Raw genomic sequence first — 62,169 nt, 5'->3', positions numbered from 1 at the left:
TATATATCACTGTATAAGTAACGAGTTTGAATACGAATGTACTGGTTGGGTTAGTTTCAACTTCATTAAATTTAAGCTAGTTGACTTGTACTCAAATGTCTTGAATTGAATTAATCAAAATCAGACTCAAAATGAATCTCTTAGTTGTACACGTACATCAAACATAATTTTTAATAGAGTAAACAAAAAAAAGGACTGAGAAATTAAAATAGATACTGACCTCAATAAGCAGGACATATTTTGATCTCATTTTAAAAGTGATGGAAAGAATCAATAAAGATGCATGTACTCATGTACCTTTCAAGTTCCAAGGAGGTCAAGACAAATGGAGGATGGAGAAGGAACATATAGACATATGGAGGCTCAAATCTTGTTGACACATCTTGTTTAATTTTTACAAATTATTTCTTCTTATTTTTTAGTACTAACAATTACATGACTGCTATTTGTGGTTCACACATAAAAGTAAATATAATCGTATAATTATGAAAATCGTTTCAAGGTGTTTATTTTAAATGTCAACTTGTTGAAGAATAGGTCTCATAAGTATCATCATATATCATATATAAGTGTCTCACATTAGTTGAATAATTACTTTATAAGACTAAGGGATTACTTTTCCTATTGCCATATGGTTTTGTAATGATACTTTATTTAGACTCGTAAAATGGACCTCTCTCTGTTACTTATAAGTATACTTATTTCTGTTATATCTTCACCTTATTTCCAGGTTAGTATAACACACCCTTAATCAAGGTTAAATAATTCTACTTTAACATAGCATCGAGATTCAACGTGATTAATTAAAAATATGGTTTGGATATAGAAAGATCCACATGGTCTACTTATATTATATTTTATGCTACATTATTGTAAATAATATAGAGTACGAAGTACTCCCTCCGTTTTTAAATACTTGCTCCACTTTTCTTTTCCGGCCGTTTTTAAATACTTGTTCCATTTTCTTTTTTAGAAATCTTTAAAATATTTACTCCGTAATTCATTTCTCATATTTAGTGGACCCAACATAATACTTTCTCTCCTCCTATTCTTCCACTACTTTTGCTTTTTGTAAATTTTTATTTTCTCAACTACCCTACTACCTCCATATTTTATTACTTCTTCAATTTCTCCTAAAACTCCGCGCATTGATTAATGAAACAGGTATTTAAAAACGGATGGAGTATAAAATAGATGTAACATTAATTTTTATATAAAAAAAAGGGTAAGTAGATGAAGAGTAGGCAAAGGCGTTATGATTGGGTAGAAAGGAAAAGAGGGATTGGCGTGATGAGGCGTTCGCTGGATTAAGTGGAGTACTAAATAAACCTTATCCATTTCTCTCTCCTCTCCTGCGCAGTAGTCACAGCTGATGCGGTGTCAGCAGTTAATGCCTATTTCTATCTCCCACCTTTTTATTCTTTTTTCTTCCAGATTTTCCATGCTTTTACTATAAATATATACCAACTCAAGTATATTGCCATCCGATTTCAACTACCTGTGGGCGTCGACTAACACCACCCTTTTAATCGCACCGATTAAGGACTTGTTCTCTTAGACTTACTTGATTGAATTAGTGTTTAGAAGAGTCAAAGTGATACTCAACCTGAAAACGATTCAGATTCGACTTGAGTGTACACAATAATTTAGCATAACTGCATAACTCAACTTTAAAAATTAAACTGACCATACTTAACAAACCTGATCCGATCATTTGAATTGACACTTTTTTTCAATTTAACACAACTTTAATTATTTTGAACTTATTAATGTGTATTTAAACTTATTTTTGTAAGATAAATAGAAATAAGGTGAATTAAATCGACCATACATTAAAATATATTTCAAAGTTCTTTTGTCGATCAACTTATAACTATAATACAAGTATGAAAGGTATTCTAAAACCTTTAGAAATGTCGTAGGTATTATTACATGCTAAGGTTGTTATACCACTATGAAATTTTCATTACATTGTCATACATTCTGTGTCTGTTCGTTCACTTCAACCTTAATGTCAGTTCAGTTCACTTTGACTCTTAATTTCCTTCTCTCATAAAGTATTTATTTTAGCTCTATTCAATTCAGTTCAGTTTAATTTAGCTCCAATCAATTCAGTTCAGCTCAGCTCAGCTCAGCTCATTAAATATGAACAGGTGGCCCTAATTCAATATTTCATGGCAAATATGCTTATCCTAAGCTTAATTTTTTCTTTTTTTAGTTTGATCTTATTTTACATTATCCTTTCACTTTGAAAATAAAAACTCACGCAACCGAAAGTGCAAATTTCCTAATAAAAATTAAAGTCTTGAAGATGGTGAGCTTAAAACAACTGCATGCATACACCATAGTTGCAATAAATAAACTAGCCTAGTAAAATTCAAAGCATTTCGAAAGGCTAAAGAAATATTTCTGCATTTGAATAATTGTCTGTATTAAATTCTGTTGCAAGATGGGTTATATTAAGGCTATTTAATTTTATGAATATGATAGATGTACTAAATTTAAGGGATATATATGAATGAGGAGTTAAAAACACTAAAAAAAAATGCGCAATTGTATCATTCATGAAGTTTTAAGTATACAATTTGTTTAAAAAAATTAGCGAGGTGAACTAACTAGTTAGACAACTAACAAGTGAGGATAAAATATGCTTTTAACAACTAAATTAAAAAAAGGCTATTTAGAAAAATCAAGGACACTGTCAATTAATATATTTCGCCCTTTTATCTGCGTACTCCTAAGACAATAACCAATAAAATACCACTTATAAATATAACTTACGAAGGTAATGTAGCTATAATTAGAATTAATCGATCGAATTATCTTTTTATGTGTATTATATATATATTTTTTTATCGAATAGGGCACCAAACTAAATATAACAACAAAAAAATCTAGTTGAGATGCACCCAAGAAAAGTAAAAAGAAGTAGAGAACATGAATTGGCATCAATCAATTTAGTTCAAATTCATTCATCAATGCAATTCCACTGCTTTTGGGAAATTATGGCTTTATGCCAACACAAACATACAAGAAATAAAATAAAAACAAGAGTAAACATTTTTTTTTTTTTTTTTCTCTGAAACAAACAAGAGTATTTATTTATTTACTTGGCACTTCACACTATTAATACTACCTCCGATTTTTTTAGTTTCTAGGATATTATTTAAGAAACATAAAATATTTCAAATATTTCAAAATTACGACTAAAAAAAATCTGAGATATTATTACTCCGTAATAGTTAGAAACTTGGCACTTTTATCTATCTGATTTTGGTGGGGTCCAATGTCAAATAGGTGTCGACACAGTAGTATAAATGTAATAGTAGTACTAGCAGTAGAAGTAGTAGGGATAAGGGCTGAAGGGTCATAGTCACACTCACACACCATTTGGATTTTGGGTCATCTGGAAATATCAAATTATTTGTGGGTCAACTTCTTTTGTTTTTTTCCCTTAGTTTTACAATAATTGTTAGTATTTTGTTTGTGTACTAAAATTAAATAAATTAATGTACTACAAAGTATTATTCATACTAGTATTAATCATATATACTTTTGTCCATTTGGAAAGAGTTAAACAAGTAAGAAGTTTGATCAAATAATTGCAACTAGCTTTTTTATTGTTGAGAAAATTGTACTAGCTTATTGTATTTGCCATGCATCATGCATGTTTTATCTAGACTTTTTATTTGGGATTAAAGCTTGTTAAGTTAGATATATTGTTGGTTAGACTTACTATGTATCCTTTCATTTCTAACTATTGTAACATGATATGAGACCATATATTCAATCCTATATTCCTATCTACACGACTACACATACGGAGTACATGATTTTTATTTAGTTTACATTTACGTTTTTATCCAAAGTCTTCATTTCAAACCATTATCCATTGACTTCACCTGTGAGTGATTTTAGGTCACATCTTGATGCATGAATCTCTAATCAAGTTCGTGGATCATAGAGACGAGTGTAGGGACGGAGAGAGTACAACACGTAGTATTATAGTAAATGCAGAAGTTGGGGCCGAAAATGAAAAACGAACAAGTATTTAGTGGGCAATATGTTTCCATGCTTTGTCCCCAACTTGCAGTCTTGCACAAAATATGTATTCATGATAATCATGACCAACAAAAGAGCTAGTACGTCGGCATTGAAATTGACTATATATATAGTTTGTGATTATTTACTACCATAAGTCATAACTTTAAAATTATACAAAGTGGAAGTTTTAGGGCCTATTTCGATTTACTAAAAACAACTGAACTGATATTAATTAGCATATACATGGCTAAAAACTTGTGCTTTAAGTATGCTATCATGACTTTCAATAACATTCACATTAGGGTTTATCTAGCACCATACTTGCTTATCTCAATAGAATTGTCTTGTCCTACTTGCATTATTGTGCATTTGTGCTTGTGCGTACGTCAGTACATATCAAAGTTGAGAAGGTATATAATTAAGTATATTCCATTGAATTTTATACTCGTAACATCTTTCTCTTGCAAAAATAAATTGCCATTTAGGAGAACACAAATAGTAGATCAAGTTTTTGATGATGAATTGAGTATTGTACTAAAGAAGTATTAAAAACAATTAGGAAAAATAAAAAAGCATAAGAGATCAAGCACTATATTAATTAGTACGTACTAAGTATATACAATAGGGTTTCCCTTCACGATAAGAGTATTCTAATGTTCACTTCTTTCTTACTTTCATATAGAAGAATTAAAACACTAGAGTTTCAATTAGATACAAAGATCTTTAATATGAAGTAAAATTTTGTTGATTTATTAAAAGGTGCTAATATTACTTAAGATGGATATAAACCTAGAGAAGGTGATATAATTGCCATAAGATTCTTATACCTAAATTAATCGGTTTTTCATGGATCAAGTCACACCCAGATTGGTCATATATTACTCATATACAATTTTCCCATTTCTAATTAAAACTGAATTTATCACCAATCATTGAAAAGTTATTGAGACATATTTTCACCTTCAAATAAAAAAATATGTCCATTTAAAGCTCGACCAATCTTTTTCATTCTCGAGATTCAACCCATAAATAACACAAAGACACAAAGCAAATGAAACAAGATTAAAATATTTATACGGGATCACAAGCATTTTGATCTAGCTAATGACTTAATTAGGACATGCACACTATACGTAACTATGGTTTAATTTGTTGATTCCGAAAGCATTAAGATCAGATTCCATACATTTCAGGAGCGACATTATCAACAATTTCACTAGTACACCGTACCTTTTGGTGTAAAATGTATTATTTGCTTATGTGAATAATATATTCATTTAATCATTCACTTACATAGTTACATCTTATTATAAAATGCATTTAGCCAAGTTCAATTGTTATCAATTAATTTCAATGTAGAGCAATCATCAAAGGGAACAATATTAGTACCAATTAACATCTATGTAAGTCCTTTAGGAGAAATTAGTAGACAAAAGAGCACAAAGTCTTGACTTTACTTTCAATAATTTAATTTTTGTGCTTCTTTATTTTATTCTTTAACATATAGGTGGGGGCTAGAACAAGTCTAAACCCGACATAATATGTACATTATATTATGTGGAATTAAGATTTCACACAAATTTATCTCTCTTCAAAATACCTTGTTAGAAAAACCCTTTATTTCTAGCATATATCGATATTTTAAAAATGTTGCACTTATTTTAAGTACTGTATTGACTATTGAGTGACTCGAGCCTATCATTGTATTCATTGTGGGACATTATTAAGGACCAATTGGAAATATTCTCCACTACAAATTGTGTAATGTATCTCTCTTATCCTTGTCAAAAACCCACCTGAACTAGTCATTAATAAACATTATGCCATTATCCTAAAGTTTGTTGCTTGGTGGTCACTAATCTACTAAAAGGACCAAAGCATATTCTATGGCTCTTATAGACCGATATCAGCTTGAACATACACAACATAAGAACTCTCACTTATCGCATCATATCATATACTCCGTACTAAGCAAATACGAAAACAGTTCGTAGAGGTTATTTATTGTACAATTTGATATACCGAAAGGCATAAAATGCCTGTATATGTACTCACAAGGTACAAACGTATGAGTAAAGAAATAGTCTTAACTGTACCATGCATAAGATACAATCGGTTGTATATATATGTTAGAAAACAACATATTTATAAGTATAATGGTTTACCTTTGGATTATTCCCGGTCATCATTTTAACATTAAAGCTACTAATTGAAACCGTTCATTAATCTAATGTAAAGGGGGTCCTCTCTAATTAATTATATTTAGCTTGAATTTATAACTAGTGGAATTGGTCAAATGAACTTGATTGCGAAAGAACTACTTTATTGAATTCTACCTATGGATTTAATTTAGTGTAAATGGATTATATTAAAGGAGGTAACAACTACAAGTTCGTACATGTAATTACCTACTTAGAAAAAAAAATTAAATATAGTAGCTTAATTGAATGATACATATCATACAATTAAGGGGGAGTAATTGTGATAGAACATAAAATGAGAGGTTGTCAAGTATTTTTTCAATGTGACATGCATAGTATATTGTCTTCTATCTTTAATTCTTTATAGTGAAACTATGGTTAACTTGTATGTGGACTGCCGCGCATCTTTAATGTTAACCCTACATAACTTATTCCCGCCAATAACAAATCAATAACTCTAAAGTCTTTGCGTGTATAGGATATAATATGACTTTCATATACTTATATGATAAATAATTAATAAACAACTTACATTATTTCAATGAAAATCAGTCAATATCAGCTTAGGCATATAATGATGCCAACAATAGTCAACACAAGAGAGTTGGTGCGTGGTGGTGACTCGTTTAATAGTCATAATGTATCAATTTCACGGTTGAAATGATTGATTTGTACAAATTGTAATATTTGATGATGAAAACAGCATAACCTAGACCAAACAAATTATAACCTATTCTCATGTTATAATTCCTCACCTATTAAAACTATAATTTTTCTTTTCAATTCTTGTGCATCATGTAAAAGATATATATACGTACCGAGTAGTATATATGGTATAGTTTTACAGATTTAATGAAACCTTTTTAAGTTTAAAGGAACTAACCCAAGCTTTCATCAAAATTATTTTAGATCAGTAAAAAATTAGTTTTCACTTATAAATCTATTGAGCAAAATAAATGTTAATTGGTTAATAAAAACTTAAAAAAAAGTTTGCTCATTAAACAAATTTTGATAAAAAACAAAAATAAGTTCGAAGGCTCAAATCTGTTTGTATGAGTTTGCACAAATATTAAAGTTTCTTTCAATTTAACAAGTTTAATATTTTAAAGAGTAAAAAAACTAGAGGATCAAGTGCGAGCTCAATGGTTGTGTACTTGTGTGGGGATCCCAAACTTTCGGGCCATTGTAACCATAATTTACTAACATACAGAGTAGTATACAATAAAATAAACTTTCATAAAACTGGTCACTTGATTCCAAAACAAAGTCCAAAAGAAGAAAAGATGGAAGATGAAATGATAAAAACCATAAGATGTCTTTATGCTTTTGTTTCTTCTCATGTTTGGAGGGCAGGTAACATTGTAGCCTACCTTGTGGCAAGATGGGATACTCGTAATTGCATGAAATTTGTTTGCATGAGTCCGTTCCACACAGTCTTGTAATTTTAGTGAATTCTGATTTATAATAAAGTATCTATCTTATATTTCCTTAAAAAAAAAGTGCGAGCTCAATGGTTTTATGGTTTTGGGGAAGGTGGGGATCCCAAACTTTTGGGGCCATTGTAACCATAATAAAAGTCATACATATGGAGTAGTATACAATAAAATAAACTTTCATAAGGTCACTTGATTCCAAAACAAAGTCCAAAAGAAGAAAAGATGAAAGATGAAATGATAAAATGTTTTTTTTTTTTTTTTTTTTCTAGCAAAAGAATGAATCATTTTATTGATATTTTGAAGCAGTATAAATAGCTTTAATCATATACTGTTCCTTTATGGTATGCTAAAGTGTATGCCTAGAATTCTGCTACTTAACATTATTATGACTATATTGGCACCTTATATGAAATAATATGGAGAACTAGAAGCTTTTGAGTGAACAAAAACTTATCAGCAAAATATGGTTGAACCTATACAATCTGTAGAATGTCCTAAACCCCTTTTGTCTAAGCCAGAGTGAGATCCTCAGTTTTTCCGTGCTGCGTGATAAAGTTCCATATACTCTAGTGCAGGCCGATTCCAAGACCAGTCTTGTTCCATCACACGCTTGCGCAATGTGTTGAACCATTCCTTTGCATCATACCAAGCTGATATAGCCCTGAAAATTTCATCAAAAAGTAAGCATCCTTTAACTATATATCGTACAGACAGAAGACCTTGGTAGTCCATTGGCCTCACAAATCTCATGTTATGGGATCAAATTTTAATTTGGTTGGGGACTTGAGAGGGGGAAATGGGCAGGAGGCTAGCAATGTTGTATTGTATATTACCAAAATAATATCATAAAGAAAGAACGACATGGTGCAGGTGCCAAGGCACAAGATATGTTGACACAGAAAATTCCGAGGCAAGGAAGGCAACGAATTCAGGGTCTGTAAGTTATGTCACTAGGACCTCCTTATGTCACTAGAACATGTAAATACGTAATTATGAACTTGTGGTTTCAGATGATGCTTGGACACTACATGACTTTATTAGACTAAAAGCTTACAAAATGCAAGAATAACCTCACCAATTTTAGACTTTATTAGTTTGTTCTAATTGTTGCTACTTGAGAAAGTATGGAAAATTACTCACCTATCAAGAGCATAATCTACCCCGGCAGGATCAGCTCCTTCAAAATTGAATCCATTAGGTTCCAAACCTTGTGCTCTTGCTCTCTCTACGTCATGATCAACGTCAAATACAGTATCGTGAAGTCCTGTAAAAACATGAGTAGACATTGACAGTTTTAACATATTGACTATTGAGGTATAGTTGTAAGCTTGCAAATACATAGCATGATACAAAGGCTGGATATCTCACACAGTAACAAAATGATTTATGAATGAAAATTTTGAAACCAACATAAAACCAAGACATGACTTCAGCTTTCCACTGATATCAAATTGAACAGGGAATCAAAAACCAGAAACATAAGGGAGGCAAATAACTTGAAGAATTATCTCACCATAGAACCAATGTAGAAAACACAAGAAGATTACATAACTTAATAACATAGTTAATAAACTATTTATGTTGATGACGAGTATGAAATACGAGAAGATTTGTACCTCCAGTTTTGCGAACAACTGGTATTGAACCATATCGCATAGCAACAAGCTGGGTTAGGCCACATGGCTCAAATATTGAGGGGACAAGAATCAAATCTGCACCTGCATATATCTACGGAGAAGTTTAATGTGACTAGTAAGTCTACATGCACATTATATTCAGTTACTAGAAGACAATTCAAAAGAGCAAGCAATTGAGTTATATGATCAAATACCAAGTGTGAAAGAGGTTCGTCGTAATTCAAACAAAGGCCAGCACGGTCATGATGCATATTATGCAATCGATTTGCAACATCAACAAATTCTTGCTGTATGCGTGGGTCGGGAGCAGAGCCCAGCAACACAACCTAAAACCATAGAACACTGAAATTGACTGACTGCGACAAACCAAGCAACAATTATTAAGAAAAGAACCAAGATAAATAGGAGGAAGACCTGTCCGCCACGTTCTATAGTGCGCCAAATGGCATGCTTGATGAGATGGATTCCTTTCTGATGAGTTAAACGAGTAATTATTCCCACTAATGGGAAATCACCTTTTTTTATGCTAAACCTTTGTTGTAAAGCTTCCTTGGCTGCTTTTTTACCTTCTGCAACATTTTCTGATGTGTAATTTACCTGATGTTATATACATCATGCATATATGTCAGATTAAGAAGCTGAGTTTTGATGGACAAGGGGAAATATAGTAAGATCTGAGTCATATAAATTGCTGTCTCAAGCTTTAGAATCAGTAGAACAAAATCCTAATCAAAGATGCTTCATAAATAAGAAATTCTATCAGTGCCCAATTATTCACCTTCATTTCTCAGTAAGTTCGAGAAAATAATTGATAAGACGACTAACAAAAGCACACTTAAGCTTTTTGGGGAAAAAAAATCCAGATTAAATGAAGAGGAATTACTTACTGGAATGAACTTATCATTGAAAGGATCCCATATATCTGGATCAATCCCATTTAATATGCCGTGAAATTTGTACAAATGAGGAGCAATTGCAGGATTTCCAGCAACCTCCTTTGCATAGGTATTTGAAACCTGATAAATGATAATATATATAAATTAAAACCACCATCACTTGCGTAGGCATAGCTAAACCAAAAGAGTAATGCAAATATCCACAGTATGACCCCCCCTCCCCCCAAATTCTTTGACCTCAGAGATCGTAGCTGCCACAGCCACACAACAAGATGTTAAACAGGCAAGTATAGACTCACAGTTGTAGCCTTGTCTGCATATTCCATTGCTCTTCCAATGAAGTATGCCCCAAACTCGAGATTATGTATAGTGAAAACAACACGAGCATTAGTAAGACCATACTGCCCATAATGCTCTTTATACAGCCATGCCACTGGAGCACTTGACCAATCATGGCAATGAATTATATCCTGCACCAGGTGAACAAATTACAAAATTGCATCTATGAAGAAACGGAATATGTTTAGATCTCATAGTGCACTAAAAGAGAACTTAACTTGTGACAAAATACATTACTGAGGAAGGCTACAGATAAAAGGACAAAAAAAACTCATGGCAGTAAAACTGACAGAGATCAAAGAATCAGCAATAGCAATTCAATAAAGTCAAAGCTCTGAACTTACAGGATGAAATCCACTTTGGAGGAGATATTCGAGTGCAGCATGGCAAAAGAAACCAAATCTTTCGCCATCATTTTTACCAATATAGACAGAATTAGTCTGGAGCAATCTGTCCAAAGCAAGGAAAAGAGCCATGGCAAATGATCAAATCATATACAATAGTATTTACAGAGACTACAACAGGCTGCCAAACACTAAAGACTAAGCACATGGTATAAATGACATTCTTAGAAAAGAGCCAGATTTTTAGCATAGAGAGAGTACTGCCCTAGATTCATTCAATAATGTGATTATTTGCTAAGCTGGATAAGGACCATAAAAAAGAAGATGGCTGTTTTACATCATGATCTATGAGACGATTTGTAACACTCGATCACTTAAATATATGTACCATAGATGAAGAGAAGATCTTGAAGTCCTGAGTCTACACTTCACCTTTAAAAGGCTGAAAAGTGAAGAGATTTTAAAAGGAGAGTCACACATGGAGAAGAAAAAAAAAAACATACAAATCCCAAGAGCCAAGGCTCTATAGCGTGGATACAAATATGTAGCAAAAAGGAGATAAAGTGAAGTCTCAGTATTAAAGATGTGGCATAAATACTGGTCTTAGTTCATCAGATTATCAGAAGCTCAGGCAGTATCTAGTAGCTTTTACATGCTTACTGCTTTTCAATTTCCAAACTTTATCTGTACAGATTACAGAACGTTTTTCTAAAAGTATTTTCAAAAACTCTTCGTATTGACTCTAGCAAATTAGGTTCAAACTGATCATATCCTGACCAGTGACCACAGGCCTCACATACAACAGTTGCTGTTTATTTTTGTTTCCTATCACTAGCTAGCAATTGCTGAAATTTTAGTAGTGGCATAAACACAAGAGCACAAAAGGTTTGCCAATTACCCATTGAGAGGCTCCAAAAAGTGGACAGACAAGCCTTCAACCTTCCCAAACCAAACTTTTATCTCAGTACCACCCCATGAATAGCTCTTTGCGTGATGGAAGTCCTTCACCTGTTGCAATATAATGATGAAAATGCATATACTTTATTAAAAAAAATTAATTAAATAAATAAATAAATAATACTGAGAATGTAAAATAAAAGTTGGTATATCTGGCTTTTAACATATTTTGCTTTTGAAAATTAGTTATTATTCCCTTCCACAGTTCCACTTGCCCTCTCCCTCCAACAAAAGACCTGTTTAAGACCTAATGCCCTCCCTCTCCCTTTCTCCCTCACTTGCCCTTCTCCAGTAGTTCCCCTTCCACTGCCCATCCCTTCCCCCTCTTCCAGCAAGTACTGTAGCCCCTGCAATTGGTTGGCTATTGTAAGGGGAATATAGGGCGAACCATGAAAATTGAAGGAGGGTTGTAAGGAGTAAGGATATGGTGATAGGAACTGGGAAGTCATGAATATTGAATGGGAGAGAGGGAAGAAGAAAGGCTAGCAAGACGATGGCGAGGCCCTACGGTAGCGGTGGCTGGACTGCTGGAGTTAGTACTGGGGGCTGTGACGACGGCAGGGGTGGAGATAGAGTTGTATTTTGTGACGCCCCATGCATAGTTATGATTTATGACTAATCCGTTACCAGAGAGAAAAACCATAAGCTTTAGGACATTTTGTAGCAATATAACTTATAAGACAGTTAATTACCAAGCTCAGCAAACAAAAGGTAGTTAAAACCAAAATTTCTACAATTTGTGAAGGAGATGTTTGAAGTTTTAGTGAGCTTATAAAGCCATTCTAATTAAGACAGTAAGAATAAACATAAAGAAACATTGGAAAGTGGCTTACATGATTAAGGTTCAAGCACTGATACTTTGGAAGAATTACATCAACATGATGGTTTAAATCTTGAACAGCACGAGACAAGCTAGTCACAACATCTCCAAGGCCACCCACCTGCATCAATTTCAGATTATAAGTTTGTATGTTTGTGTAATGGACTGAGCTTACTGCTAACTTAAGTCACACAAATAACAGGAAAATAGAGATGAAAAGATTGCTTCTTGAGTGAGCTATATAATCTGATTTTTTGTAAGTTGAGTAAATGTGAAGAATTAATAAAGATTAAAGCTTTACTATTGATTGATAATTGTGGAATGGTTACAAATGATAGAGGTAATAGCTTGAGGCTATTACTCTCAAATAGTGAGTTTAGCTCACAACTCTCTAACAATGGCTTGAGGCCATAAATCTGGTTCATGTGTTTGAGTACTTGCTCATATTGACCCAGATCTTATTTCAGATAATTGTATAATGCAGATGTAATTTAAGAGTCTATAGCACAATAGATACTTCAATATAATAAAAAAATACTTTCCTTCAAGAAGTTTGGTTTGTTTGTTTGAGTAATTGCTCATATAGACCTGATTTTATCTCAGATTATAGCAAAATGCTAGTGAAACCACAATCTCTAATTCTCTACGGGAATATAATCTTATGTATCACTATTATTGTAGCCCGAAGACAGATTATCGCGCGGGGGGGGGGGGGGGGGGGGGGGTTGTGCAAAAACCCACTAACTTCTTACATACACTGGCATGCACAGGTTGAAATCGCATCAAAAAAGAATCAACTTAGTGAAGATTTTACCTTAGCAATAGGAGCCATTTCGACAGCTATATGAACAATATGCATTGGAGGCTCTTTGGCTATCCCACCAAAGACAGGTACATGGTAATCCATACCAAATTTGTTGTCAAAAATTCCACCATCTTCCCACTCAGAGAAAACAAAATCCATCATGTACGCATCCAATGGCACCTTGACTACAAAGAGAACTTTGCATTAGGAGATATCGAGTGCTATAATATCAATGGCAAAAGCAACTCCTGTTTCATGCTTGAACTCGGCCTTTAAATAATAAATATAGGTAAATGAATGAATGAGCGCTTTACTCCCCTAGTAACATCAACAATGGATGTACTAGTCAACAACCTTTCCCAAGGAAAATTGCAAACAAGCAAACTAATTCATAGCACAATAAATAAAATAAAATAAAAAAACCATTTTAAGTAGACAGAGTTCAATCATGAGAACAAAGAGTACAACTAAAATACAAAGATCAGGACAGCATCAGTGTTCACATGTACAAGAAATGTCAGTCACCTATCCAATACAAAATAAACAGCATGTAATTTCAATTATATATGACACAATGTGCATCAGCAAAACAAAAAAAAAAAGAAGTTTTCTGAAATGAGAGGCGTTTTCTTGTCTCAGAAAAATAATAGAAAAAGACGCATATAACGTGGCTAGAAATTTTCTCAACGGCGAAATCCTTCAAGGATTCACTAGACACGTGAAGAAACAAAGAGGTCAAAGTACACAGCCAACATCATGAAAATGTATCCATGAATAAAAATTAATCGTACAATAGCAGTTGATTTAGCTTACCAGTTGTCTTGACATGAGTACCATTCTCGGCAGGGTACATTTTCTGAGGGGGCAATGGACCTCTACGATGGGTCCATTGATTAAAGGAACCTCTAAACCAAACTTCTGGCTTCCCATTCAGAACAGTATTAGAGGGATTGTAATACACAGTAACATCTTGTCCTGCTTTTACATCCACAGGATCAGTGTAAACAATATGCCTCTGAGACAGCAAGAATGTCTTCAAAGTTTTTTCTTTGGTTTCAGCCTTCATGCGAGCTGTTTTTTCAGCCTGTGCATAGAACAACATTGTTTTTATAGAATATACATGTTACTGACGTCAGTCAACAAGGCCAGGTAACATGCAGTACAAAGCAATTACAGGTAAGGGGATGAGAGAGAGAAAGAGAGAGAGAGAGAGCTTCTAGGAAGGTGCCATAAAACAAGTCCACTGTTAGTTGTAAAATGACTGTTTCAGGCAACATCAGTCTACTAATATGGTAATACCTGTAATTTCTTTTCTTACTAGCAATACAACCACCCTCCAAAAAAAAAGGGGGGGGGGAGATGAAGAGAAAAAGGCACAGGTAATCAAGACAGGTATCTAAAGCCTAGAACTCTAGACACATGTAAAAAAGTAACCGATACGTGTATGGTGTATCTATACACATCCAAATCAAAAACTTCAATAACACCAACCAGGGAAACCCGGCTTCATCTGACCAGAGGACTCCAAACATCATTTGTTCAACTCTTCATTGTACCCTCACATATTTTTAAAATCGGCAATAGCTGCTAAGTCCATTACTTCTATACTACATGCTGTGATCATAAAAGACTTAGGTGAGCACTCTCCAGTCTCCAGCAAATGTTTAGATTTTGAGCAGATAGAGGTGTATTGCCTATTTCTCCAGATATCACGATGAATTACAAATAACACTGATAAGCTCCTACTATGGTGAAGACTACTTGAGGGGACATAGACGGGGACACGGGGTGGTAGATTTATGGCCTTTCCCAAGAAAATTGTCCATTCAAAGAAAAAAAAAATTCTAGCATTTATTGCTTTTACTGCAGCATGATGATAGCTAGTAGATGGTTTCTTTAAAAGGCCAGGAAATATATGTTGTCAATTACAGCATTATTTGCAGTACCAATATAACAACTCTAAAGTAAAAAGCTAGAATTATGATGAAACTTAATGACAAAGTAATCACCTTGGCACGTAAGGCCTCCTGTTTTGCTCTCCTGTCCTCCTGAAGTCTCTGGTATATCCGCAGTTCTTCCTCAACCCAGTATAGTTCGTTAGGCACGGACTTGGGAACAACAGCATGGAAATCCTGGCGCTTATTGTTATCATATATGGAAGCCTTCTGTGGTGGCCCATCAGCAAAAACCCAGTCCAAGACAACTGCTTGATCAGGAACCGTAACTATACAAAGATGCACACAAATGCATCAGTATAGTAAATTATAAACATTTTGAAAGCATTTACTTTTATAGCACAGTTTTATTGATCTTTTTGGTTCATTCCTTCTAGTCCATATGCAGTATCAATGCAAGGGGAAACAACTCTTTCCTTTTAGTCACTATTTCCTTCTAGTCAGTTTGTTATGCATATAAAATATGGGCACAGGAACTGACAGACAAAACAAAGTGATTTCTCAGATGTTAATGGTCACCAGCTCACCACCTTAGTTTACTTTTCCCAGTTTCCAACTACAAACAAGGAGTATAAGCCTCGCTAGTCTGAAAGTGACGTCACCACCATATAGAGTAATGATTGTAACTTGTAGGACAATAAGAACTACCATAGCACTTCTTCAATTGACCAAAAATAATTTCCCTCATGCTCACTCAGGGAAATAAGCAGAGAAATACAAATGGACTATAGTTTGTGTCTCATAGTTAATAAAAGTATATATGTTGCTACTTGAATAAGAAGGTACTATAATAGAAAACAAAATTCTATAGGTCAGACCTATAATAGAAAACAAAATCTCTGTTTCATACTCCTTCAATCTTACAACTTCCAGGCATCTAGAAAGATTCTAAATCAAGAGTACCAAACTTCCTGTAATCAGATTGAAAACCAGATAAAGACTAATAGAGGTATAATCTGGCAAAAGCAGAACAAATTCCAATTTCCAGATATTAACAACAATGCCTAAGCCTTGATTTAAAGGATGAAAGTAGCAGCATGACCCAAGATTTCTCCTGTGGTCGTCCACAAAGATCCTCTTCCTAGCACTTCTATCTAGTGCTATATGAGTTTATGCAATAACACATCCTTAAATATAATGCAATGGGGATTTGCAACTGACCAGAGCTCCACATTGTTCATCTATACTAGAGCTACTGGCAATATTAGCAGCAGACTTTTTCACGTTAAGATTACAGACATGCAGCAGTCACTTCGTTAGTTTCAGGTAGCCCTAATTGTTGGGTTCAAGTGGATCTGCGAGTGTGACTTGAGATGTCCCTCATTGGAAGTAGAAATGGTGAGCTATCTAATAAGCCATGTGAGTTACTCCTATTTTCAATTGCTTCTAGGATGGAACCTCAATTGGGTATTGTTGAAGGGATTTTCTCAACATTTGGTATCAAATGGTTTGGCTGGACATGTACACTTTTCAGATGCTATTTTGATTTGGGCTTGTGCATCCCTTTTGTTGTTGACGATCTTCATTGTGTTGTTTCTTAATTTTAGTTATTTGCACGGTTAGATACAAGTGTGTGTGTTAGTTTGTCACACATTGTAAGCAGGAGGGGATGAGCTACTCTTATTGCCAATAGATTTACAGTTGGAAACTCACTTGGTTTTGATGATAGGCTTTTGTCACCTGCTTTGATTCATTTAAACAGTGATCCCAAGCTAGCACAGTACAATTAAGATTTTCAAAAAGTCAAATCACAATACTCCCTCCATGTTATAATAAGTGTTACATTTTGACCGGCACATATTTATAATAAAAGGTAAGTGGGGTAGTTGGAATATTAAAAAATTGTTAAAGAAATATAGTGGATTTAATAGTTTATTAAAAAGTATGAATGTGAGAGGAAAGAAATAATTAAAAAGTACTCCGTAGTAGTGAGTTTAGGTGGGGACATAAAAGGAGAAAGATATAATATTAAAATGTAGCCTTTTGCTAAAAGGAAAGTGTACCACTAATTAAAACACGGCCACGTTTGGTAAGGGTAACACTTATTAAAACACAGAGGGAGTAAAAATGTGCACTACTTAGGCATGGGTGGACTTTATCTTCCTAATGCATTTAAATGTTACTGAAGTGAGATTTACTTTGGTAGGAAAAGCATAAGCAATCATTTACTGTGTTAAGAATAATGCTTAAAACTGCAAACAGATAGAAAACTCCAACAGACAAGAATATATCATCAATTAACAAAGAGTGCATCTAGTTAATGAGAGGTGCCTTAAGAATTTAGACAAGAAGCAACAAAAACCACTAGTCTATCCTTCAGACATTTGTCAATGGTAAAGAACACCTTTTCAGTTATCAGATTGATATTTTATAAGATATGAATTCTATTATCCTAAATTTACAGGCCACAGCAGGTACAATAAGAGTGGTATGTTCGGAGTCTGTTCTGGTGTAGGACTATTAGCAGCCACTGGACAAACTTCATTGCAAAATCCATAATCTGTTAGCATATGCTACCCGCCCTTTCCCAAATAAATGAAAAGAATAAAGAGGTGGAAACTTTCATCAATATGTGATTTTAGTCAAGGAAATATTAAACTATAGCACTATCATACCTTCAGCATACCACCAGTCGCCCTCTTTCTCCTCAGATTTCACGAGTCTGGCAACAACTGAGAGCCCAAAACTCCAATTATCATGACCCCCGTGAATCCAAACATCATTGGCATGAACAAGAGGGCCGGAGCTCTTGTTATAATATAAACGAACCAAATCACCATCTTTAAACTCACGAGGTTCAAAAAACCAAACATTATCCATGGATGACACGGCTTTCTTCACCAGTTCTCTCAGTTTCTCTTTTCGTTTCTCTACTTCTGCCTTTGCTTGTGCTCGATCAGCTTCGCTAGCAGCCCTCTCTTCCTCCCTTTGCCGCTGCTCCTCAGCTTGTCTCTTCCTCTCAGCTTCTACCTTTGCCAGGTTCTCTTGCTCTCTACGTTTCTCCTCGAGCAAGAAATCTTCAAAAGTATCCAAGTCCATGCCCCCTTCCACAATAATGTGGAAATCTTTCTTGTCATTATTGTCATAAACATCTTGCCCGTTAAAAAAAATAAACTCCATCTTGTATGCTTCCTTGGGAACATGAATCTGACAGGACCACCAATCACCCCTGAGATGGCTCTTTTGAAGTTTTGTGGTAAATGATTTCCAACGCCAATCATTAAATGCTCCCATGACCATCACATCTGGTTCATCTTTCAGAGGGGAAAGACTTCGATTGAGGAAAAGCTCTATATCCTGATCAGGTTTTGCTGTCTCAGGATAAATAAAAACTTTGGTTCCTTTGGAAAAATTATGCTCCGCCATTTCCTCAAGTACTTTCTGCCGTTCAAGAGCTTCCATCTCCAACTGCAATTTTCGCAAAGCCTCTTCCAGTTCTTTCTCATCAGTGGTTATAGCAGCCCTTGAGCTTGAACCCACCACCTCAGTTTCTGTAACACTCTCATCATCAAATTCCTTACTATCTAACTCTTTGGTTTCCCTCTCATTGCTAAGGAGAGTTTCAGATCCTGGCAGCACTTCAGAGTCAGTAACATTTTTGTCAGATTCAACACTTGGATAGCTAATCAAAGATATATTCTCCTGAACGCTAACTATATCCTCTACTTTTTTCTCGTAAGGGGTTAAATCAGAAACCTTATTTTCTGATACCAACATTCTAGTTTCAGCCTCAGATCTGTCTTCATTGCTTTGCTTGTTTTCTGAAGCCATGTCCTCGAAAATCTCAGAACCCCCTCTATCTAAATCTAAAGCTTCATTTTCGGTCATTTTATCCTTCTCATTCTCATCAATTATTCCAGTACCAGAAACTATTTTTTCAGATTCCAACACATTGCTTTCAGTAGAACTTCCTTGTTTGCTCTCTAAATCCTCAGGTTCTAATCCAGTTTCATCAATCAAATCACTAGTACTGCTTCTACCTTCCCCGATAAACACTGTAACAGTATCAATTTCCTTAAGCAGATTTTTACTACCATTAGTTACTGCTTTCTTGGTTAGGGTTGACTTTCCAGCTTTCCCATTAGTTAAATCCTCCCTTTGTTCTCCAATTCTATTTACTTGAGAAACTTCTGATCTCTCGGTTTTCTCAGCACTAAATCCTACATCAGATGCTCTTTTACCAAGCTCAGGAGACGAATCAACTGAAGGACTGTTATCTTCTTCATCCGTTTGATCCCTCTTTGGTGTGCTAGTGCCAACAGGAGCCTTTGGGACAAATCCTTTGGGAGCAGAACCTTTGGGCCTTGACCATTTTTTCTGTTTCTTCTTTGAAAATTCTATAAAGGAGAATAAGCATTGCTAAGGCACAGTCAGAGGATACAAAAGGAAAGTATTCCCGAAATTAATCTCAAATGGGAAACAGTAATGAAGACACACTAACCTCCAGTGGCATAACACGGACGGAAATTTCCATTCCTTGGGTACTGTAGACGCCTAGAATAAGACTGGGATAAAAATGGGCAACAAGAAACAATTCTTAGTCAATGAATCAATGCAGATACAAATCACCTCAAAGAAGTACTGCTCAAAATTGAACCAGACAGCACCAATTAGTTTCAATTATCCAACACCGATATTTGCAGGATCACTGCTACAAATGCTAATGCAAGAGAAGGCATCCAATCACCCACATTAACTAATGAAAAGGGGTTGGAAAGTGCAATAATATGAACACATTTAGCCACAATCATCAAAATAAACACTTTCACAGTTTCATAACAACTCAAAAGCCATTAAACTAATAAGAACCCACAAAAACACACAGCATTCACAAATGAAACAAACAAATTAATAAAGAAATCAATAACATTATTCAATTATCAAAAGGGTAAAATAGTGAATCAAATGGGAAATTCGTGTGAGATGTCAGCTAACTAGGCTCATAGAGTCCTAGGGTCGTACCCAGAACCTAAAATCAAATCTCGTCTACATCATTGCCCTTTATGGCCTTCTATACACTCGGTTAACCGACACACAACAACAATGTCTGAAATTCACCATTGAAATGTAAACCATCTACATCACATATTACACATTATTAAAATCGGACATTAAGAAACAAAGACAATCAAATGAAAAATTCATTACCAAATCACAAAATCATTGCAAAAACAAAAAATTAAATTACTCCGTACCAATTACCAACATCAAATTAGAAATAAAATTTCATCACCTACCCATAAAAAAAGATTAAATTTTATCAAAAAATAAGGGAAGAAACTTACATGAAAAGATCTGTAAGATGATTTGCAAGGGACTAAACCAGTAAAAGGTCTGAAATTTAAGTGGGAATTTTGCCTAGTAATAATAAAACTTTGACTGCACCAAACAGGCCTTTGAGATTGCAACCCAGAAACTTCCATGGCTGTGAAGCTTTCTCTCTCTACTTTCTCTCTCCTCCTTCTGAAATCACACTTCCCGAAGTTTCTCCTTCTGCATTCTATTCAACACTCCAACATCCCCCCTCTTTCAGTGATCAGTCATTGATATTCGGAATCAGCAACATCAAAAAAATTCAATTATTTATTTTTAATAAAGATTTGATTTTTATTTATTTTTATTGTTTTGGAAAATTTTGGGTGTCAATTTAAATGAACAAATAAAACCAAATGGGAAAATATCAACAAAAAAGGACAGGCTAAATTTGGATAGTAGTACACACATTGTATTCTCTTGCTCAAGTGGAATTATCAGTCATGGCCTTAGAATTTGAGCCGTAGGTTGGAGACTTTGGAGAGGTTTATCCTGGGTTTAGTATTGCTGGGGTGTCATCGATATCGACCGTTGATTAACTAAGCTCGTGACCACTTGATTGAATAACAAGAAATGACTATTGCGGTAATAAATGATGGTAATGAATATTCGTATATATTTATGTACAAAGTACTCCGTATTGTACAAGGAACGTATCTCTGTCATGAATCTCGAAATGTGTATATCCGTTTATGTGACACTTCCTTATTTGATTATCGCCATAACCCCTTATTCCTCAATACCAACTCGCACTTTGTAGTTAAAAAAAAAGCACATGACTTATTAATGCTAGAAAATTATTACATAAGTTGTGACTAGTTGTTCAACATTGAAGTATAAAAATTGTGAGCTAGCTTAGTACTCCTATCATCAATAGCTTAGATGAACACTATTGAGCTGAAAAGGGGTCATCTCCTATAATTATAAGATACTAACCGATTTCAATTAACATACTGTATTTAGGGATCTAGGTTTCTGGATGTTATAACTCTAGTCATTGTACTTTTACTATACTCCATTATTCGTTTCAAAATAAATGCCTCATTTTACTCTTTGTAACATTCACTTTCACTGATATTAATAATGCATACATAAAAAAATATACTCTATTTTATCACAAGTAATGCCTTTTCTTTTTTGTCAAAATAAAGTAATTTTTTGACAAAGAGGTCATTGTTTCTTTAATACAGAGTAGTAAAAACAAAAGAAAAGGCATTACTCAAATGACATTACTCAAATGAACAAGTAAAATTACTTTTTTTTTTTTATTATTATTATTTTTATTACTACACAATTGATATTACTTGTATGATAAATTGAGGTTACTTTAGGTAGATAAAATAATACTATCCTTATAAATAGTTGAGAGTTACTCTGATAAATAAATGTGACCACATAAAACTTAAGTTGCATATTTTCGGATCAAATTTGAAACCCACTTACCCAAATTTTGGATTCAAGTTTTTCCATTTTTGGATTTGAATTTGTTTATACGGAATTTTTACTCCGTATTAATACACCCCCTGATAAGAATTGATTTTAGCACACCCTTAATTAATATTGACATACCGTAAAAAGAACATAATTGTGCTCTCGCATAGAGTGTGTTAATCATTTTCCCCCTAGACCAGACTACCTCGTATGTAGTTGTGGTATGTCGAGAAGGAAGTGATAACAAGTTCAAGGGTAGCATCAACAAGACAACAAGTGTACATTTGAGTTTGACGTGTCAAATAAAAAAGTGCCATGTGGAGGGTGAAATGAGAGGGTACAGTGATAATATCTAAGTGAGCCTCATTGTACCTAGCAAATGTCATTTTTGTGGGGGTTATCATTATTTATGAATTTTCTAATTAGTTAGCTAACTTCCTAGCTAATCTTTTCCTTTATCAACTTTGTTAAAGCTAATTGTCAAATTACTTAACTATGGGCCTAATTAACTAAAATACTGAAACACCATTAGTTTTTTAATTTTATGTATCATTGATGATGATAAGAGACAGATTTGAGGATTTTCTTACCGTAAACTATGTATAGTATATAATGACTACTTTCTTCGTCATAAGTAAAGTTATCGATCAATTCATGTAGAAAGTAGTATTCAGGTGAGAAATTTTGTTGCACACAAAAGTGAATAACATGGGGATGAGGATTGAGGAACTACACTTTCCAAAGGATCCACATGCTAAAGCAAAGTTATATGTGTTAAAGATGTACATGCCGACCTTGCTTATTTGAGTGTATGAATGTGATCCAATAAAATCAGATCATAAGTAAAGAAGCAGCATTCATATATAGCATATCCACACTTTTGCTAAGCTTAGTCCAATGAGCTAGGTAATAGGATTTGGGTTAGTGAGGCACCAGAGGTCATTTCGGGTACAGATTTGATGGGTGTATGTGGGGGTCGTTTGGTTAACATAGGAAGTGAAAAATCCCATGAATTTCTAATATGTGGGAAATAAATTCCATAATCAAATTCATGGGAATTTCTCAAAGTTGTTTGGTTAGTAATGAGGAAGTTAATTCCCATAGGAATTTCAACTTACCTAGGGGGGACTAGGTAATTAAATTCTGGAAATTCCTAGGAAGTTCTACTTCCCCCATTTCACTAAATTTTATTCAACCAAACAACTTACTCATTTTGCAATTCCTAGGAATTTCCAATTCCTATGATTTTGTATGTAGACCAAACAACACCTGAGAATTTCATGTCTTTACTCTACTACTATACTTGACGATGATTTATAGTAGTGGTGCATTGAACGAGTGTTCGCCTCGGTTAAGTATTGGCGCATAGCTGCTATTTACATAACATGTAAATAGCAGTTACAAGTCAAAAGATTGAAGAATTTTTTTTCCTTTCTAGTGGTACCACTGTTACCTATAATGGCTATAAATTGTACTATTAAAACAACTTATACTCTAATAGTATAAATTACATGTATAATAGTATATTAAAAATACCACTATAAGTATAATAGTACGTTAAAAGTACCAATGAAATGATAAAAACTCAAAAAAAATTATGTAAATTTGCCAGTTAACCCTCCTATATACATTTCAAATCAATAGCAATTGTGGTCTGTGCGCCTAGTTGCACTCGTTGGCCTCAACCCACTGTCAAATAAGGCTTGTTGGTCTAGGAAACATATACAATTCTCACAATTTAGACATTAATTGGGCGTTCTATCAAATCACACTAGGCTTCCAATATGTAATATTTTCAATAATAGGCATAGAGATTATTTGGGCTTGTATTTTATCAAATCACACATTAGACGTTTTATCATTCATTATAATAGTACTAATGTACTGTTAACATGGATGATAGAAAGTCCTATGTACTAATCTCTATCCTATTCTTTAATAAGCATTGTTAATACTAATATTATTACTATGCTAGCTTTTTCTACCTAATTTTAATACTAATATATATTATGATGCTTCATAGATTAATTCTGTTGCTTCAAGTTCAAATAGGCGAACATATATCTAACCCGAGCACCAATGGCGTTAGCACCAAGAGTAACAACGCCCGAGCAAATACACTAGTAAGACCCTGTTCTTTTGGGCTTTATTTTATGGTACCTAAGTTCAGTTCAGCCAACTTCAACTGACTTCAGCTCAACTCAGTTTATTTCAGCCGACTTCAATTCAATTTAGCTTACCTCAGCCTACTTTAGTTCAATGAGTTGACTGCAGCTCATCTACCTTCAAATTATTACTTCACTTCGATTCGCTTCACTTTATTAAGATATTATTAGTAATAAATAGTTCTTCCTTTCAAAAATAAAAAACAAAAAAAAAAAAGTAAGACATTATAACATACCAAACGAAGGTTACACTAAGAGAAATTAATTAAAATTTGATTTAACTTACTAGTACTAGTACTTATGGCTAAGGGTGTCGGTCTGGGTTGAAACCCGTTGAATTAACTTAATTGCTCATAATCTGAACTGAAATAAATTGAACTGTAAACTAAAATTGACCTGAATTGAAAGTAACCAGAACTATTGTTATTAACCAATAAATCAGTAACATGAACGGAAATTAATTTGTAAGGATGTAACAAACTCGCAAAATCTATGAACTGAACTAAACCGAATGGTAATCAAATCATTACTTGATTAAATAAAAAGAAAAAAAAAAAGGATTGTTGTCATACTAAACTTGATGGGAAAAAAAAAAAAGAAAAAAAAAAGAAGAAAAGGGGAAAAAAGAGTGAAGGAAGTTTGATTGAGGAGAACATATAAAATGATTGAGAGAATTGGCGGGAAAAATAAATGCGGATTGCTTGAGCAAGGGGAAATTAGTTGGTGGCTATAAAATGATGATGATCAATTGTCAATTCCCCTTCCTCACCTCTCTCACCACCACCTCAACCCAATCCCCCTTCCTCACCCCTCTTACCAAAATCCACATACATTCGGGAGTATCGCCAATTGTTTGGTGCATAATCTTAATGGATCTCCAAATTCTTAAGATAAGTATCGCATGGTGTTTCTTTAATGGTTGTGCTCACAATCAAAGCATCTCAAAGTTCATTCATATGAAGATTTCATGGCGATAATCCTCGCCACTCCTACGCTCCAACCAGTTCGACGCATGATCAGAGCCGATTTTGACAATTTGGAGGCTCAATACAAAATGATTACTAGTATTAAAAAAATCATTTATTTGTATGATTATTAAATAATTATGTAATTTGTTAATTCATAAATAATTTTATGTAATTTGTTAATGTTATGAAATATCTAAATGTGGATGATTATTATCTCATGTACTATCTAGAATATTCTAGAGTTGGGTATTTGATCTTATTCGTTAATGGAACCCTAGGTAATGTACATTTATATGTATCCCGTATTAGATGGAATAAGAAATACAACGTAACAATTTTTCCTCATTTTTCTATATTTTCTCTTCCATATTTAACACGTTATTAGCACCACGCTCTAGCCAAACTGATTAAATTAAACGGAATACTCCAAGTTTAGTATTCTTGTAAGTAACTATATCATTGTCTCGATCTTAAAGTATTCATAATTGAGAATTTAAATTATTTAACGATGACGAATTGTAATCTTCTCGTATATTAATTTATTAGTAAATTAATGGGTTTGATAACCTGATTGTTCATTATGTAATAAATTTATTAAATTCAATTAGTCAATCTTTCTAGGATAGCAGTGGATTATTTTGTTTTAAGTGCATGATTAAGATGAAACTAATAACCTTGATCCAACACGTTTACATAGAGTTGAATTCTTACCATTCGTTCTCTTTTATGGTACCGAGCTTATACAAGTATAATGATGGTTATTTATAATTAGCTTTTGTGTCATCCAACGGGATGTTATGAAATATCTAAGTGTGGATGACTATTATCCCATGTACTATCTATACATGTATATATAACCCGTACTAGATGGAATAAGAGATACTTTTCTCTTTTTATTTAATTGCATCATTTGGACATTTTCACTATTCACACTTCTCTTTTGACCTTCTTTAGTATTTATCCATTAGAAAAATTATAATTAAATATTATATTTTTATAATTTACTTAAATAAATAACTAATAATCATCAATGAATAATAACTAATCAATAATCCATAAGTATATATTTCAATAACTATATACTTATAGATAATTTCCCTAAAAAAAGGCATGTTAATTATAAGTTAAAAGAGAACAGTTTGTCTGTGTGGAAACATGTAAATCCATGTAATTTTATTTATTTTTTTATTTTTTTTGTTTCACTGTACACCTACTATGACAATGATGGTTTTATTCAAATGGTGCATGACTATAACACGTATGCTGGTAAAGTATCAAGTCCTTAAGCTCCCCCAGGCATGACTTAGGGCCTGTTCTCATTGACTGAACTCAGCTGAATTGAACTGAACTGAACCGAACTGAATTGAGCTGAACTGAACTGAATATTTTATAAGAGAAGGAAATTAGGAGCTGAACTGAACTGAACTGAGCTGAACTGAACTGAATTGAACTGAACTGAACTGAATTTCAACGTAAGAGAACAAGCCCTTAATGTCTAGATGGAACTGCCCCCAGGCCCAACCTGGTATCACTAAAATTAACGTAGATGCGCATATTGGTGCTGGGAATGCAGGTGGCTGGGTCGATGCGCGGTAGCAAGAAATGAAGATGGTGTGATTCTCTGGGCTGCAACGAAGAAAATCGTTGTTAGCTACCCTGTTGAAGTAGTTGGGGCTGCTGCAATAATTCATTTTGGGTGCAATATGGCAAGGAGAATGGGCCACTTGAAGGTGTGGGTGGAAAGTGATGCATCAAATGTCGCAAGTAATATAAGCAAAGCTACTCATGGTTTTGCACCGATTTGACTGATTTTAGATGATGTTTGTAAACAAGAACTTGATTGACTATCTGAAAACATTAAAACTATCCTTTGAAAATAATTAATAATGGTGAGTAGATAAACTTAACAATGATAAAACACCCAATTGTCAATAATAACTTTCCTTTGAAAATAGAATCCAACACGCCCGATTCAAGTCAAATTAAAATTAATCAAAATCTAACCGGCTTCAAATCCCCCGTAACTAGATAAATTACTCATAAAGTCATAAGTATCTGTTGCGATAGTAAATAACATAACAATGTAATCAATTAATTTAAGTGATAAGCCCATAAGCTCTCAAAAAAATTACAAGCATAATTACATGATTACTTAGGTAAACTGTAAACACATGAAGAAGTGATCCATGGTTCAAAAAAGTTGAAAGACTTGAAACCCTAATCCCGCCTTTATCTTCCCCTCAAACCATTTTCCCGCCTCCCGAATCTCTATCCCTCCTCTTTAAACCCTCCTTTCTTCCATTCACTCTCTCCTCCAAATCTCACCCGCCCCATCTTTCTCTCTCCTCCAATTTCCACCCTTCTTTCTCTCTCTAACCCCCCCTCACTACCCTCCATCAAAATGAGACCATCCTCTTCCTCTCCATCATCCCCTTCATCATCGTTGTCGTCATCGTCATCGTCGTATAACAGATATCTAAGACCAGGAGCGCTAGCCCAGATGAGATATACTAAACTTACCACCATTAGACGCTCTCAGATCTGCTTCTCTCTCCTCCTCCTCACTAATTCTACCTCCAACCCGGACCCGAACCCGAACCCGAACCCAAATGGTTCGATTGAATTGGAAATTGGGATTCCTTTCTTCCCTCTCTCTCCACGCCGCTCTCGCTGCCTCGCCCGTAAAAAGCTCGCCGCTGTTGCCCCAATTTTCACCCCTTCTCCATCCTAACAATTTTTCCATTTTTTTTTTTGGTTGAGTTGATTGTATAACGACGGGAAGTGTTAAATTATGTAACAAAGAAAAAAAGTGTTAATTGTTGAGTTGAATAATGTTACAGTTGCAATTAATTTTGTAGAATCTTGATACATAATTGTCATACTGTTAATTGATTTTGAGCTGATTAATTATAATAATGATTATGAAATGGTGTAATTGGCAATTGCGGCTCTTTATATTTTGTTTTAATTTTTGATCCAGGGTTGGTTTGCTTGCATTGATTGATTTGTTAACAAATTGGGTGGTTTCAATTTTGGCGGTGAAATTAGATTGAGGAAATTATTGATCTAAACTTTATATTATATAAGCTTATAATAGGTATTATAATTAATGGACTTTATAAGATTTTAATAGTTACATTTTGGGTTGTGAATTGTGATTGTTGGTTCCATTGGGTGTATGTTTGCGCTTCAATGATTTGTCGTCTTTGTATGCGTCACGATTGCTATGAGCTCGAGTGCCTGATCAGTTGATGTAAGGTGTATGTAGCGTCAATTGTGTTTACTGTCTAGTTTTGCTTGCTTGAACAAGCTAAAGATCAGTTCCACGGTCTCATAAATCCGATCTTGTATTACATTCGTTCAATCTTAGTCTTCATAACACTATTCAATCTTGAAGAAGTGTAGTATGGTATGTCGGATTTGTTTTTGTTCATCATTTAGCTACGATTATACAATTACTTAAGAGAGGGGATCAAATAAGTATGATTTCGTTGCATAAAGTCTAATGAGTTTACTTAAATATTCATCTTGCCTTAATATCGTGACAATCTCAGCTTCTTGGTGAAATAAGCTCCTGTATTGCTTATAGAGCGACCAATTTTTTTTCACATTTAAGCATGTAATTCAACTTAACAATCATTCTAATAAAACATGCTTATTTGTGTCAAGTATTCAATATAATTAGTATCTAATCTATCCATTTAAAGAGTAATTTTTAGTAATGACTTATAAGCTAGGCACAATCTACTTCGAGTACCCTTCAATTCAATCACTAATAAAATCCAATTTTATTCCTCAAGACCATCAATATATAATCAATCAAGTAAATCGTATGGCAAATACATTTCAAAAACAGGGTTACAAGACTTACAACTATAAAAAAGAGGTAGCTCAGAATAATGTGTTACCACAAAGTTTGTGAAATTTGATACTATATAATATAAATTATGAAACGTAATTACAAATCAATATGATCTAATTAATCTCCTCTGCACTTGATACCCTCTGTTCATTAGAATCATCACCAAAACATTAATAAATACATAATATTAATACGAGTATCCATATTTATAGTAATTATACCAACAATAATAGCCATAATTGTTTCCAAAAATAAGAACAAAAAAAACAGACCATATTGTAAAACAACCAACTCAAACCAAAGCATTAGCACCAGCAACAATCTCCAAGATCTCGCCAGTAATCTTAGCCTGACGCACTCTATTATAAACAACAGACAACGATTTTTTCAAATCACTAGCATTATCAGATGCATTACTCATTGCAGTCATCCTCGCCGCGAGCTCGCTAGCAAGCGACTCCTGCAGCGCCCTCAGAATCTGACTGTTAAGATACAACGGCAGCAAAGCATCCAATATTTGTGCAGGATCCTGCTCAAACTCAAGAATCGGCGAAAACGACAGAGTTTCTGTCTTCACCATATCCATTTCTACTGTCAGTTTCCCCTCTTTCGTCGTCAGACGAAACATCTCGTCTTCAGCAGCATCAACACATTTCCCATTAATGTCGCAGATCTCTCCCTTAGGAGATAGCGGCAATAGAGTATGGATTACAGGATCAGATTTCACCAACGATACAAACTTTGTGTATAACATCTCAACCTTATCAACTTCCTCACTTATAAAAAGCGAAAACACGTCATCTGCTATTGCCTGTGCTTCTTTAGCAGTAGGCAGATTACTCCCGTCGAAGTACCTATCAACTGGTATGTTCGGTCTTCGAACGAAGTACGTATTTCCTTTTTTACCAACACTGATGATGGTATAATCAACACCTAAATCTTTAAGCTCGGCGATACGAGCCTCGGCTTTTTTAAGCAACATGTTGTTGAACCCACCGCAGAGGCCACGGTCTCCTGTGACTACAACTAGAGCTACCTTCTTTACGGGGCGGACCCTCGTGAGAGGCACGTCGATGTCGTCGGTTTGCAACTGCTCGTTTATGTTGTACAAGACCTCGACGAGGGTCTCGGAGAAGGGACGTCCGTTAACGACGGCTTCCTGAGCTCGACGGACCTTAGCGGCCGCGACGAGCTTCATTGCTTCGGTGATCTTTTGGGTGTTTTTGACGGATCCAATACGGTCGCGGAGCTCGCGGAGGTTGCTGCATTGGATAGGGCAGGTGTTGGGAATCGATGCGTTGGAAGGGGGTGGTGCTTGGGTGGATTGGGTGGTGGTGGAGAGGTGGAAGCTGCTCACTGAGGAGCTAAAGGAAAGAGAACAAGCCATTGTTTGGTGTGATAATTTTTTATTTTATTTTTTTGGATTTTTTGAGGTTTGATGTATCAAATCTAATGTAAGAATGGAGTAAGGAGAAGAAGAAAAGGTGGAGAAATCTTATCTAAGAGAGAGAGGGTGTGATGTGGAAGAAAGGAAGGGAATGAGAGGTGGAGGGGAGGAAGGAATGAAGGATTGGATGAGGTTTTTGTTGGGGTGTGGATAAGGAGGGAGATTTCAACCGTTGAATTTTGGAGGTAAACTTGGATTTTTTTTTTTTTTTTTTTTTGGGGGTATTACTTCATAATTCAAGTAAAGTATGCTATATAAATAGAATTTTCAATTAATTGACTAAGAGCTAGGTTCAATACCAAACTAAGATTAGTTTAGTTGAAAGGATTGGAGATCACATGCTAACCATGAAATTAGACATTTAATCACCACTAAATACAATTTGGAGAAGGATTCTAGCTATTATTTTCCCTTATTGATCTCCCAATTTATCTAGTATACTAACCTAAACATGTTGAGAAGCTGACTAAGGGCTTGTTCTCATTGACTGATGAATTGCGCTGAATTGAGCTAAACTGAACTTATTAGAGCTGAACTGAAATGAATATTTTATGAAAGAAGAAAATTAGGAGCTGAACTGAACTGAACTGAAAATAATTTGATGAGAAAATTAGGAGCTGAACTGAACTAAACTTATTAGAGTTAAAGGTCAAATATATCATATACAGGTAAAAAGAAACAACTATGGGTTATCTCATATGTAATCTCCTTGTAAAGCTACTACAAGTAATAATAACAGAGTAATGTTTAATTCTTTATCCTATACCATTAAAATTATACGTAGCTTTTAAGGGTGAGTTCTATTCACCTTAATTTTACTTGTTTAAATCAGTCTAAAGTTACATGATATGACTTATTTGAACTAATCAAAACTTATTTTTCTTGAACTTATTTAATCTGAATTTTTTTTTTTAATTGAATAAGTATAAATAAGGCAAATAAAATAAGCCGTAAGCCTTGATAATTATTTAGTATATTTGCAAAATACTTAAAAAGAGATGTACAATATCAAGAATTATTAATGAGGATGGAGGGATGGTTAGGACCTCCATCACTCCCCCCAAGTGGTTGGGGGGTTTGACTCCTCATCCCCCCATTCTCGTGATAAGGTGGGAGACCTCCCCGTGTACCTTACCGATTAAAAAATTAAAAATTAAAAAAATCAAGAGTATGGTAAATGAGATTATGTTAAATTGTAATACAAATATCTAATGATATAAATTATAAACTCATCATAAGTGCAACAATTGGCTAATCATAATATAGAAGTCATAGACTAACAATTCACAAGTCACAAGTTGTGAAATGTGTATGTGTGGTATTGAGCATTTTGGACAACATATAACGAATATATGGACTATTATGTACTCAATTGTCCCCACTCTAGGAATTTTACGAAGGGAATATGCGTCCATAAACCAGTGCTTCATTCATTCGTTTTCATTTGAAGGGACATGTTGCTACTTATTGATTTTGCCTCTTCGATAGGGAAAAATATGATCTTGCTATTCATCATAAATTGTTAACAAATTGGGCTTACATCAACAATGGGCCATTCTAAAACTAAGAAGTTTTCAAGGAGCAATTATAGTAGGCCCATTCATTAATTGTTTTACAAATTATAAGCAAACTGAAGCTTAAGCAAGTATTTAGGGGATGTTTGTTATGAATTTTAAAAATAAAGTAAAAAGAAAACAAATAAGAGACGGAGAGTAGAAATAAATCATTTAACTTTTACTTTTTCTTTTGTACAGACTTACTTTTTTTTGCTTACTCAAACTATGATGAATAACGCCAAATCTTTTGAAAAATAGCTACAAGTCATAGGAGTGTAGAAGCTAGAAAACACGCTTCGAGAATGGTTAATAATTGCAATGATATTCTAAAATTAGATATACAAAAAGTATTGCTTGAGAACGGATTTTGTTAGTCTAATATATAGCAACTACAAAATTTATGCGCTAAACATATCCCATAAATCACTTTTGAGAATACTTGTTCAACATAATCTCGATCAAACAATTGAGTATACTATCCTTTATATTTATAGTTCACCATCTTATATATGTTTGAGAATTCCTTAATTACAAACAATCGTCTTAACCGAAACCCTAAGCCATATTAATTTTTTTATCGATGACCAATCCAAACACCTTAAAACCAAATTAATTGTAACGATTCTATTATAGATAACACAAAACCTTTATCAAAATGGCCGAACAGCAACCCAACCCCAAATCGAAACCAATCACTCGTATTATTAGTATAGCCAAAAGTCATTTACCAAACATAGTCTTAATCTAAAGTTCTAAACAACCATTTGACCATTTGCCCCCTTTTACACTATAGCCAATTAGCCGTGACTAGTGAGTTCATCTATCGATTGTTTTGGTCTGCGAGCGAGCAAGAGAGTGAAAAAAAAATGGAGTTTGAGAAGAGGAAAGCTGCAACAATGGCGGCAATATCATCAACAGAGCTAGACAAATCTCCAAAAGGAACAATCGACGCACCAATCATCCCCCTTCTCAACACCATTAACAACCACCCTTCATACTACACCACCTCCTCTTGCTCCGGCCGCATCTCCATTTTCTCTCACCTCCCAAACAAGCCCAAAGGCGGCACCTGGGCCTTCATCTCCCACGACCCAGTTGACCCCACTTCGATCCTCAACCTCATCTTCCCTCCCACTTCAACCGCCGCCACTGAGTCAGTTGACTCGGCCGAGTCGACTCAGTCCGAGTTGGTGTTCCGGTTCGAGCCTCTGATCATTGCGGTGGAGTGTAAGGACGTGGGTGCGGCTCAGTTCTTGGTGGCATTGGCTATATCTTGTGGGTTCAGGGAATCTGGGATTACTAGTGTGAGTAGTAAGAGGGTGATTGTTGCAATTCGATGTTCAATTAGGTTAGAGGTTCCTTTGGGGTGTAAAGGGAGGATTATGGTGTCTCCTGAGTATTTGAGGTATCTTGTGGAGATTGCTAATGATAAGATGGGTGCTAATTGGAAGAGGACTCAAGGGTTTTTGGAGGGTTTAAGGAAGAATGGGTTTGTGGGGCAGGAAGCCGAAGCCGAAGCCGGAGACGGGTTTGTGGGGTTGAGAGGTGGTGTTGATGGTGATGGTGCAATTTGGGAAGAGGAGAAATGGGTTGGTGTCAATCAAGAAGGGACTAATTTGGAGAAATATTCTGGTAATTTTGTGTTAATTGTGCTTTTTAGTTTTAGTTTGGAGGCTGATTTAATGTGTGTGAATTGTGTTTTGTTTCATGTGATTTACTTGTTTGAATGATATTATGTTGATTGGAATGTTCATTTTGTGGGTTAGATTTCATAAGTGGGCACAATGCTAATGTTTTGTTCATGGGGTTTGTTCATGTTATTCATGTATATTGTTATATTTGGTTGTGTTTGCCAGTAGGCAGTAGTAGTAGCAAAGTTATGAAATTTGATGTGGAAAACTTTAGGCTAATAATCTAATACGTAGTATCTTACAAAGTTGCAAGTGTAGAACGGAGTTTGCAGATGATCCTCGACTACTATGTATGGGTGACCTTCCTTGTTATAAGTGAATGATGAGGAGAAGAAGTGAGCATGAGGAATTTCCTTCTTGTAAAGCACCTTGGGTTTGTGGGAGGGGTGTTGATTGTCCAACTTTCACCTTTGGAAAAACTAAAAGCCAATCAATTTTCTTTTAGACACATCTTGAGCTCAATGGAAGAATTTGTATTGTATCTCTATGAAGGCAAACTATTATTTTTACCCTGATATCAAAAACAAGGCTTTAATTTGAATGTTTTTTCCTTTTGCACAGAAAAGATTTGCTGTAGAACTTTTCTTTATATACTTAAGATCAAAAGAATTTGTGAATTAGGTGAAATTTATGCAAATGTCTAGTGTTTCGTAGTTGAATACTCTGTCAATTTGTGTGATACAAGGAAATAATTCATAGGTGAATGGTACAAGGAATAAATCATGGGTGAATAGTAATAAAAGTTGTACTCAAATAGTCAAATTATATCCCTAGAGTACGGCAATACAATCCAAATCTTTTAAGTTGAGGCAGGTGGAATTGGACTTTTTTGAATTGAGGGAATGAATATACATTGTTGCTTTTTGGTCCTTTTTTTTGGATGTATTAGAAAACAGTCCTACGCTCCTACCTCCTATCCATATTCAAGACACTCTATACAATCCTACTTAATATCATTCTCATCACCAGGAAGTAAACGAATGTAAGACAGAAACAGTAATAGTGTTGGTCCAAATCATACCCCTTTTGTTCATTTTTATCTGTAATCTTGTTGGGCTGACTTCTGAGTGTTATTATGACAATCAACTATTGATGGTTGCAGGATATCTATTTCTCCCCTAAGAGAGCTAGTCTGAAATTTTTGAATCATTGGCAGGGCCACTGGGAAGTTCTGGTTCCAGTCTAGCCATTGTACCCATTAAAATTGTCGGAGAAAGCATAGAGAGGCTGTTCCTATGGGGTCATTCTTCTTGTACAATCTGTAATGCTGATAGCAAAGAGATTCTGATATATGGTGGTTTTGGAGGCATAGGTAGGCATGCACGCAGAAGTGACTGTTTATTGCTGGATTTGTTTTCAGGCAGATTGTCTGTGCTAGATGTTAAGGGCTCTCCCTCTCCACGTATGGGTCATACATCTTCATTAGTTGGAGGTTCAATGATTGTTATTGGAGGCAGAGCTGATCCTACCAATATCCTGGATGAGTTATGGATCTTCGATATCATGAAAGCTGAATGGAAATTGGTAGGCAACACTGGTGATGTGTTTGCTCCAAGGTGATGATACCAACTACTGTTAGTCCTGTAGTAGATTTTGCTTTTAAAGGACATTTTTCACATGACAGATTAACTAATAATGTAACTTTTTGTGCAGGCATCGTCATGCAGCTGCTGTTGTAGGTTCAAATATTTATATATTCGGCGGACTTAATAACAACACATTGTATTCTTCCTTAGTTGTGTTGGATGTGGATACATTGAAATGGAAGGAGGTTCAAGCAAGTGGAGAATTTCCCTGTGCTCGGCATTCGCATTCATTGGTTGCTTATGGCAATAAATTGTTTCTGTTTGGTGGATACAATGGTGGGAGAGCATTGGGGGACCTTTATAGTTTTGATATCCAGGATAGTCAATGGGCAAAAGTAAAAACAGTTGGAAAAAGTCCTTATCCAAGGTTTTCGCACTCAATGTTTGTGTATAAAGATTATTTGGGAATTGTTGGGGGTTGTCCTGTCAGACAGCATTGCGAAGAGCTGTCCTTGCTTGACCTAAAGTCTTTCTCATGGAAGCAGGTGTTCTTGAATTCCATAGACAAGCAATTGTTTGTTCGAAATACTGCCAACGTTGTTAATGATGATCTGATTATGATAGGTGGTGGAGCATCCTGTTATGCATTCGGTACGAAATTCAGTGAGCCATCAATGATCAACTTGCTATCATTGTTAAATTTCAATGATGCAACTGTGTCTAAAGAGAAACAGAGCACACCCCGGTATGAGAATTCCGTTGAGAGAACAAACAATAATTTTGGTTCTCTTCATCATAATGGATGTGTACAATCATCTGAGTTGGGTACTAACTTGAATGTGGACAAAGCACCTTGTAGTGATGTTGGACACGCAACTAAGACTTCGTATTGGGTTCTGAAACTGCAAAAAAGTTATGCTAAATTGGGAAAGGACGTACTTAAGAAATTTGGTTGGCTAGACCTTAGTCGAAAGGTGTATTCCCATGATGATAGATCTTGCATATATTTCCCTGTTACTGTAAAGTTTAGCGCTATATTCTCTGATGAGCTATCCCAAAAAAGAGGGATAGCTGAAGGATTGGGCGACTTTAATATGTCAAAGAATATTCTTGATTCCTGTGCTACTGCCTTGGATTATCTAGTGGCTTGTGGTGCCACTAAGCATGTTGATGAGGTAGTTGCAATGAAGAAAGCCTCTATATCTCCCTTGGAAGCAATGAAGGAAGCTGTGGCTTTGCTACTGAAGCAGAAAGCCCTATCTGAAGAGCTGTTGGACCAGCTACCAACCAGGTTTCTCTTCTACTTTTGTTGTTGTGTTAAGTTTCCGTATTCCAGAGAAATCTTTATCTAGGCAGCTATAATGGAAATAGTTCATCAAGGATAGTGCTTGGATGAGCATAACTTTATATGTTGACATGTCTTTGTTCGCATGATCTTAACTGAAATTAGGTGTACATTTTCTGTAGGTGGGAGCGGCTTGGTGACATTGTTGTCCTTCCTATCACTTCCTTTAGAGATCCTGCATGGGACACAATAGGTAGTGAGCTTTGGTCTGCTGTTGCTCAAACTCTTGGTGCTCGTCGTCTTGCTCGCCAGGTACACTATGTAATTTATAACCACGAGTTGTGTTTACATTAAAGTTGCCAAGAGTTTCATGATACAAAAATTTGATTAGACAAATTGTAATTAGAATCTGCCTTAGGTCACAATACAGTGGAAGTTACTAGAGCTGTCAATTCGGGTAAACTGGTCGGGTTAACTTGGTCGGGTTAATTCGGATTAATTCCATAACCTATGTTGGCTGGGTCATGCTTGAGTCGGGTCACGTCGGGTCATACTTCTTATCGAGTTTGGGTCGGGTTTAGGTCGGGTTACATTCGGGTCGGGTGAACAATAGGTCGGGTTTAATTCGGGTTTTCACGCGTTAAAATGGGTTAGGTTAATTCTTGGGTTCGAGTCGGGTTCGGTTCAAGTCAATAATTTGCGGGTTGGAATCAGGTCGGGTCATTCTCGGGTTTAAGTCGAGTTCGGTTCAAGTCAATAATTTGCGGATTATAATCAGGTCGGGTCATTTTCAAGTCAGGTCATTCTCGGGTTAAAGTCGGGTTCGGTTCAAGTCAATAATTTTGCGGGTTATAATCAGGTTGGGTTATTTCCAAGTCAGGTCATTCTTGGATTCAAGTCGGGTTATGTTCAAGTCAATAATTTGCAGGTTACAATCAGGTCGGGTCATTTCCAAGTTAGGTCATATTCGGGTTCAACTAATTATAAATAGATAATTATCATTTTTATCAAGCTAATTATTTCCTTTGACTATAATATATATGGCAATATACTAGGGAACTATAGTCTATAATTTAGAAAGATAATTATCTCCTTTGACCATACAACAAATATATACTATATTTAACTATAAATTTGAGGATGATGCTCCTTTCTTTTGCTGGTTGGACCGACTTGGTCTCCCTAGTAAAAATGCTTTGATCAATAATAATAAGGTGGTCTAAATTGCATTTAAGGTGATTTGAAATCGGGTTAGGAATAATTTGGGTAGAATTTAGGTCGGGTCAATAACAAGTCGTGTTTATATTTTGAGACGAGTTACTAACAGATCGGGTTGAATTTTTGGGTCGGGTAAGTAATAGGTGTGGTAAAATTCGGGTCGGGTCAATAACAAGTCAGGTTGATTTCGGGTCGGGTTTGTAACATGTTGGGTTAAATTTGGGTCGGGTTAGGAACGGGTTTGTAACATGTTGGGTTAAATTCGGGTCGGGTTAGGAATGGGCCGGGTTGAATTCAGGTCAGGTTAGTAACAAGTCAGGTTAAATACGAGTTTTGACGAGTTAAAACGGGTTTGGATCAATTTCGGTTCAAGTCGGGTTCAGTGCAAATTAATTAAATTGGTCGTTGAAAATTGGTAAATCAGTGCAAGTTGTAAACCGGTAAATTGGCCGTTCAAAGGCAAATTGGATGGTTCCACCCATCCAATTGGACACTTGGAGGGTATTAGGGACCATGATAAACATTTCGGCAATTTTTATTCCGGGCGAAAAAAAGTCAAAAATTTCCAAAATTGAAGGCTAATGTCCACTTTTTTTGGGAAATTTTGGAGGTTTCGGGGCCCCGTGTCGCAAAGTCATTATATTTTAGGAAATACATCTTGGGGTCATCATGGTATAAAAACTCGGCGGTGATGTCGCGTTTCGCCCGAGATGTAACGGAATTTGAAGTTACTGAACCGAGATTTAGCGTTTTGTAACGAGGTATTAAAAAACGCCGCATTTTTGACCGATACGGCCGATACACCTCCGAATTGCGCGAGATATAGGCATATAGCTTGACTTTGCAAGTTAAATTATTTTATTGAACATGTATTGCAGCTTCCATGGTTGCAATTTTGCAAAGACTCCATTGTTAGCTTGTTGCAAACTTCAAAGAGAGAGAAAAAGGGACAAAATTAAAGATTAAAATACTGTGGTAGGTGGAGGGGGAGTTGGGTGGGACAGCTGTCCACATTTTGTGGTTTCTTTTATTTACATCTTTTAATTACTTCTCGACTTTTTGACCCCAACTAAAGAAGAAGTCACGTGATGATCTAGGTGATTTCAATATTGTTTATCATTTTTTTTAAAATTCCACTGCTTTACTTACGTTTACATCTTACTTTTAGTTTTCCATGTAAATTGTTTCATTATTATACGAATATAAATAATAATAATTGGATTGATGACAATCAATTTACAATTTAAACTTTTTTTTAAAAAATAAAATTTAAAAAACTCTTAAACAAAAATTCTACCGCGATGACCGATACCTGGTTCGCGATCAACGCATCATCTCCGTTACCGCATTACCGCGACCGTTCCCGCGATTGCGACCGAAACCGCATTTTTATACCATGGGGGTCATATAATGCTGATTGAAAACATATATGATCATTATATGTTGTCATAGATGTTCGTGGTAGGCTCGAGTTAATGAAATCGATACAAGTTGTAAAATGGTAAATTGACCGTTTAAAGGCAAATTGAATGTTTCCACCCACCCAATTGAATTCCCGGAGGGTATTAGGGATCATGGTAAACATTTCAGCAATTTTTATTTTTGGGCGATAAAAAGTCAAAAAATACCAAAATTAAAGGCTAACATCCACGCTTTTTGAGAAATTTTGGAGGTTTTGAGGCCCGGTGTCGAAAAGCCTTGATATTTTAAGAGATACATCTCGGGGCCATATAATGCCGTTTGGAACCATTTATAATCATTATATATTGTCATAAATGTTCGTGGTAGGCTTGATTTGATGAAACCGGTGCAACTTGTAAACAGGTAAATTGGTCGTTTAAAGGCAAATTGGATGGATAAACCCACCCAATTGGACTCCCAGAGGGTATTAGGGACCATGGTAACAATTTCGGCAATTTTTATTTTCGGGCGTAAAAAAGTAAAAAAATTCCAAAATTGAAGGCTTATATCCACGTTTTTTGAAAATTTTTGGAGGTTTTGGGGCACGGTGTTGAAAAGCCTTGAGATTTTAGAGAATACATCTAGGGTCATATAATGCTGTTTGGAACCATATATGATCATTATATGTTGTCATAAATGTTCGTGGTAGGCTTGACTTAATGAAATCGGTGCAAGTTGTAAATCGGTAAACTGGCCGTTTAAAGGCAAATTGGATGGTTCCACCTGACCAATTGGACCCCGGAGGATATTAGTGACCATGGTAAACATTTCAGCAAATTTTATTTCCGGGAGAAAAAAAGTTAAAAAATTCCAAAATTGAAGTCTAATATTCACGCTTTTTGAGAAATTTTGGAGGTTTTGGGGCCGGTGTCGAAAAGTCTTGTAATTTTATGGAATACATTTCGAGGTCATATAATGTCGTTTGGAACCATATATGATCATTATTTGTTGTCATAAATATTCGTGGTAGGCTTAAGTTAATGAAAACGGAGCAAGTTGTAAACCAGAAATCGGCCGTTTAAAGGCAAATTGGATGGTTGCACCCAGCCACGTGGACTCACGGAGGATATTAGGAACCATTGGAAACATTACGACAATTTTTATTTTCGGGCGAAAAAAAGTCAAAAAATTGCAAAATTGAAGTTTATATCCACGCATTTTGCGAAATTTAGGAGGTTTCAGGGCCCGATGTCGAAAAGTCTTGAAATTTTAGGGGATACATCTTGGAGTCATATAATGCCATTTAGAACCATATATGATCATTATATGTTGTCATAAATGTTCGTGGTAGGCTTGATTTAATGAAATCAGTGCAAGTAGTGCAAGTTGTAAATCAGTAAATTGGCAGTTTAAAGGCAAATTGGATAATTCCACCCACTCAATTGGACTCCCGGAGGGTATTAGGGGCCATGGTAAACATTTCGGCAATTTTTATTTCCGGGCAAAAAAAGTCTAAAAATTCCAAAATTGAAGGCTAATATCCACGATTTTTGAGAAATTTTGGAGTCTCGAGGGCCCCGGTGTTTAAAAGTCTTGAAATTCTAGGGAATACATCTTGGGGTCATATAATGTCGTTTGGAACAATATATGATCTTTATTTTTGTCATAAATGTTCGTGATATGCTTGAGTTAATAAAATTGGTGCAAGTTGTAAACTGGTTAATTGGCCGTTTAAAAACGAATTGGATGGTTCCATCCATCTAATTGGACCCCCGGAGGGTATTTGGAACCATGGTAAACATTTTGCCAATTTTTACTTCCTGGCGGAAAAAGTAAAAAATTTTCTAAATCGAAGTTTATATCCACGCATTTTGCGAAATTTAGGAGTTTTTGGGGCCCGATGTCGAAAAGTCTTGAAATTTTAGAGGATACATCTCGTGGTCATATAATGCCGTTTGGAACTATATATGATCATTATATGTTGTCATAAATGTTGGTGGTTAGTTTGAATTAATGAAATCGGTGCAAGTTGTAAACTGGTAAATAAGCCGTTTTAAGGCAAATTGGATGGTTCCACCAGCCAATTAAGACTCCCGGACGGTACTAGGGACTATGGTAAATATTTCGGCAATTTTTAATTTCGCGCGAAAAAAAGTTTAAATATTCTGAAATTGAAGGCTAAGATCCATGCTTTTTGAGAAATTTTGGAGATTTCGAGGCTCGGTGTCAAAAAGCCTTGGAAATTTTAGGGATTTATCTAGGGGTCATATAATGCCCTTTGGAATTATATATAATCATTATATATTGTCATAAATGTTCGTGGTAGGCTTGAGTTAATGAAATCGGTGCAAGTTGTAAACCGGTAAATTTGCTGTTCAAAGGCAAATTGGATGTTCCACCCACGGAATTGGACTCCCGGAGGGTATTAGGGACCGTGGTAAACAATTCGGAAATTTTTATTCACGGGTGAAAAGAAGCAAAAAAATTCCAAAATTGAAGGCTATATCCACGGTTTTTTAGAAATTTTGGAGATTTCGTAGCCCGGTGTCGAAAAGCCTCGAAAATTTAAGGGATAATCTCAGGGTCATATAGTGCCATTTGGAATATATATTAATTATATGTTGTCATAAATATGCATGGTAGGCTTGAGTTAATGAAATTGGTGCAAGTTGTAGACCGGTAAATTGGACGTTTAATGGCAAATTGGATGTTTCCACCCACCTAATTGGACTCGCGGAGGGTATTAGGGACCATGGTAAACATTTCGGCAATTTTATATTAGGGCGAAAAAAAGTCAAAAAATTCCAAAATTAAAGGCTAATATCCACGTTTTTTTGAAATTTTTTGGAGGTTTTAGGACCCGGTGTCGAAAAGACTTGAGATTTTTGGGAATACATTTCGGGGTCATATAATTTTGTTTGGAACCATATATGATCATTATAATGTTTTCATAAATGTTCGTGGTAAGCTTGAATTTATGAAATAGGTGAGAGTTGTAAATCGGTAAATTGGTCGTTTAAAGACAAATTGGATGGTTCCACCTACCCAATTGAACCACCGGAGGATATTAAGGATCATGGTAAACATTTCGGCAATTTTTATTTCTTGACGAAAAAAGATCAAAAAATATTCAAAAATTGAAGGCTAATATCCACGGTTTTTTTAGAAATTTCTGAGTTTTCAGACCCCAGTGTTTAAAAGTCTTGAAATTTTAGTGAATACATTTCGGGGTCATGTTATGTCGTTTGGAACCATAAATGAACATTATTTGTTGTCATAAATGGTCGTGGTATGCTTGAATTAATGAAATCGGTGCATGTAGTAAACCGGTAAATTGGTCGTTTAAAGACAAATTGGATGGTTCCACCCACCCAATTGGACTCCCAAGGGGTATTAGAGAGCATGGTAAACATTTCGTCAATTTTTATTTCCATGCGAAAAAGAGTCTAAAATTTTTTAAAAATGAAGGCTAATATTTATGCTTTTTAAGAAATTTCGTAGGTTTCGGGGCCGGTGTCTACAAGAATTGAGATTTTAGGGAATATATCTCGAGGTCATATAATGCCGTTAGGAGCCATAAATGATTACTATATGTTGTCATAAATGTTCGTAGTAGGCTTGAGTTAATGAAATCGGTGTAAGTTGTAAATCGGTAAATTGCGCGTTTAAAGGAAAATTGGAAGGTTCCACCCACACAATTGGACTCCCGGAGGGTATTAGGGACCATAGTAAACATTTCGGCAATTTTTATTTCCGGGAGAAAAAAAGTCAAAAAAATTCCAAAATTGAAGGCTAATATCCACGCTTTTTGAGAAATTTTAGAGGTTTTGGGGTCCGGTGTTAAAATGGTTTGAGTTTTTTAGGGATACATCTCGGGGTCATATAATGTCATTTGGAAGCATATATGATCATTATATGTTGTCGTAAATGTTCGTGATAGGCTTGAATTAATGAAATCGATGCAAGTTGTAAATCGATAAATTGGCTGTTTATAGGCAAATTGGATGGTTCCACCAACCCAATTGGACTCCCAGAGGATATTATGGACCATGGTAATCATTTCGAAAATTTTTATTTTCGGGCGAAAACAGTCAAAAAATTCCAAAATTGAAGGCATAATATCCACGCTTTTTGATTAATTTTGGAGGTTTCAGTTGAAAAGTATTGAAATTCTAGGGGATATATCTCGGGGTCATATAATGCCGTTTGGAACCATATATGATCATTATTTGTTTTCATAAATGTTCGTGTTAGGCTTGAGTTAATGAAATTGGTGCAAGTTGTAAACCGGTAAATTGGTCGTTTAAAGGTAAATTGGATGGTTTCACCCTCCCATTTAGACTTCTGGAAGGTATTAGGAACCATGGTAAACATTTCAGCAAATTTTATTTTCGGGTAAAAAGAAGTAAAAAAATTCCAAATTGAAGTCTAATATCCATTTTTTTATGAAATTTTGGAGGTTTCGGGTCCCGTTGTCGAAAAGCCTTGAGATTTTAGGTGATACATCTCTGAGGCATATAATGTCGTTTGAAACCATATATGATCATCACTTGTTGTTATAAATGTTCGTGGTAGGCTTGAATTAATGAAATCGGTGCAAGTTGTAAACCGGTAAATTGGCTGTTTAAAGGCAAATAGGATGGTTCCACCCACCCAATTGGACTCTCGGAGGGTATTAGGGACCGTGGTAAACATTTCGGCAATTTTTTTTTCGGTCTAAAAAAAGTAAAAAAATTCCAAAATTGAAGGTTAATATCCACGCTTTTTGAGAAATTTTGGAGGTTTCAGAGCCCGGGGTCAAAATGGTTTGAGATTTTAGGGGATACATCTCGGGCTCATATAATGCCGTTTGGAATCATATATGATTATTATATGTTGTCATAAATGTTTGTGGTAGGGTTGAGTTAATGAAATCGGTGCTAGTTGTAAATCGGTAAATTGGCCGTTTAATGGAAAATTGGATGGTTCCTCCCACCCAATTGGACTCATGGAGGATATTAGAGACCATGGTAAGCATTTCGTCAATTTTTATTTTCGGGCGAAAAAAGTTAGAAAATTCAAAAATTGAAGGCTAATATCCACGCTTTTTGAGAATTTTAAGAGTATTCGTGACCCGGTGTCGAAAATTCTTGAAATTTTAGGGAATACATCTCGGGGTCATATAATGTCGATTGGAACCATATATGATCCTTATTTGTTGTTATAAATGTTCGTGGTAGGCTTGAATTAATGAAATCGGTGCAAGTTGTAAACCGTTAAATTGGTCGTTTAAAGGCAAATTGGATGGTTTCACCCACCCAATTGGACTCCCGGAGGGTATTAGCGACCATGGTAAACATTTAAACAATTTTTATATTCGGGCGAAAAAAGTCAAAAAATTCCAAAATTAAAGGCTAATATCCACGGTTTTTGTTAAATTCCGAATGTTTCGGGGCCCGGTGTCGAAAAGCAATGAGATTTTAGGGGATATATATCGGGGTCATATAATGCTGTTTGGAACCATATATGATCAATATATTTTGTCATAAATGTTCGTGGTAGGCTTGAGTTAATGAAATCTGTGTAAGTTGTAAAATGGTAAATTGGTATTTTATAGGCAAATTGTATGGTTCCACCCAGTTAATTGGACTCCCGGAGTATATTAGGGACCACGGTAAACATTTCGGCAATTTTTATTTTCGAGTGATAAAAAGTCAAAAAATTCCGAAATTTAAGGCTTATATCCACGCTTTTTGAGAAATTTTAGAGGTTTCGGGTAGAGCTGTTAATTCTCGGGTTAGAATCAGGTCGGGTCATTATCGGGTTTGAGTCGTGTTCGGTTCAAGTCAATAATTTGCGGGATATAATCAGGTCGGGTCATTTTCAAGTCGGGTCATTCTCGGGTTCAAGTCGGGTTCGATTCAAGTCAATAATTTGCGAGTTATAATCAGGTTGGGTCATTTCCCAGTCGGGTCATTCTCGGATTCAAGTCGGGTTATGTTTAAGTCAATAATTTGGAGGTTACAATCGGGTCATTTCCAAGTCAGGTCATATTTGGGTTCAACTAATTATAAATAGATAATTATCCTGTTTATAAAGCAAATTATTTCCTTTGACTATAATTTATATGGCAATATACTAGGGAACTATAGTCATACAACAAATATATACTATATATATAACTTTTAAATTTGAGGATGATGCTCTTTTCTTTTGCTGGCCTAGACTGACTTGGTCTCCCTAGATAAAATGCTTTGTTCAACAATAATTAGGTGGTCTAAATTGCATTTAAGGTGATTTGAAATCACGTCAGGAACAATTTGGGTTGAATTTAGGTTGGGTCAATAACAAGTCGTGTTGATTTCGAGTCGGGTTAGTAACAGATTGTGTTGAATTTTTTGGTCGGGTTAGTAATAGGTCCGGTAATATTCGGGTTGGGTCAATAACAAGTCGGGTTGAATTTGGGTCAGGTTAATAACAAGTCGGGTTGATTTCGGGTCGGGTTTGTAACAGGTTGTGTTAAATTCGGGTCGGGTTAGGAACGAGTCGGGTTAAATTCAGGTCAGGTTAGTAACAAGTCGGGTTAAATTCAGGTTTTGACGGGCTAAAATGGTTTGGGTTAATTTTGGTTCTAGTCGGGTTCGGTTCAGGTCAATAATTTACGGGATACATTTGAGTCGGGTCATCTCCGGGTCAGTTCATGTTCGGGTCCGGGTCTCACATACTCGGGTCAACTCGGCTCTTGAATTGGTTTCAAGTCGGGTCAGGTCGGGTTTGGGTCTCCATTTTTTTCGGGTTCAGATGGTTCGGTTAATAATCGGGTTTGAGTCGGTATTTCGGGTCGGGTCAACTTTTGACTGCTCTAGAAGTTACCGACAAACTGTTTAATTATGCCACTGCAGTATTGTACTGCTGTACCTCTGTGATAATGTCATCTCTTCCTGTTATTTGTTTCGTGCTGTAAGTCAATGCTCATACATTTGTTACAGGGTCGTGTTGCTTCAACCGGAACACGGGACAGTCGTCTAGAGATCCTCATTGGAGATAATGGTTGGGTTGAACATCGCGAAAATGGCATAGCATATTGTTTTGATACCACAAAATGCATGTTCTCCTGGGGAAATCTTTCTGAGAAACTTCGCATGGCCCGTATGGATTGCAGAGGCGAAGTTATTGTGGATCTTTTTGCGGGAATTGGATATTTTACATTGCCTTTTCTTGTAAGGTATTCTTGGATTTCCTAACTTGACACATGTGTACAACCTGTCTTCTTTTATGAGAGTTCTTCTGAGATTGGAGCTATTGATTTTTATTCTAACAGGATAAAGCCTTGTCTAAAATATGCTTGAATCAGTTCTGCTTCCCTAGTCCCCTGTGGACTGTAAGTGTATGTATACGATTTCTTTGACAAATCTATATTTTGTGTCATGAGATTGTAGGGTTGATCTTAATCAATAGACTGACAATATTGTGTTAGTAATGAGAAGAGTGTTACTGAAAAAGAATGATACTAATGTGTAATAAACTGGAAATTTGCTAACAGTGAAGACCAAGAAGTAAGATTGAGAAATTTTTAGTGGGTTTTGATTACACCCACCTAGAAATTCAATTGCCCTGTAGACCTGGCATCACTCCCAAATCCCAAAAGGCAAAAATGCAAACACACTTTCTGAATGAACTGCCTCTCTAGTCCTCCCCTCTTTTAATTACAATCTTTGATATTTTCTTTCCTTTAACTAACTAACTCGCTACGTGATACTTCTCCTTAATAGAATTATTAGGAGCTTCCCAATTTACCCTCCTTGTTGGGCCTAGCTTAGTGAAAGAGAATGGGGGTTTTTTGATTCTAGACAGCTTGCAATGTGGCAAATTTCAAATGTGACTATCAGAACTTTGAAATCAGTGGCAATCTTTTTCTGTCGTATATGGCATAGAACTAGATCTTTTGAAAGGGTCATACAAGTTGGTCATGGTTTTAGCATTGAATTCTAACTCTTCGAAGAGTGATTTTTGTGCTTTGTCTCTTGACGTTATAAAAATGATAACTGTGCTATACCTTTAAATTATAATACATTGATACTGAATAATTTTCTTCTATTGGTTAATCAGAGGTAATGCTACATTGGTTTATGCCTGCGAGTGGAATCCCCATGCTGTTGAGGCTCTTCATCATAATCTTCAAGCCAATTTGGTTTCTGATCGTTGCATTGTACTCGAAGGAGATAATCGTCTTACAGCTCCTAAAGTATAGCACAATTTCTTTGTTTGATTATTTTTGTAAATCATACATCTACTAATTTAGATTTTCACATGATATGTTAGTGTTAATGAGCCCTTTGATGATATACTCCTATGAAGATTGATTTTCATTAGTTGTTTGAGTGTTTATGAACCCTTTCATAATCTATCTTATGATTCTAGTCTGGTTATGCTTGTCCCTGATGATACATTCTGATGCTGATAGCATTTCATGGTAGCTGCTAAATTTTGATAACAAATAGAGATATAGGGGTTGTGTGATTTGCTAATCAGTAGGGATCCAATATCTGCGGCAATTGAAACTTTAAAAGTAATTTCTTTTTGTTGAAGCTGTTGCTGATGTTGATTCATTATTCATCCTTCCAATTTTACAGGGAGTTGCTAATCGTGTCTGTCTTGGTCTCCTACCATCCAGCGAGGGTAGTTGGGTTACTGCTGTAAGGGCATTAAGGTAATTTCTCTGGATGACTTATTCTTTTAATATTTGGACTCAGCATGCGCATTAGTAATCATTCAGCATCACAAGAGAATATGACTATCTTGTCTCACCTTGTTGCTCATTTCAAGCATTTCGACATCTTTAACTTCTATGCTAATTTTTTAGTAGAAGTAAAATCTGATTCTGACCCTAAATGGCTTGAATAATAAGCAACATCTTATTGGGGGTTCATTTTGAAAGAACAGAGTTAGAAACACCCTTATTAACTAGTAATAATCCAATTCTATTTATAAGTTTTACAACTTCCCCATTCAAATGTATGTCATTGCTTGGGTTTTTTTTATAGGGTGTGGATATTATTCATCGGTAGGTGCCTAGGTGGTAAGATGACAGTTATGGCAGTGAGTATAATTTATCTTGCAAGGAAATTCCTATGCTAGTGAATGCCTGCTCACTAGCAAGTCCTAAGCATCTCTTTTCTTTCATAAATTTCAACACTATAACAAATGTTTGGGGTTTAAGATAGCATTACCATGAATATTGAGATGAAACTTATCCTACAAATTTAGATACACCAGACAAGCCCCAGAGGTAATTTGAGATAGTTAAAACATTAACTTTCTGAATAAGTTAGTTTTGCTAGTATTTGGGATGGTCTAACACAAAGATATGGTTTGCACTCTGTAGGGACTGAGGGAGTAACTACTAAGTAATCACAGAAGGAGATAGTACCTCTATATATGTTTAGTTTTGATTTTCCTTGATGTCCTTTACATAATCCTAAAACATGATTGACTTGGATTTGGATGGTAGGTGTGAGGGTGGCACACTGCACATACATGGAAATGTGAAGGACTCGGAGGAGAATCAGTGGACTCTACATGTTATGGACTCTATCTCTGAAATTGCTAAATCTGAAGGTATCTTGTACTCTTCTTTCCCTTCTTTATGCTACTTAAACTCTCAAATTAATTTCTGCCAAAAGAGGTCGAAATATTTTTAAGCCCCCAACTTGTCAAACTGTAATGAAAACGTACATGTCTTGTAGGTCACTGTTGGAATGTTTCGGTGGTGCATTTGGAGAGAGTGAAGTGGTATGCTCCTCATATCCGTCATCTTGTTGCTGATGTAAGATGTGAACAAATTCTAAAATGAAGAAATTTAGTGTCATTAGTACCTAGAGCTAATCGCAGTCACAGGTTCTTATTGAATCAGAACGGAGTTACAATGCATGTAAGGATACATGCTATAATGCATTTTAAAGGACAAATTTGCAATGTTAGTTACTTTTTTGTAGCTTAAATCATAGTTGAGCTCAAGCTCAGGTAATATTTTGTTGGATTTGATTGGAAAGAAAACCTGCATAGCAAATGTTTGAAATTTGAGTTCATTTTCTGATTTGTGAATTGACTGAATACTGCTGCTTGGACATATAGCTGGTCCACCCAGGAAAAAGACCTAAAAAAAAAAAAACACAAATAACAAAAGAAGGTGAAGCAGATAATGGAATGGTCCAAACATGAAGGTGGAAACAAGTCGTTTAGATGTGATTTTGATTCAAGTCATTAGAGGAGAATTCTTCAGTTTGGTTTCGGTTGAGGCGTGGGCAATATATTGAGTTGATTATCCTTTTCTGTTTCACATAAAAAATCAATTAAATGTAGGTTAGGTTAGGTTAGGTTAGGTTGTGTTGTCTTGATATCGGCTTAAGTTATTAATCAGATAATTCAATTAGAAGTTCGTTCAGGTTGGATCAGTTTTGTTAGGTCTGGTCAATTGAATACTATGCGAACTAAAGTAAAAATATCACTTGGGATAATGATTTCACTATTCACTATGATTAGAATAAGGACTATAGCATTGAATTCCTCATTATATTTGGTTGCATTCTGTTATCGTCCTCATTTATCAATGGCTAAGTTTAGTGACATGCCAAAATTTATGGTGTATATGTCTGATTGCATTGTTTTTTCAAGCATGATTAAATAAATGTATTTTAGGCAACTTGTGAACAAATTATATACTGCATTTCTGGGTACTTGTTAAAAGTCCAAATTATTATACCAACTTGTTTTTAATATCAATTGTTCACAATTCACTAGATTCTAACTTATTGTTTGTATAAATTTCATATGAATGCATAAACCCATCTGTCCATCAATCCATAACTCCCAAACCAAGCAACATTATAATAACCCAATAATTTAAAAACATAATAACAAGAAAATTCGAAGTTAGTTAGGTGGGATCCAAAGCTGATGGTAACTGCAGGAAATTGATGAAATAAAGGCTAAAACTCCTAAAAGCAAATTAATTTTCTAAAGGAATATTTACCATATAACTTAGTTAATTTTTAATCTATATATAGTTCCATCATCTATTAATACACATATTTTCGAATAAATTTCTCTCAAACACGAATTATATTTATAAAGATAATGAATAAATTTATAGTTGCATACATCAACATGACCGTATTATAATATTGTAAGAAGTACTCCGTAACATTTACCAAAATATTTTGAGACATTATAGATGAAGGTTTATTTTTCGAATAGCAAAATGACAGCTAATATGGAACAAAAGAAGTACGTACCAAGTAATCTTGTAGTCGTGTTAATTAACGCATACATTAGTGCCAAGTGGCCACTAGTACAATACCTTATCACTTGTTCACATAGTCACTCACATAGTACTACTCAAGTTCCATTATTTAAGGAGTAACAAAGGTGTACAAGAATTCAGAAAAGTGGGGCAAAAAAACCAAAAACTACAGAAAAAGAGAGAAAAAAATGGGATTCAAAACTTTGTTGTTTATGTTCATAGTTGTTGTGTTATCTTTCTCAGCAGCATTTGCAGAAAATAATGCAGAAGAAAAAGTTGTTGGGCTTGTTATGAACTACTACAAGGACACTTGTCCTCAAGCTGAAGATATCATCAAAGAACAAGTCAAGCTTCTTTACAAACGCCATAAAAATACTGCTTTTTCTTGGCTTAGGAACATCTTCCATGACTGTGCTGTTGAGGTAACTAACTAACTTATACTTCCTCGGTTTTTTTAGATGACACACTTTGACTTTCACACTATTCACGTACTGTAATATGTAAAACTTATAAAGGTTGTTATATGGATGACTTAACTAGTGATGTATGTGTATATATGAGCTAGTATATAACTTGGACTTGAACAATGTGGATGCCAGTTAGCTTAATTGTCGTACTGCATGACCTGATTTGAACTTGAACGTAAGCTAGTGATAGAAACTCGAACTAGAGCTAATGCTATAGTTTGAAGAGCTTGAATATGTTCCATTTATCATATTTTGTCAAGCATTTTACATATTTTTTTTGATAGTTTGAGCATAATCTAAAATCGATCCGAAAACAGTCCAAACCTGAACTTTATCCATACATTTTCTAGTAAAAAAACAAGCATGAAGGTTGAATTTATGAAGTTTCATTTAAAATATAAAAGCATCCATATTTATGTTAGAATTTGGTCATAATAAAAGGTTAAAAAGAGCATAAATGAAGTGTAGTATTAACATGAGACAACTCAAAAAAGAAATCACTAATTTAATTATTTTTTGAGCTTTAAAGTGCACTTGAGAGAATCTAAGATAATTTATCTTTAAACAATTATAAGTACTTTATGAGATTAAGATAATTAAATATATTAATTAGGCTATGTATGTATGTATGTTAGTCATGTGATGCATCATTGCTGCTGGATTCAACAAGGAGGATGATGTCAGAGAAGGAAATGGATAGGAGCTTTGGGTTAAGAAACTTTAGGTACCTTGACACCATCAAGGAGGCTGTTGAAAGAGAGTGTCCCGGCGTTGTTTCTTGTGCTGATATTCTTGTTTTATCCGCTAGAGACGGCATTGTTCAGGTGATTACCCTTAATTTTAAAAACAAAACTCGCATTAGGCATACGTGTCCAAGTCTAACAGGAAGATTAATCGATGTTATTATTATTGTTTTTTCTAGTTAGGAGGACCCCACATTCCTTTGAAAACAGGAAGGAGGGATGGAAGAAGGAGCAGAGCAGAGATATTGGAGCAATATCTCCCAGACCACAATGAGAGCATGAGTATGGTACTTGATAGGTTTAAGTCCATTGGAATTGACTCTAAAGGAGTTGTTGCTTTGCTAGGTAACTTTATTCATCATTTCTTGTTTACATGCTTGTCCTTACCACTATACATACATCTTAATATATGCTTATACGTACGACGGTTCTCACATACATAAAATAATTTTATGATTATACATTATGTCATACACGAATCATTATAATAATAATAATAGAACACATGTAAGTGAGGCGTAATTTAGTTGGTTGTTATAAAATTAAATTTTTAAATATATACTTGTACGCAGATTTTAAATCTCATTTACATCCGTAGATATTCTTTATTTTATGACAAATTACTTGAAACATGTATTTCAAATATAATCTCACCAATTTTGAAAACAAAAGTAGTTTTCAATATGCATATAGACAAATTAAAGCAAAGTAACTATATATGTGGGGTTTATCACATGAATCTCATCATCCCATTTTCAATTATCCAAAGATACCATCACAAAGTGTTCAAGCAATTCAATTTAATATTCTTCTTTGATCTACTCAAGTTTCATTTTACTTTTGAATATATATTCCACTCAAATAAACTTTACTTTTGAGTCTTGTAAGTGACATCCAACAAAGTTTTTTTTTGACCTTCTCTTCCAAGATTTCAATCTATTTACCAAATTTGTCTAATGAATATATATAGAGTACTACTAATTACTTTGATTAATTAACTTCTTAATCACAACCATTGATTAAGTACTTTCTTTTGGAAAATTAAGGTGTAATTATGGACCCACAAGGGCCAAAACCCTAATAAAAATAATTAATGCTTAGATAGTGAACCTTAACCAAAAAAATTAGAAAGCCAACTAAAGTTGGTAGTTAATAATTATTCAATTTAACCTTCAACAGGAGCTCATAGTGTGGGCAGAACCCATTGTACAAAGCTGGTCCACAGGCTGTACCCGGAAGTCGACCCAAACTTGAACCCGGACCACGTACCCCACATGCTAAAGAAGTGTTATGACCCAATCCCAGACCCAAAGGCGGTCCAATACGTGAGAAATGACCGTGGTACCCCTATGATTTTCGACAACAACTACTACCGGAACATATTGGACAGCAAGGGTTTACTCATTGTGGACCATCAATTAGCCACAGACAAGAGGACTAGACCATATGTGGTTAAAATGGCTAAAAACCAAGACTACTTCTTTAAGGAGTTTTCAAGGGCCCTAACCATTTTGTCTGAGAATAACCCACTTACTGGCTCTAAGGGTGAGATTAGGAAGCAATGCAGTGTTGTAAACAAGCTTCAATAGATCATCATCATCAACAACTAAATATTAATCCTTGTTATGCATGGATTAATTAATGTTACTAATATGTACGTGCTAATTATATTAAGTATTAGAATAAAATGGTGTTCTTATCATTTTAGTTCTATATATAATGGTATAGTTATCTTAATGATTGCATATCCCATCATATTGTAAGCTTCTTTGCTTTCATGTTTCATGTAATGAGTGCAATATGCATGTTAGACTGTTAGTAAAAGTGGTGTTTTCTTTGTAAGATGTGAGGGAATTGTCAATTAATGTATCTCCCTTCTTTTTTTAAATGCCATAATATATTGACCGTATTACTCTAGTCATGTATAATTACTTCTCGTAATATTTAATTTACTAGTTCAAATTACTTTATCATTCTATATCATTGTAATTCATCGTGACTTATGTTGATAAATAAAGATTTAAAGAGTAAATAATTTTTTATTCTTTTCATTTTGAAGATAATTTAGAGTTCAATTGGTTGATTATTTAACTTCAGAAGCTCAAATCTAACTATTCTGTATATTAACTAATTTTAACCATGAATAGATCGAGTAATACTCAAACTTGACTCGGCTCATTTAGATTTCTAATAGCACAGTAAAAACTCTTTTTACTGAGTACAACCTAAGCCAATAATGATTGTACTTGTATTTGATAGTGAAGCAGCAAGTAGGGTAAAAAGAAATCATTTACATTCCTTAAATCCTTATCCATTATTACTTTATTAGTGTCGGTGGCTTGTGTTATGTGAATATCATATACTTGATTGTATAATTACAACTTGGAATGGCCCAAAAATTAAAGGGAGTGTTACATAGAAAAAGTCAATTTCAGAAAAATGTAGAATGTAGCAAATTATAATATATAGTGGACCATAAAATCATAGCACATGCATAACCTTATATTATATATTTATATGTATAGTGGGACATATTGTAAGAAAAAGATTCCAATATGATACTAGAGTAGGTAAGGATCCAATTATTCATATCTTGTTTCCAAATTAAACTAATGATTTTGTAGGTTATTTGAGGGCAATGGAGTTAATGATGCTTAGCTAAACAATAAATTTTCTAAACACTCTTTCTAATAAACTAATATATTAAATAGAATTGCAGGTTACTTGTATTAATCTAAAATCTTTTTTTTTTTTTTTTTTTTGTTATCCATGGTGATTTTTTTGTTTAAGTTAATGAAGTGTAGATGTATGAACCTCTTTTTATTTTATTTTTTTGTTTAAGTTAATGTAGTGATAAATTGTTTTATAAAGATACATGAACTTTAATTTGATTTATAGTCGTCAATTTCAAGGTAATTTTGGCGCCCTAATGAATTGATTTGCCCTTGAAATTAGTGAAAGATGAAAAGATGAAAACTTTTAAAAAGAGACTTGATAATGGTAAGTTGGTAACCCAAATATGTCCCACAAATAAGTTAAGGTTTTGAACATGAATTATCATGGATATAAGAATTTAGTACTTTCGAGTACGTCGTTGAGACTATATAAAGGTTAATAAGTTTAAAGATTACTCCGTATTATGAATAAAACAGTGATAAAGCCATTTAAAGAGACTAACAACTCTTCAACTAACACACATTTTGCCTTAAGTTCATGGGCCTAGCTTGGTTTAAACTTCCAATGAGGAAAGCTGCAATCAGGCCCAAGCTAGCCGGGCCAATTCGGCTAGTACAGCAAGTCCGGTTTACAGCTTCTGTTTTACTACTATCAGGCCACATGACAACATGAATGTTATGATGCATGTAACTATGTAAGGTGTAACATACATTCCTTTAGTAAGCAGCAACATAGATTCTCTGATTTTTCTCTTTAAAAAGCATTTGCACTTGATTTCAACTATGGATTGTATGGAAAAGGTTTCAGGAATCTGTAGGTAGGTTAATCTAAGAAGACATACTCTATTTAGGTAACACAAAATATTCTATGCGGACCATGTAAGGCAAAAAAAATTATGTTACTTATGGTTAAGAAATTGTTTAGATATTCTAAGAGCGCGATCCATGAGTCTTGTTGTATTAGTTTTAGTCCTAGAAAAATGTCTTCGTCTTTTAAGGTGTTACAAATTTTAGGGAAAAAAGTTTGGAGTAACAAAGGTGATGAGATAGAGGATGTACATGATCCTAATGATGATCAAGCTGTACAACAGTTACGCGAAGCACTGCTTCAAGAGCAGGACAGGCAGATTGTAGCAGATAGGAAGCCATATGATTATCATACTTTATTGAGGTTTTTGCATACAAAAGACTATGATATCTCAAAAGCTAAAGAATCATTTCTCAATCATCTAAAATGGAGGGAGGAGTTTGGGGTTGACGCGATTGCTAAAGAGTTTAAGTTTGAGGAATACAAAGATGTTCAAAAGTTTTATCCTCATGGTTATCATGGTGTGGATAGAAGTGGGAGGCCAGTGTATATTGAGAGGATGGGGATGTTAGACCTTGAGGGACTTCTTCAGAGAACAACTCTTGATAGGCTGGTGAAGCATCATGTGTATGAGCAGGAAAAAACAGCGCGATTGAGGTACCCTGCTTGTACAGTTTCTGCAGGGAAGCGAATTGGTTCAACCACAGCTATTCTAGATGTGAAAGGGATTGGAATCTCTAGCTTCTCCAAACAAGCAAGATATCTGTTCTTGGAGTTTCAGAAGATTGACAGCAATTACTATCCTGATACTCTGAACAGCCTTTACATTGTCAATGCAGGGTCTGGTTTTCGCGCTCTTTGGAAGGCTCTGAAGACTTTTCTTGATGCACATACTGCTGCAAAGATACAGGTGCTTGTTTATTTGGTCCTTAAAAAAATTGTTCTTTTCAAATAGGTAAAGAAGCAAAATAATGCTAACTTTACAGGAAATTAAATTATTGTTCAAAAAAATAATAATTCTGAAACGTGTTTTCAATGCATCAGGACTAATAAAAGAATATGTGCAGGTTTTAGGGACTAACTTCAAAAGTAAACTCGTTGAGGCTATCGATCCAAGTAACTTGCCAAGTTTCCTTGGTGGAGAATGCTTGTGTTCTGATCATGGTGGATGTATGTTAAGCGATAAAGGACCATGGAATGATCCGGAGATTTTACAGCTTCTTAAGTCTAATAAGATTGAAGAGTATTATGATGATACAATGAAAGTGGAACAAACCTGGTTGAGTGCTCAAAGCACACCAGATTACAAAAACGAGCAATTCACAAATGAAGGAGAAGATAATGCACCATTGTCAGAAACAATAAAACAGCTGCAAATCACAGCAGATGAAGCAGAGAAAAGATTTCGCGCTATGGAAGCAGCACTTGGAGAGACTAAACAGGTGTTGCAAAGATTTTCAGAACAATTAAAATGTCTGCAGTTGAAGTTGGTAAACACTGCAGAGTCGAAGACAAGTTGAAATACATAGTAGATTAGAATTAGTACTACTTATATCTTAGTTGTTATTATTCTTCTTGCAGTTGATCATAACAAAGTGTACTATATATAGTCCAAAATAAGTCACTATTAAAATTATGTTGCTATTGGTGTTTATGTATAGTAAATTAGTAATCTCACTACTGAAGTTTTCATTTTAAGAAAATGAACCAATAAGAGCCAAATTTTATTTCTTTTATAATATCAAGAAATAAAATTTTCTTTTTGGGTAAAGGCGGCAACATAGAAAAGTCTTTGCACAATGCAACCTGACTAGAGTTTACTTATGCTCAGTACTGCTAGCAGACTCTGTAATGACAGCTTCTTTTGAATCAACATCAACGCGTGTTCTTAGTCCTTGGCTATAACAAGGCCATGGATGGACTGGCATGTAATGGCTCCGATAAATTCCATCTAAAGACCGACATTCATAAGTTGAAGCCGGGTGAGGGCAAGTAGGATATGCATTCTGAACCACAGGCCAATACATCAAAGGTGGCATTCCATTAGCTGGCCGAGGTGGGAACAACATCGGACCATTCGGACATAAAGGATGTTGATTGTAAAATATATTAGGTTGCAGGGAGTTGAAGATTGTATGATTTGATGATGGCATAGTCTGAAATGCTGCATTAGGCTTGACAGTAGGTATTGTGGTTGTTGCTTGTGAAGGCCTTTGAGAGTTTCCATCCCTTGCAGAACTTGCAATTTGCTGCTGCTTTTCTTTTGATCTTTTTGTTGTCTTTGTATTAAGCTTCTCAAATTCAGGACTAGCCTAAAGAAATTACACAAAAAATGTCTCATATTACGAGCCAAAGATAGATAGGCTGTCTAAACAAAATAAATGCTAGTATAATACCGTGAATCAACTAAAAAGAAATCATCTTACAAGTTTAGAAGCTGAAGATTTTGCAAGGAAAAGCTCCTCCCCTGCTGCATCTTCATCTGTTCTGTAATTAAGTTCAATACAAATACAAAAGATCGATATTGTAATCGACATAATTATAGTTAGAACCTTATACATTGAGTACAGACTGAATTTACATACCTGTAGTACTTCTGCAACAGGTCTAAGCTTCTGTACTTAGTTTCCCTCTGAACAATGTCATCAGGAAAACCTGCCATAAAGAGCAGTGTGATACCAAGTGCCTTGAAGAAGAAACTCCCCGTTCTAACATTGACTAGCCTCGCCATAAGGCAGATGAGTGGACCAAATGACTTCAGCTTGTTTCGTCCCATTCGTTGCCTTACATATCTTTTGCAACTCACAGAAGGTTACATACTTATATTAGGTCACAAGTACAATATACATATGTAAATTTGTATTTTCATTAGCTAAGATAGAGCTATATATATAGTTACGTGCAAGATTAAATTGATAACTCCATGTAAGTTATGATAAGGTGTAATAAGTTCAGATAAGTATTTCTTAGTAATAGTAAGGAAGCCTTACTCATTTTGCGGAATGTTTCTTGTACTCCCACCATATTTGATGCTCAGAAACAAGCATGATGGACATGTAACATCACATGGGCGCATAGCTTGTTCCTCCTCTAGTATCCGAACAGGACATAACACTTGGTTGTGGCGATTGGGGTAAAACACCTTCCTCCTCACTCCAGGATTTTCGAATAAAACACGCTCCTGTAATAATACATGAAATAAACAACCAAACTTACATCTTACTAGTTATGAATTGAAGCACAACAAACAACAAGAAATCATTTATAATACAAGAACTTATTTCATTGGTTACCCCTGGATTACTTTGTGATATATAAGGCTCCCCTTTCCTCAAAATGTTGAAATGGTTGAAGTTTAGTTCATACATATCATCACACCCATGCCTTAGGCCTAATGACGCGAAAACTATGATCTTCCTCATGGTATGAGCCTGAGCATTCTTCATATCAAGCACACAAGACTCCAATATTCCCCTTACTTCTTTGGGGCAAAAACCAACTCTAGGAGGCTTCTTTTGTAAAGACAAGTTTCTAAATCCTTTACTTTTCTTCACTTCTTCCCAATCTTGTTCCAATTTTTGACTCATACTCGAAACATCTATCTCATTTAGTCTATTTCGCGCTCTAATATCTTTGGAGTTCATACACATTCCTTTACCAATGGCTTGGCCTACACCTTCTTCATCTACAATTTTCACATTATCTTGTGCATCTTCATAAGTGCACAATTCATCTTCATTATCATCACTATCATCTGTATGACCTTTACATTCCAACATAGATTCGACATCTTTAGATTTGTCGAAAAGCAAAGATTGTGTCTCATTATCCATACACATCCAACTTAAAACACCCTTCTCATGTTTCAAATCTTTTGGAGATCTTAGATTGTTGTCATTTATATCAAGTTTTTCAGCACTTTTTTCTATCTTTAGTCTCTTATGTTTCATGCTGCATCTATCTTCAGTACTATTTGGATTACTAATCTGCAAAAGAAAAATTATAAAGTAGTAAGATTAAAGATGATCAAGCTGTCTAATGCAAGGAGAAGCTTCATGGTTACTCCAAAAACATACATTAGCACAATTATCGAAATTAAGTAACTTGAAATAATATTAATTACTCCATAGTAATGTACATTGCAACAAATTTTTCTTAATCTAGTTGAGATTAATTTTTTTTCACATATCGAAACCAATTCAATACAAGCAACCTCGATCACTAAGAAAAAGAACCTAGCTAGCTCCTCACCTATAATAGATTATTGTTCTAGGCCAGGGTTAGATATACATAACCTTACCCCAAACTTATATTATTTTTTGAATATTTATGACTCGTTACTCACGTACTACATACGATCAATGATAAAAACACACATGTACACTCTCTAGGATATGTAGAAGCTTTTAGTCCAATACAATCTTAGAGAAATTTGTTCAATATATGTGTATATCAATACATGTAGAATAATCTTTACTAAATAAAAGGGAAGTTTGGAAATAAAAAGTGTGTTTGATCAAATGTTTATATCCGATTTAATTTAATCCCTAAGATTAACTTGGAGTGCTTCACTACCAACCTTTAGCTTCCTACATACTTCATAGAAAATAAAAAAATGATGAACTTAAGAAGAATATATTATTCCACATTAAACTTAGAATTAACCACCAATAATTTCATATATTCCATACAAAAAAAATTCACTTAAGAGGCAAGAAATTAAAATAAATCAAAATAAAAAAAAAATCAAAAATGAAATGAAAAAAACATACTTGACCATTAATTTTCATGAGGGAAGTAGAAGAGCTCTTATCTCTTTCATGTTGTATTTGAGCTTCTAGAGCTGTTATCCTTTGCAAAAGCTCGGCATTTTTTCGCCTTTCGCTTTGTAGCTCTGCTTCTACTTCATCCATGTTTACCATAACTTCTTGTGCTTCATTCATTTCTTATACTATTGTATATTCATCATGCAAAAATTAAGGAACGAAGAAGCAGCCTAACTAATTACCAAAGTAAACATTATTATAACTTTGTAAGTTTATAACTGCAAATCTCAATATTATAGAAATTAGAAATCTTACTACTTCAGTATGTAGAAGATACTCTTACAATAGAGAAGTTGAGAGGAAAATGATGGGCAACATAAAGAAAAGAGGGTGGAGTGATATTAATATTTGGACTTGTTGCATTAAGAAGGGAGAAAGTGTGCATGGAACCCCACGTGCGTCCTTGTAGTACAAATTTAACTCCTTTATGCTCGGATCTAGTTGTCACATTTCAGATATACATATACATATATGTAATGTCTTATTGTTATTTCAATTTAGATAAATGAATAAGTTGTTGAAAGTCACGTACTCACGTATATTACATTTGTATATAATGAATTGAAATATACTGATAGAAACTTAAATTTGATGTTTTGGTTTATCTTTAGTCATGGACTCATGGTGATGAGCTAGAATGAGGTTATTATACATGAATAGTAACTTCTTAACTATTAGGTATGTAATTTTACTCCTCTAATTAATAGAATTCATTTGTAATATTCATTTTCTCTTGAAAAAGATGTAATCAACTTAAATGTAACATGTTTGCATGATATTTTGCATCTAGTAATAAGTTGGTAAATTAAATTGATGTAGGATTAATTAAAAATATATACTTGATATATACTTAGTAGAAAATCACTATCGTTCAATTATTATTTCATTAAGTGTTAGGCAACAAACATGTAAACTATCCAATGATCTATTGTAAACTCGTTTTATTTTATCATTAAAACTAATTTTTCTATACAAGTTGCCTTGACAAGTAAGTATGCTGTATGCTCATAGAAATATAATTTCAGCACACGTGCGTATAATATTCTTGAGTGAAGGTAATCATTAAGAAATTAAACCTCACGTGCAACTCCTAAACATGAATGGTTGTCTGTTCTGCAAGTTGCTTCATTTTTTAAGTCCCAAAACCTTGGATTCCTTCCTTCTAATTCTTAATTAATTAATTAATTATACTTTAATTAAAAGCTTAGAAAGGTACAAAGTCCTTCAGTTTAATGACAACCCTAGGACACCTGTAAAATGTGTAACCTGAAAATTCAGATGTCCTTACTCTATAAAGTAATGTGGCATTTTTAGGATCTTACTCTTAGATTAAGACGGATGTACAATGACTATTATTGTAGTAGACTCTTAAGATTAAGATAAAAGTACAATAAATATTATAAGACGGTAATAGAATACATAAACTGTTAAATTTTGAAACAAATATGAAATGGGCCTGGACAACCCGAATAAGGAGGAGGAGAGTTTGGTCCACAAACAAGGCTTTGGAGCTTCCATACTAAAACCAATTGGCAATAGTAGGAGTAACTCCTCTATCTTATAAAGTGGAACTACCTCTCCTTTTTCTCCAATGTGGGACACTCACAAGTGGGCTACAATGGGTTTCAACATAAACCAACCCTAAACTAGTCACCTTGATGATATGTATATTTTACTTATAAAGTTGTGGTCTTTAAAAAAAAACAACCCTTAAAAATTATTATTCATAAATCATAATGCATGAAGATAATTTCATTTCTAATTACTCTCATAAATCATGATTCTTAAGATAAATTTTTAAGGGCAATTTAGTAAATTTAGTTTATAAAAAGCTGCATAATCTTGCCAAACTTAGTAAAGCTCAAATCACAATGAGGGACCCATAATGAGTACATGACATGGCCTACAGCCAATGCTTCATTGGCTTTGTCCACTCTTAATTAATTAATTAAGAAATTACTAATCCACATAGTTTATTTTACTAAGTGTATTACAGTATTATAATGATAAGATTAACAAGCACTAGCTAAACAAAGCCTAAGAAGCCAAAGAGTGTGAGTAAGTGGTGTACC

At 34.7% G+C, this 62,169-nt stretch overlaps 5 protein-coding genes across 6 annotated transcripts; 3 read left to right on the top strand and 2 right to left on the bottom strand.

The window, feature by feature from the left end:
* Window positions 1-7,965: 7,965 nt before the first annotated feature.
* LOC145636436 (starch synthase 3, chloroplastic/amyloplastic-like) lies at window positions 7,966-21,117 on the bottom strand. The gene is made up of 16 exons (XM_081687998.1): window positions 20,720-21,117; window positions 19,876-19,939; window positions 18,050-19,771; window positions 15,489-15,703; window positions 14,293-14,563; window positions 13,489-13,664; window positions 12,688-12,795; window positions 11,796-11,905; window positions 10,898-11,003; window positions 10,514-10,684; window positions 10,206-10,334; window positions 9,733-9,915; window positions 9,513-9,644; window positions 9,298-9,409; window positions 8,822-8,945; window positions 7,966-8,342 (listed from the first exon to the last, which is right to left on the bottom strand). Exons 1-16 carry the CDS (start codon window positions 20,855-20,857, stop codon window positions 8,210-8,212), a joined length of 3,894 nt encoding a protein of 1,297 aa, XP_081544124.1. The 5' UTR covers window positions 20,858-21,117; the 3' UTR covers window positions 7,966-8,209.
* An 8,165-nt stretch (window positions 21,118-29,282) lies between these two features.
* Window positions 29,283-30,726, bottom strand: LOC145636435 (ATP synthase gamma chain, chloroplastic). The gene has a single exon (XM_081687997.1). The coding sequence runs from the start codon at window positions 30,558-30,560 to the stop codon at window positions 29,466-29,468; it is 1,095 nt and encodes a 364-aa protein (XP_081544123.1). The 5' UTR covers window positions 30,561-30,726; the 3' UTR covers window positions 29,283-29,465.
* Window positions 30,727-32,882: 2,156 nt separating this feature from the next.
* LOC145635390 (tRNA wybutosine-synthesizing protein 2/3/4-like) lies at window positions 32,883-49,305 on the top strand. Of its 2 annotated transcripts, XM_081686672.1 has the most exons (9): window positions 32,883-33,808; window positions 35,024-35,423; window positions 35,521-36,684; window positions 36,861-36,990; window positions 46,266-46,501; window positions 47,386-47,521; window positions 47,910-47,986; window positions 48,788-48,894; window positions 49,023-49,305. In XM_081686672.1, the coding sequence occupies exons 1-9, from the start codon at window positions 33,043-33,045 to the stop codon at window positions 49,127-49,129; spliced, it is 3,123 nt and encodes a 1,040-aa protein (XP_081542798.1). In that variant the 5' UTR covers window positions 32,883-33,042; the 3' UTR covers window positions 49,130-49,305. The 2 variants fall into 2 exon arrangements, with proteins under 2 accessions (XP_081542798.1, XP_081542799.1); XM_081686673.1 differs by lacking the exons at window positions 47,910-47,986; window positions 48,788-48,894; window positions 49,023-49,305 and having other exon boundaries at window positions 46,266-46,496; window positions 47,386-47,505.
* A 1,394-nt stretch (window positions 49,306-50,699) lies between these two features.
* LOC145636434 (peroxidase 42-like) lies at window positions 50,700-53,705 on the top strand. The gene is made up of 4 exons (XM_081687996.1): window positions 50,700-51,000; window positions 51,681-51,869; window positions 51,968-52,133; window positions 52,968-53,705. The coding sequence occupies exons 1-4, from the start codon at window positions 50,767-50,769 to the stop codon at window positions 53,375-53,377; spliced, it is 999 nt and encodes a 332-aa protein (XP_081544122.1). The 5' UTR covers window positions 50,700-50,766; the 3' UTR covers window positions 53,378-53,705.
* Window positions 53,706-55,263: 1,558 nt separating this feature from the next.
* LOC145635389 (phosphatidylinositol/phosphatidylcholine transfer protein SFH11-like) lies at window positions 55,264-56,980 on the top strand. The gene is made up of 2 exons (XM_081686671.1): window positions 55,264-56,181; window positions 56,339-56,980. The coding sequence occupies exons 1-2, from the start codon at window positions 55,360-55,362 to the stop codon at window positions 56,789-56,791; spliced, it is 1,275 nt and encodes a 424-aa protein (XP_081542797.1). The 5' UTR covers window positions 55,264-55,359; the 3' UTR covers window positions 56,792-56,980.
* Window positions 56,981-62,169: the final 5,189 nt, after the last annotated feature.

This window comes from Chenopodium album, chromosome 6 (assembly GCF_948465745.1).
Source record: "Chenopodium album chromosome 6, dcCheAlbu1.1, whole genome shotgun sequence".
In the NCBI taxonomy this organism is placed as follows: domain Eukaryota; kingdom Viridiplantae; phylum Streptophyta; class Magnoliopsida; order Caryophyllales; family Amaranthaceae; genus Chenopodium; species Chenopodium album.
This window is presented reverse-complemented; position numbering and strand designations above follow the sequence as displayed.

What these genes read in the sequence shown, in the direction of transcription:
- LOC145635390 (XM_081686672.1), top strand. Translation starts at nt 33,043, where the DNA reads ATGGAGTTTGAGAAGAGGAAAGCTGCAACAATGGCGGCAATATCATCA. An exon ending in TTGGACCAGCTACCAACCAG is followed by an intron (nt 36,685 to 36,860) that starts GTTTCTCTTCTA and finishes CATTTTCTGTAG; the next exon opens with GTGGGAGCGGCTTGGTGACA. An exon ending in ATCGTCTTACAGCTCCTAAA is followed by an intron (nt 47,522 to 47,909) that starts GTATAGCACAAT and finishes CCAATTTTACAG; the next exon opens with GGAGTTGCTAATCGTGTCTG.
- LOC145636435 (XM_081687997.1), bottom strand. Translation starts at nt 30,560, where the DNA reads ATGGCTTGTTCTCTTTCCTTTAGCTCCTCAGTGAGCAGCTTCCACCTC.
- LOC145636436 (XM_081687998.1), bottom strand. Translation starts at nt 20,857, where the DNA reads ATGGAAGTTTCTGGGTTGCAATCTCAAAGGCCTGTTTGGTGCAGTCAA. An exon ending in CATCTTACAGATCTTTTCAT is followed by an intron (nt 19,940 to 20,719) that starts GTAAGTTTCTTC and finishes TTTTTATCCCAG; the next exon opens with TCTTATTCTAGGCGTCTACA. An exon ending in AAATGGCTCCTATTGCTAAG is followed by an intron (nt 12,796 to 13,488) that starts GTAAAATCTTCA and finishes AAATTGATGCAG; the next exon opens with GTGGGTGGCCTTGGAGATGT.
- LOC145635389 (XM_081686671.1), top strand. Translation starts at nt 55,360, where the DNA reads ATGTTACTTATGGTTAAGAAATTGTTTAGATATTCTAAGAGCGCGATC. An exon ending in ATACTGCTGCAAAGATACAG is followed by an intron (nt 56,182 to 56,338) that starts GTGCTTGTTTAT and finishes GAATATGTGCAG; the next exon opens with GTTTTAGGGACTAACTTCAA.
- LOC145636434 (XM_081687996.1), top strand. Translation starts at nt 50,767, where the DNA reads ATGGGATTCAAAACTTTGTTGTTTATGTTCATAGTTGTTGTGTTATCT. An exon ending in TCCATGACTGTGCTGTTGAG is followed by an intron (nt 51,001 to 51,680) that starts GTAACTAACTAA and finishes TATGTATGTTAG; the next exon opens with TCATGTGATGCATCATTGCT. An exon ending in CTAGAGACGGCATTGTTCAG is followed by an intron (nt 51,870 to 51,967) that starts GTGATTACCCTT and finishes TGTTTTTTCTAG; the next exon opens with TTAGGAGGACCCCACATTCC.